General features: G+C 35.6%; 1 protein-coding gene and 1 pseudogene across 1 annotated transcript; one reads left to right on the top strand and one right to left on the bottom strand.

The window, feature by feature from the left end:
* Positions 1 to 11,914: 11,914 nt before the first annotated feature.
* Positions 11,915 to 16,654, bottom strand: LOC143404157 (tripartite motif-containing protein 43-like). The gene is made up of 6 exons (XM_076862466.1): positions 16,244 to 16,654; positions 15,489 to 15,584; positions 14,684 to 14,914; positions 14,055 to 14,077; positions 13,247 to 13,464; positions 11,915 to 12,408 (listed from the first exon to the last, which is right to left on the bottom strand). Exons 1-6 carry the CDS (start codon positions 16,652 to 16,654, stop codon positions 11,915 to 11,917), a joined length of 1,473 nt encoding a protein of 490 aa, XP_076718581.1.
* A 6,518-nt stretch (positions 16,655 to 23,172) lies between these two features.
* On the top strand, positions 23,173 to 54,349 carry LOC143404156 (myomegalin-like; annotated as a pseudogene).
* The last annotated feature ends 17,740 nt before the right edge of the window (positions 54,350 to 72,089 follow it).

Below are 72,089 nucleotides of genomic sequence, written 5' to 3'. Positions count from 1 at the left end.
AATTAAATATTACTTGGTAAATTATTTATATATAAAGATTTTGAGTGTATTAAATGTATCTTTAAAAACGTGTTGAAGCTGCCAGGTGTGGTTGACACATGTCTGTACTCCCAGGGACTTGGGAGAATGATGCAGGAGAATCTCAGGTTTGAGGCCAACCTCAGAAACATAGCAAGAAACTGTCTCAAAAAGAAAAAAAGAAAAGAAAAGTCCTTGTATGAAGCTCAGTGATTAAGTAGGCTCATTTCCCCTGGGTTCAATCTCTGGTGCTTTAAAAAAATTGTATGAACAAATAGTCTTTTTTCACTTGTCATTGTTTGAATTGCAACATTTTTTTGAGCAATTCAAGTTTAAGCAAATTGCTTTCAATGATATATACTTTTTCTTTTAAGTGCTTATTTCATATTCCTAGGTTCCTAAATTCAAAACCAAATCAATCAGGATACCAGACATTTAGTCTCTACTTTTACTTTTGTCAAACTATCTACAATAGTCATTGGTATTTCAATTTTCAGTTCTAAAGGCTGGTAGAAATTGGCCAGGAGTGAAAGAAATTAAATGGCCAGAATGAAAGTGAAGATGATAAAAGATTCGAGGTGATAATAAATAAAGGGCAATATTTTTGATGAAGAAAAATATTTATGTTAAAATATTATTATAATAAAATATTATCAAATAGGGAAACAAGATTGGAAGAATGTGGTACTGTACAAAAATAGGAATAAATTTTCCTGGGAGTATATTTTTAGGAATCAGAGGGAGTGGGAATGTGATTCAGTGGTACACAGCTTGGCCTGGGTCCCATCCCCAGTGTCAAAGAGAGAGACAAATAGAGAAACCAGCATTAAGACAAGTTTGAAATGTATTGAGGAGATTAGTAAAGGAGATAATTGGTTAAAGAAATGGTCTTGACCTTTTGTCCTTTATGCTAATCCACTGTCCTGCTGAAACCTAATCAGGATGGTGGATTTTAAGGATCCCAAATAATATAAGAATTTCCTGAAGAAAAAATGTGTTCTCTTCAGAGGCACTTGAGGTTAACTAGACTTTGGAAACCTAAAGAGGTTACAGCTGTTATTCTGAGAGCTCAGAAGACACAGAACCCCTGAGTCACTTGGACGAATTTTCCTGCAAGCACTGAAAAAAACAATTAAAGAGTTTTCAGGTGAGCACCAAGTTCTGGGTAAAGGAACTTATACTTTTTCCTTTTATTTTGTTTTTAATTCAGTTGTCAGAGGGCTTTCCAAATAGATGCTGAAGTCTATTAAATAAAAACCATATAATTATTTCCAGTTCATGATTGAGCTACAGAATTTTAAACTATCATTGTTTTGAGATGTAGAAATTAATATATTTTATTTTATGATCCATGTGTACCTAAATTGTGAATTTATGGAGAAAAAATTCTTGATGTCTTATATCTTTATTTTGGGAGTGGGATCTAAGCTCAATTGGAAAGCATTGAAGAATGTGCAAAATGCTGTTTTCAGGAACTTCAGGTTATGGCTTTGGTCTATGAAGTGCCCAATGGCAATTCAGGATATGGTGATGGCTGTGGAAGGATGACATTCATTGGTGAAACAATGAGGTGCAGAACGTGAAAGGGTTTTCAGTATTCATTCTAGTTTAGAAGTGGGAATTTTGATGACCTCCAGTCATTCTTTGTCACATTCCAGAAATGAACCCCCTTCATTTTAAAATTATGAGTACAGTTTATGCAATTCTTTCACCTTTCTTATGTTGGTAATATTATATTTTGACACTTCTTATGACGATTAAGCTTGACACCTCTTATTTTTTACATTTTATAATCTAGATTGGTATTGTTCCCCACCCCCAGTAATAAGGTTCAAGGGGTATGAAAAATCTGACACATACTAAATATTTACCTAAATCCCAAAGATGTCTCTCACTCTCTACCCTAGAAAATTAAAAGAAAATGTAAAAGGAGAAAATTCTCTCACCAGCTGTTCCATACTCAGTGTCTGAATACCTCTTTTACTTTGTAGGAAGTGGGATAAAGAACTGAATGACAAATATAAATGGGTCCCCCTTAATGTTCACAACACTTAAAATACCAGAGGAGGGGCAGGTTCTCCTTCTTCCAGTGATGATTGAGCTAAGTCTTAAGGAACTAGTAAAATCAAGAGGATAAAGAGAATACAGAGTTATTTTGTCTCATAAAAGTTCTTCTTTGGCAATGATACCACACACACACACACACACACACACACACACACACACACTCCATATCCTTTCAATTCTACATTCAGTATTATCTCCTCTCCTCTTCTCCATCATCACAGTGAATGTGACCTGCTCTCTCAATACACAATCATAAAATGGATCCCAGGAAGGGAATCATAATGCTGACAAACTGTAGTAAAATTTCTTCTCTTTTTTTCTAAATGTTCTTTAATATCCACTTAAACAGCTGAGGGCACAAGCAGAAACAAAACTTTATTTATTTTTCACATTGAAAAAAATGAGGATTCTGAATGATATCTGCATTACAAACCAATTTTCCCATTATCTCTTCTTTTGCATGAACACTGTGGATCCTACATCATTTTAAAATGGTCATAAAGACAGGTACAAGATAGATCTAAGTCCTGGTGCTATTTGCAACCACATAGACTTAAAATGTAAGGAGATAAACACCCTTAACACATTAAACCCACTAAGTTAAACAAAACATCTCAAGATATGTACACAGGGTAGAGTTAAAGGCTTTAATACAGCATAACAGTCCATTCCATGTGTTTAAAAGATTAAATAAAAATCATTGCTCTCTCAAATACTGTACTGCTGAGTTTTCACGAAAATCAAGTTTTTACTGAGTTTTCTGATTTACAATAAAATGTACTCACTTAAAATATCTATACTTAAGCTATCATCTGTAAGTCTTTTTTTGCCTATGTGCAAACTGAACACTGTGTGTTTTTAATCCATAGAAATGTTATGTAGTATGTATATTTTAACTGTATGTATTAGGAATAAATGAAACCGTATTTTGGTGACTCATAGTGCATGCATTAAATGAAAACAAAATGTCTACCAAAATGCATTTTTCACTGGGAAAAATAAACATTGGTTCTATGGAAAGTAAACATTAACTTTTGTAGATTTCAGTGTAGGACAGTCTATCACAAACATATTTGCCTCTTTTCCCTCAGAACTGCTTACCTTTCAAATTATAAAATTCAAATGTTAAGAATTTAAAAAATCTTTTTAAGTGTGATTTTATTATTTCAACATTTGTTTTTCATTCCACATGATTTTCAAGCAAGCCCAGAGCACTTAAAGCTGTGACTAGTCATTGTGAGTTTAGATAGCAACATCTGCAACACCTGTGGTGGAAGAATTTTCTGTTAACACATTCAGCAAGTGAGGTGGCTGTTCACACACAACAAGTACATTTGTCAGATGGTCCACAGCTTTCTCAAGTTCTCCTTGAGCTAGTGACTCTTAACCAAGCTGTATTTCGTCAAGGAAGACTTTCTGAACAGCTTCAACATCTTTAAGATCCCGTAACTTGGAAAACACACTCTCTTCTGGGCAAACTTCTTTGTCCCCAAGTGTGATTTTGAAGTTGGTGTTGCTCCACCTCTTGCAATTGAAGTAAATGGTGTAGAAGATGATGAGCCCCATGTACCCTTCGGGTCACTGCACTGCTTAGGCTGACCTCTTCCTCAGGTGCAGGGAGTGCCACTGCCCTCCCTGTAGAGTGGATTGTGGCTGCATGAAAAGAGAGTGAAATTTTAATAAATTTTCTTTATGGTAAAGTTTATGTACTGATTGCTTTTCACTCATCAGGCTTTGCTCTGCCTTAAATACAATAACCTGTAGTCTCCTGGCATGCATTTTTAGTCTCCTTTGCTGCTTTCTCTTTCATTCAGTTGTGTGTACTTCCTTAGTCCTTAACTCACTATACTGGGTGCTTTGATGTGTCATTATTATATTAAGTCCAAAATAATATCAAGACGTGTCAAAAACTCAGAATTCTTCTTATTTCTAAATCCTACTTAATTTTTTAGCCCGTTGTGTTTTTCCTTGTAAATTATCCACCCAACAGCCCACAGTTTTTCCCTTCTTATTTAGTGTATTTCTCTTGCTTTTTCTCCATCATCAAATGTGATGCCCAGGAAGAATGCTATCAGGCTGCCAGGCTCTGATAATTTTAGTAAATTTTCTTTATGGTTAAACTTTCTTTAGGCTTTGTTTGTTGCTACAAACAAAAGATTTAGAGATGATAAACTAGTGGAGGAGAAAATAAAAGTTCCCAACTGATGGCCTCCATTTTGTCAAAAGAAATGAGGTTATTTTTCTAGACAAAGGTCTTTCAAAGATTATTCTTGTATATAATTGCATATTTATATTATGCACTTTACATAGTGGAAACTCTTCATATCATTTTTATTAAAACAAAAATTTATCAAATATTGTATTAAATTTTTATGTATAAAGAATGATGGAAATAATGCACAAAGCTTTTGGAATGCAAAAAATACTTGTATTTTCTATAGAGTCTTGTAGGCAGTTTCAGCAGTATGTTGTATATAAATATATGCTTTTGCTTTCTTAACGTGCTTTGGGAATTTAGACTATTCTATATAAATTCTAGATGGGTAAAATGTTGAATTTATTTGAAAAAAACCTGTTGGGTTGGGTATGTGGCTCAAGTGGTCACATGCTCTCCTGGCATGCGCGGGGTGCTGGGTTGAATCCTCAGCACCACATAAAAGTAAAATAAAAATGTTGTGTCCACCAAAAACTAAAAAATAAATATTAAAAATTTCTCTCTCTTTTTTTTAAAAAAAGTGGTTGCAGATTATGTCCATTATTTCCATTGCGGACACTAAATTTGAAAATTCAAAATTAAAGAGCCCTTGTTGGGGATATAACTCAGTAGTTTAGCACCTGCTTAGCATGTGTGAGGTTTTAGATTTGTAACATGCACTGGAAAAAATAAAAATAAAAAAAATCTGATTTTCATTCATATTTATTCCTTTTCTGACTGCTTTAGTCCTCTCTGCTGAAGCTGTACCTCAGGGCCTCATGCTTGCAAGGCAGGCACTCTATCACTGAGCTGCACCCTCAAACAAAGACCTGACTCTTTTTCTTTTTATTTTTTGAGTATATAGAAGATCTTTAATGGTTTTATCATATACATACAAAAGAGAAACAATCATGCTTGGGTGTTCTCCATGTTAAACAGCATTTCTTAAAAAAAACCCCAAATCATATGTAATAAGTGGAAATATTGATATTCTTGTGTTGTGAAGTTGGGGGTGGGGTATGTGCTATTTGTATTTTCAATTAATAGAGAAGTTTACCATGGTTGTGAGTACAGATTATGCAAACTTATATATATATTTTTTTTTGTGTGTGAGTGTCTCTGTGTGTCTGTGTGTCTGTGTGTCTGTGTGTCTGTGTGTGACTGGTGATTGAACCCAGTATTATGCATATGAGGAAAACTTTTAAATTTGGAACATTTAATAAGTCACATTTGCCACCAGATGGGAGTAAGGCTGATAGCACAGGTTAGAAAATGAGATATATGACTTCAACTGGAGCTCTGTGTGGCTAAATTCACATGGACAATGTTGAATAGAAGTGGAAAAAGAGCCCATTTGTGTATAATGGGTTAAACATTGTCTCCTAGAAAATATTTTTAATTTTCTCCATTTAGAATGATGTTAACCTTGGGTTTAGAATATATAGCTTTTATAATCTTGTGTTCTATTTTACTATCACTAGTTTTTCTTGAGTTTTGAACATGAAGGGTTACTGTGTTTTGTCAAATGCTTTTTCTGTGTCTATTGATATGGTCACATGGTTCTTGTATTTAAATCTATTGATATAATGAATTATGTTTATTGATTTCTGTAGGTTGAACCAAACATACATCTCTGAGACGAGCCCCCACTGAGACCCCCCCACAATCTGATGGATATGATCTTCAGATTCCCCAAGCACATCCACACAGCAGTCCCAAGGTCTCAATGCCATTACAGCTTGCAAACAGAGAGACTACCAGGGATGTACTCACACAAAGGAGTAACCATGCAAAAATGCAGCAAGATGGCAGCCACTAGCACACCCAGCACAAAACCTCACATACAAGCAAACCTGCAGGCACACCAACACTGAACCTCCAGATCCTGGCCAGTGTCACCAGAGTAATATCATGTAACCAAACCTCCAGGAACACTGACACTGGACCTTCAGGCCCTAGATGATGAGTGGCAAGCAGCAGTCTCATTGAAAACCTTTTTTTTTTTTTTTTTTTTTTTTTTTACTCCTAGAATCTTGAGTCATGGAACTACAAGGAATGCAGCCTCCCTCTAATCTGCCAAATTTATGGATACAATATACTGAGTCTTTCCTCCTCCTCCTCCTCCTCCTCCTCCTCCTCCTCCTCCTCCTTCTACTGGAACTGCAACACAGGGGCACTTAACCACTGAGGAACATCTCAAGCAAATTTTATTTTTTAGTTTGAGACAGGTTCTCATTTGTACCTCACTATGTTGCTGAGGCTGTCCTTGAACTTGCAATTCTCCTGTTTCAGGCTCTGGAGTCACTGGGATTGCAGGTGTGTACTCTCATGTTTAACATTTGCTGAATCTTGATAGAGAAGGCCTATCTTAACAAAGCTCCTGCTAAGTGCACACATGTCTCAAGCCTTATAAAAGGCCCAGAAACCTTAATAGCATCACCAAATTGCCAAGACTTCTGGTTGGAAGAGGAGATTTTCAGGTTGCTTGAATGCATGTAGAATAACCTCACACCAATGACAGCCATCACTTCACAGTAACAGAATCTAACTGGGCAATTGTAGCTCTTTAAGTTTTTCTGAAGAAATATACAAACTTACATTGTTAGAAGTTCTCAAGAGTTGAAAAAACACTACTCTAAAATAATTGGTCTTAGAATTCAAGAAACACGTAAATGCTAAAAAAAAAAAGTCAGAAACTTGAACTTCTCAAAGCAACTCAGGAATAATTATTTTCCAAAACTCTGAACTAAACAACTTGAACATGACCAAAATCCCAGGGAGGAGGTTTCAGAGCAAATGAAACTAAAGTAAATTCAAGACTTCCAGGAGAAACAGTACTTTGAGAGAAAACTTACCAACGAAGTGAAGACTATCCAATGTAGTTAATACTCCAAGAAACTTGGTTTCCCCCAAGAGGCACTGAACCAATAAGAAGAAGATTTAGGAAATGTGGAACAAGTGAGATATCCAGAAAGTATTATTTTTTTCAAGAAGATGAAATTGCAGGGATAGCCAAAGAGGCTACACATGAAAAGACACCACAAGTTTTTATTTATTTCTTTATTTGTTTGTTTCTTTGATTTGCTGGTGCTAAAAATCAAACCCACTACCCCATTTGTGCCAGGCATGTGCTCTACCAGTCAACCACATCCTTGACCTCAGGACACCAAAACTTCTATCAGGATTTGTATTTGAGTAAGTATCTGCAACAGGTACCCCTGAGGGATTGATTCCATGATAGAGGTGGCATCACATCTCACACCACCTGAAGAAACAGTGTGAGAGACAGGCTGTGGAATTGTGGAAAGCTTACAGAGTAAACCTAAATCTGTGGATTGAGATTGCTGCCTTGGAATTAACTGATAGGCAAGCTGTTGTACACACAAGAAACATGACAGGAGGCCAGAGTGCCAAGTTCAGATGAAAATACCTATAATCCTCTTCAGTAAAAAGCCTAAAAGAGAGGGTTGGAGAGTGCTTGCACAGTGTGCAGGAAGTACAGAGTTATTTTCCAATTCTGAAAAAGAAAAAAAAACCCACCAACTTCTCATCCCCAATTTTAAAAGTTCCAATGGTATGTAGAGAAATGGAAATACATTTGTATTTTTGGTTTTACTGTTATGTGGTGTTTTGATGTCAGGAATTTTTATAAACTATAATGGGTTAAACATTGTCTCCAAGAGAGTTCTGGGACCTGGGACCTCGTAGTTGTAAATGTGAACTTATTTGGAAATATGAGCTTTGCAATGTAATTTATTTAAAGACCTCCAGATAAGATAACCCAGGATTTATGGTGGTACCTAAATTCAATGATTAGTGTCCTTCTAAGAGAAAGAATATTTGAGACATGAACAGAGGAGAGCCATTTGAAGAGAGAGGTAGAGACTGAGAAATGCTGCCATAATCCAATGAGAGCCAAGCTTGCCATCGGCCACCAGGAACCAGGAGAGAGGCATAGTACAGGAATTCTTCACAGCTGCCAGAGAGAACCAATCCAGTCAGCACCATGATTTTCAACTTTAGCTTTCAGAACTAAGGGAGTTGCCTAGTTTCTGAGGCTGGCTGTGGGGTATATGCTCAGAAACTGGTAAAATTGTTGTGGATGCTGGGTTGTGGAAGAAGATGAAAGACTCTGTTGGGGTAACAGATATGCTTTATTTAAAGGTGGCAGTAGTCCCCAGCTTTAAATACCAGTTCCATTTTGCCCCAGCCAGTTCCATTTACCCCAGCCAGTTCCATCCAGACCCTGCGTGAATTCATATGCCATTTTTTGAGGCAATGCAAAGAAAAACATTTTCAATAAATTATATAAATTGGTGCATGTTCAGAAGCAAATGTTTATGTCCTTGAGTGCATATGCAGAATCAGAATATTCCAGACCTTGGCTACATACTGAAAACATAACCCACTAGAAGCCTTGACTAGAGAGCCTAACTACTGCCACTTGGGGCCTGCACAACACTGACCTCAAACTTGTGATTCTCTTGCCTCAGCCTTAAAGGTAGCTGGGATTACAGATATGTGCCACTACACCTGTCTAAAATGCATGGAATTCTAAAGACACAAACCAAAGAAATCAAGAAGCCAGCAGGATGGAAAGGACAGGAAAGGATTTCCCCACACAGCCTTTGGAGGGTGTTTGACCTTTTTAATCACTTGAATTCAGACTTCTGGCCTCCAGAGGTATGAAAATAAGTTGTTTAAAGGCACCTACTCTGTGAATTTTTTATGGCAGCCCTAGATAACATTCCTAATATACACGGAGGGTCACACTGGGAGAGTCATTTTATTTTATGTGCCTCCAATTACTACAGTCAGCACCCAAAGTGGAGATATCAAGGCTAAGAGACTTCTGAGACTCAAAGTAATAAGAAAAATAGTAACTGACACTGATAATTGAAGTGCATGATCATATATCATGTGCATTATACAGGCTAGTAGGAAAAATGAAAAAAAAATAGAAATATAACTAAAAGGATAAAATTTTTGGATCTAGTATAACTGACACTAGATTACTCCTTGAACAAATAAGATAAAACAGCAGTACAAAAATCCAAGATTTTGCCTTGATTGTCACTGTGTTAAATGCTTCCCCTGTGAAACTAACACTCAAAGCATAGTTGATGATTATGGGGTCCTACATTTGCACCTATTTTGACCCCCATAATTTTATTTGGATGCATTGAGAAAAATAGTGTTTGATCTCTGACATACAGAATAATATATAAGCTTTTTCTTAAATGTATTTTTCTAAACTTTCATCAAAGAGATTATAGCCATACTTTTCATAAATGGTTTATTTAGAATCATAGAATCTGGTATTTTATATTCAAATATTCATTGTGTAGGTAAAAATGTAAATATTATTCATCTGTTGAGAAACCACAAAATGACACTACTTAAAAAAATTCACCATGTACAGCAGTTGGGCCTCTTCATATTTTTAATAACACATTTATTTTTAGAGCAAGTTTTCATCCACAGGAAATTGAGTAGAAAGTTGAGTTCCCATATGTTCTCTTCCATCCTACACACACATGCCTGGCCACTATCCAAGTTCTGCCCTGGAGAAGTATGTTTGTTTCCATGAATGAAAAAACTCTTATCATTCAAGTCATTGCCATTTTGTCATTTACATATGGCTACAGTTGAATCCATCCATTTCTGAGCAGTGATAGCACTCATTACTTCATATCAACTATTCAGACCCATAACACTGTATGGCCTATTAGTCCCTGAAGATAATTCAATATGAAATTTTAGATACATTAAGTTGTTTCTCTTTCCTTAAAGAGCATTGACCAAGTTTTATATTTGTCAGGCCACCATGGGCACAATCATTCCCCTGAGGATTTCACTGTGAGGAGCAAGGTCTGAAAGTGTGTTTTCATCAATATCTGTCATCAAATTGACACAAAGTACCATCAAGGTCAAGCATAAAATGCTTCACTTCAACTGGCAACCACAACTGCTATTGCAACTGAGAAATAGGACAAACAGCAGAACTCAGAAGGAAAGTGGTCCAAGCTCTGCATATTCAGAGGATCACTACTGCACAGGGCTTCACACTTCAGCCACTGACCAGATTTCATGGATAAAGCATCAGTGTAAGTGAACATTTTTCAAAAACTTAATTACACTATATGTTCTTCTAAAACTTGCCTTGTTCACAACATAAGCATGTCATGGAGCATGGACATATAGATATTTGTCCTAAAACTTTTCAAATTTAACTTGAAAACATTTTATATTTAAAGAGATGTTAAAAATGTGATGGAATGACTTACTTTGTATTTCCATGCCCAGTTTGTTTCTCCCCTAAAATGATCATACATTTCCATGGCACAATTTGCAAAAATAGGAAGCCTACTTTGGGAGGTTATCACAAACTGAAGTCAGACATTTTTCAGAGTTCACCAGCTTCTGTATGAACATCCTATGTTCTATTCCATGATCCAACCTAGAATGGTGCATTGAATTCACTCTCATATCTCCTTTGGTTTGAGTTGAAAGATCTTATTTTACTTTTCATGACCTTCACAATTTTGGGGAATACTTCATAGGTCTTTTGTAAAATGATCTTGAGTTTTGGTTTGCAGCTATTTTTCTCATAGATAGACTAGAGACATAGTTTTAGAAATAAAGAACACACACAAAAGAACTTCTTTCCTCATTATATAATATTAAAAGTATGTGATATCCACATAGTCTGTGTATTAAAAAAAGTTCATTGGTTTTAACAAATGTGTCATTCTGACTAGGGATGTTGGAAACGAGTGAAGCTACACACTTGTATTTAGAAAGAGGGGGCAGTTAATGCATGTATTTTTTTTTATTTCCTCTCAGTTTTGCTGTTAACATAAAACTCCTTAAAAATAGTTTAGGAAATATAAGGGAAAGAGGAAGATCCCACTTTACTGGCTTCAATGAAAAATGAGTCCTTGTCCTGAGTGTGAGAAAGAACTTCATTTGTTTTTATTTCCCAAGGAAAAATAAATTATATTTTCTTAGATCAATAGAAAGATGAAAACATCAAAATAATGTTTATTGCAGACAATGATATAAAAATTCATCCTACAAAATGTCATTCAGCTTAAATCATAAAATTATGCAATCTTAAATCTGACAAATTCACAATACATGTAAGCAGTCATAGTATGTAGTGCATCTGGAACACATAGTTTGCCAATCATTTTATGTTCCACAAAAGATGACCATCATTAAAAGAAAAAAAAATTGAGTCAACACAATTTGGTAATTTACACTGTCTTTATATTTAAAAAGAAAGTTATATTCAACAAAATGCCATTTTTATTTTTTCATTGGGTATTAAACCCAAGAGTATTCTACCAAAGAACTACATTCCCAGCCCTTTTTTTCTTCTTCTTCTTCTTATTTTTAATTATTTTGAGACAGGGTCTTGCTAAGTTTCCCAGGCTGGCCTCAAACTTGAAGTCCTTCTACATCAGACTCCCAAATTAACCAAATTTTGTGAATTAATAGGCATGCGCCACCATGTCTGGATCAAGTACAAATTACTTAAAAAGCACTAAAGAACAGTATTGTAAACTTCAACTAGGAAGGGCTGCCCGAAATGTAAATTCCCCAGGCATAGAGTTCCTGACTTATCCCTGTTCACTTGTGGCCAGTGTGAACAAAAGGCCTGACTGGGAAATTCAAAGAGCCAGAAGGGTACCGCCATATAAGAGAACTCTTGGCAACATTCACAAAACTCACATTTTCACTCTCAAAATCAAGAAACACACCAACCCGGCCCTGAGGCTTCTCTATGTAGTGAGAAAGCATTGGGGAGGTTGTCAAGAGACTATGGTCATCATCTTCTTTCACAAAAAGGAGAAGAAACACGTCTTCGGATTCAATCACTGTGCCATTCCTTGCTATCCAGGAATCCTTACAGACTCCTACAGCCCAGTCTAAAGGGTCCTTCATATCTAATTCCCAGTACAATTTCCCAGAGTTGAAACTCTCTGTTCCCCATGCAGCAAAACAGTTAATTCCATCAGAATTCAAAGATGAGTCTGGAAGGACGTGCCCAAATCTCAAACTTCTCACATCATCAAATAGCTTGAGGTTATCACTGGACACTGTATTTTCAAAGGATATATCCACTGTAGAATGAAGAGAATATTCAAATCAAAACCAACTTTTAAATTGCTGTTAGATGAGAAGGTCTACCTGAGTCTTAATGTTGGGGGGATAGGGTGGAAGAAGAAGAGGGGTAATTGTGGCTGAAGTGCATTGCACTCACAGGTTTCTAGAATGCTGCAGAAGAAACAATAGTCCAACCAAAATGAAAACACTGCTAAATATATGGACACTGTAATAAAAGGGTGGGCATGTCTACTTCCAGCTTGTTACTTTTCGTTTCATATGAGAAATTGAAGGTCTGCATTTCCATTCAATCCAAAGCAATAATTCCTTGCTATGGTTCCTATTTAGTTCTACCATGGAAATCTAAAAACTGCTTCATCATATATCAACTTGTCTTTTTTTGATGCTTGTGAAATATTGCTCTGTGCATTCAGTTATTTTATGTTTGTTCATGCATGCTATTATATTAAATTTAATGCATTTAGTATATTACGTTTAATAAAATACGTATCACACATTCAATTTCTAAGATATTTTAAGGGTAATGTTTAAATAACCTTCATCACTCAGTGCAATTATTTTAAAATGGGAACATACTGAACTAATTTCTAATTGTCTTATTGATTGAAATGGTTTTGTATGTATACCCCGAATCACATTTATTATTATACCAGTGATCACTTATTTCTTTTTTTATTTAATCATGGTGATCAGATTACTAAATATAATTATAAATACCAATTGGCAGACCATTCCCTTTGGGTAAATTAAAGGTTAATAAACGGAAAGTTTTCCCATAGAAAATCATTATTGAAAGTCATGACACTATGCTCCCATTACTGGGCTGACACTCACCTTGGAAACACTTGAGCCTGTCTATCAGTCCAGTAATGGTCTGGGCAGGAAGTGCTGGCTTTATAGGCTGAGGCAAGTGCAGCTGCACTGATTCACTCTTGAAAGTAGGAAGAGGACATGAATCTTCTGGTGACAAAAATGACATCACAGTTTTTAAGGAACTAAACAACAATTCTGCTGAAAATGTTTCTTGAAACACTTTCTTCATGAATGTACATCTGTGAACATGAGAAGGGACTGTTTCTAGGAATCTTTCTTACTTAATTTGCCAGTTAACAACCCATTTCTCAGAGGTACCCATGTCTCTCATTAGTTAACTAGGAAAAACTGTCCCATGTTTTTGATTTGCAATGTCAAATCATACATGGTTGCATTTATCTTATTTATTTATTTTTTTAAAGAAAGAGTGAGAGAGAGTGAGAGAGAGTGATAGAATTTTTTTTAATTTTTATTTTTTTTTTAGTTTTTGGCATACACAGCATCTTTGTTTTGTATGTGGCGCTGAGGATCGAACCCAAGCCCCACGCATGCCAGGTGAGCACGCTACCGCTTGAACCACATCCCCAGCCCCACATGGTTGCATTTATGAATGTCAACATTCAGCCCAGGATGACATATATTCCTCAACCAACAGTGGAAATAGAGGCTGACTTCTCATAAAGGGGAACAGGAAATCATATTCAAACAAACACATGAATACACAGTTGATTACTCTCTACATAAACTATGCCTTCACTTTGTTAGAAACAACTTAAACACTTTCATAGCTCTCAATGGTATCCCAGTTTACACTAAAGTCAAAATTTACCTGGTCAATAGGTCTCCCAAGTCCTGCAAAGAAAACAAAACAAAAAAAGGCTTATTGTTTTTTAAAGAAATCGAATAGTATTTTGTTTTTGGAAAGATCATGTAGTATCAAATATCATCACATCAATGCTTCTTATGAATTCATTTTCATCTCTCAGAACAGTACCAGCAAAGCATATTTAAAGATTCTGAATTTGTGATTAAATCAGAATCCAGAGGGTCTAAAAAGTGTGAGAATGAAGGATATCAGTAATACACAGTGTTTACTGTCCCCAATTCCATAACTTTTAAACAGAAGAAAGAGAACATAAGGTTTTCCAAGATGTCTGCATATTGTCAAATGGTAAGAAAAAAAATGAAATGTTCATGAATAAATTGTTATTTTTCTGGATCTTAGAGAAGCAAGATACAACAGAAAAATTAAAAAAAACTCTAGGAGAGCTACTCACAATGTTTCATAAATCTTGCTTATTTATATTCAGGATAGAAGGTAAACTTTAAGTAGATTTCTATCCAACCAGGAAAGAACTCAATAATTGATGCAAGAAACATAAGAACTACCAAATAATGTGGTCAAAATTGAGAACCCCAAGTCATATAAAATACTTTCAAGCACAACTCAGTTCTTACCTGGAACAGCTCCACATATGGTTTATGGGACATTTTCACCAGCTCCATATATATTTCTCTTAAGTCTTTCTTCTTTTGAACCATATTGGCTTCACTTTTTTTGAGTTCCTCTAAAAATCTTTTGTTTTCCTTTCTAAGAATGTCTAGATGTCGATTTTCCTCCTCATGAAGAACTGGATGTAGTTTCCTGTACTCAGCCCTGATCAGTTCTTCCCTGAGATACACATAGTACTGTAGAGATAGATTGTCTAGATCACAATTCCAGTATGATTTTATCCTCCTCCACCTAAACCTCTCTCTTTGACCATTGTCTTTTTACCAGTATGTTACATATGCCATAATTTTATATTCATCCACATTTCAGAAATTAGAAACTCACTAATTTTTATCTTTATCCTTTCCCTAGTTTTTATAACAATGGCAAGGAAACAAACCCATCCTTCCCTCCAACCACTTTTATCTGCTTCATGAATGCCTGAAATATCTTAAGAAAAGGTTTTGATTGACAATTTATCCTTCAAATATAAATTTCTGTATGCAAGCAATTAGAATTTATAGCTGTCACTTAAATCACTATATGCAATATTCTGATCTCTGGTTAGAAAATTAATTTTCATCTCCAACCTCTCTATGACACTACCTGGTCATATGTTTGATCTACAAATTCAAATTTTACTTTTAGGATTCAAAGTCACCAGAAATGATGTACCTAATATCCTTATACCATGATGCTATAGTGAATAATGGACGCATTTCTAGTATGTCTGTTTCAAGCTGAGTCTCAAGGAAATAGACTCATACTTACAATCCATGGACTGATTATTTTGTTCTCTTCATTTATATTTCTTTGATTTACTTGGATCTTTTCCCGTAATGATCTTATTTGCTTTAGGAGCTTCTCCTGTAAAAGAAATATAAACTCAAACAATAGAGAAGCAAGCACATTTGGTTTCAATCTCACAATGATAGAGAATTAAAAAAAAGAGATAAGTACTTCAGTGAGAAAAAAATCATATTGCTTTCCTTTTGCTATTGATGATTGCGAATTTTAGGAGATTTCAGACTGCAAAAGTGCATAATGTAGCCATGTGCCTAGGGATAGAGATAAAGATGAATAGTTTTTAGATAATGTGGCAATTGGCTTCAGAATTTTGTTTTCTGATGCTCTACCCTGCAAATTCCCCAAAGCCTTTTATCTTATTTATTCCCTAGTGTTAGTAAATATTCATGCTGTATAGAAATGTATTGCATTTGTCATTTTGGTAGCCAGTAACTCTTTTCAAAATGAGCAGTTTCTAATGCCTTAACCATGAAAATTAAAATTAAAGTGACCAAGTACTTTATCACTACCTCTGTGGAATCAAGCTCCACAAAGGCAGGCATCCTTGCATATTTTATTTATTGCTTACATCTTTGGTTCTTAGCTTCTTCCTTGATGCTTATAAAATTACCTAGCTCAGAAAAGAGTAGGGCAATCATCATCATCCAGATCCTCAGCTCTTTTGTAATCTCTTAGCTCTACTGTTCAGTCTTCACAGTGCTCTCACTGGTGTCACTTACCTGGTATTCCTCCACAGCCCTTTCCACTGAAGGGTGGTTGTGAGCTCTGAGCTCCTGAGGGTTGCAGCAGAGCAAACAGAGCAGGTTCTTGTTCTCCTCACAGAAAATCTTCTTTGTCTGCTGGTGGGTCACACATATATTTTTCTCAGAGTTCAGGAATTGCCTGAGATGAGCCTGCCTTGCAATAGATGTAAGATTCTTCAGAAGAATATTGTTTTTGACATCTCCCTGCTGTGACGGCTCCCTACACACAGGGCAACAGGCAAGAATTTGGGCTTGTCCCCAGGGAATGAAGAAACAGGGCCAACAAAAGCTGTGCCCACAGCCTATGGTGACTGGGTATATAAGGTACTTCAGGCAGACAGAGCAAGTGAGTTCTTTCTGGAACACTTGTGGTATTTCTGAATCCATTATTCTAAGGGAAGAAAACCATAAGGATTTAATCATCTGCCCTTAAAGACATAAAGACCTGAACCAATTTTTACTCATATTCTCATTGATTAGCACACTACTGTCTAGGGAATAATAAACTTGCTTTTGTACATGACAAAATAGAACAAAATGAGTAAATAAAGAATGCAAATAAATCAAATATTTAAGTGAGTAGCTCTCTATACAAGTCTGAACTATTATCAAGCACCTTTCATACTGTGAAAATATGTAATTATTTTAATCTGCTCCAGAAAACAAAGACTTCTTTACAGTTTTTATTTAGCTAAAAATCTGGGTTCTCATTTCTACTACAGTTGAACTTCTAAGAATGGAAGAGATAAAATATTCCTAAAAATATTTTTGGATCTACAGGTAAAAAAAATATACATTATCTGAGAACTAGTTTCAGAGTGCTTATGAAGTATGTAGGAGCACTGGGCATGGTAGCACACACCTGAGACAGAAGCAGTGCAAGTCCTCACCAGCCTCAGCAAAAGCAAGACTCTAAGCAACTCAGTGAGACCCTGTCTCTAAATAGAATCCAAAATAGAAATGGGGATGTGGCTCAGTGGTCCAGTGCCTCTGAATTCAGTCTCAAGTACAATCATTCAATCAATCAATCAATAATCAATAAATAAAAAATAGAAATAAAAAGAAAAGAAAAAAGTTTAAACTACGAAATTACATTTGATTTTGTTTGGGAAAGTAGTAGCTACAGCTCTTGTAGCAATTGTATATGTACCTTAAGAATTACTCTATGGTTTCAGCAGTTATTGCTGCAGGATTGAAAATTGAATTAAGCTTCAGGATCAGGCATTCAAAGTGTGGAGGAGGTCGATTTTGATGTCATTCAGCCAGGTGAGCTTCAAACTCTATGCTGGAGAAGAATGAGCTGGTCTCCTGGAGTGCACTTTTATTGAGTCCCTGAAGACCACACCCACTTCTTCCTTGATTGCATTCAGAGTGTTTCCAATCAGTGTTAGGTAAATAGTGTAGGTAATTAGATTAGCATGGGCGATTAGATTAGTGTGAGTGGTTTGGATGTGTGGGTAATTAGTTTTCAGGTAGAAAATTTTGATGTAATCCCTTCTCTAATCTTCATAAACAAACATTTAGAGTCTTGCCCACAGCTACTGACTTAAAAAAATTGCATCCCCAAATTCAGATTATATCTAAAGATTTTCAGTTGTGTTCTTTTATTTTTCACCTTTTAGAACAGAAAGAGGGGGACATCATATGTGATTATTTTAGTATGTGTTTTTGAACATTTATAAACATTTTTCTTTCTGACTTTTGCTTTAGTCTTATTCTCCCATGTGGAGAGGGATTTAGTTTAGAAATTTTGTTTTCCTGACCAGCTGAGGTGGCCCACACGTATAATCCCAGTTCCTGAGGCTGAGGCAAAAGTATCAAAAGTCCAAACCAAGCCTTAGCAATTTAGTGAGGCCCTAAGAAAAATACAGAAAGACTCTATCTCTAAAATATTTAAAAGGGCTGAAGATGTGGTTCAGTGGTAAAATGTCCCTGCATTCCATTTCTGTTTAAAAAAAAGAGAGAGAAAGAAAGATAAGAAAGAAAGAAAAAAAGAAAGAAAGAAAGAAAGAAAGAAGAAAGAAAGAAAGAAAGAAAGAAAGAAAGAAAGAAAAATAGTTTTGCTTTTATTTTTGTCACATCAATCTTATGCTTTCCCAAAAGAGACCCAGGACTCTTCCTTGGGGCTGCTTCTTAACTAATGCCACATACACAGCATGAACTGCAAGAGCAAAGATGGCCACATTCCCCACACCCCATCCTGTGTGGCAGTGAAAATTAGTCACCATGAAGCCTCTATTGATTCTTTCTAGCTTTGGTAGACTTTCCTGGAACCTCCCTTTTACACAGATTAGTATCAAAGATGATTTTGTCCAATAGATACTAATTATGATTTTAGCATGTAAAAACAAGGAGACTTCAAAAAATATCATATTGGATGGTATGGTATGAAAGCATCAGTTTTGGTTTATAATACAAGAATCCGGGGCTATAAAGAAAAATGTTAGAAGTCACTGCCCTGAGATTTCCTCTGCTACAAAGGCATTAGGCTGTCAAGGAGGCCCTATTTCTTCCTCAGATTATCAGAGTGATAGATGAGGGAAGCACCTCATTTCCAGGGACCTCAAATGTTCACATTTGCTAAATTGAAGAAATCAAGTAGATACAACCTCTCAGACTCTGAATTATAGACAGAGTGGCTATAAAGTACTATGGTTTAAATGTGGATTTTCTCCAACTAATCTCAAGTTGAAATATTATTGCATAGAGCACTAGTATTTTGAGATGAGGTCTTTAAGTCATTAAAAAGAATTAGTGCCTTTCTCCTTGGACTGAGCCTGAATGAAGGAGTAAATTCTGGGCCCTTGGAAAATGAGTCATTTTTGAGAAGGTGGGTTGTTATGAAGGGTGTCACACATGTGTTCCGACTTTCTTCACTGGACAATTTCTCCTACTGCTTCTCTGCTATGTGCAGATTCAGCATGAAACCCTCACCAAAAATTCAGGCATCATAACCTAGAACTTACCTGTCTTCAGAACTGTGAGATCAATGAATCTTTTCTTTATAATTTACCCAGATTCAGGTATTATATGAAAAGAACAGAAAATGGACCAACAAAGAAAAGAAAGAGACACATTCTCTTACATTGTATTTTACCTTTATTAAATCAAAAATTATCTATTCCTTCATTTTGTTACATTTCACAAATAAAACCAGAAAAAATGTCCTACTTCATGTATCATAGGTGATTATATTCTCAAAATAAATTAATTAAAAAATGCATAAATTTTAAAACTTTATGTAATTTTAATATTATCACCACATTTAATAACAGATTAAGCAGGTTTTTACAAAATTTGAAGTAACCTAAACTTAAAAAGATATATTCTGTTTGACTTTTTTCATAAGACCCAAGGGAGAGGGCTTCCTTAGATATTGGATTTTCCAGAGTATTAGTGGCACAGTCCTTATGTATATCTGGTCAAAAAGCTTTGATATGGGGAGAGAAAAAATAGGAAGAAATACTGTATATCAAAAACTTTGAGAAACATTAGTAGAGATCACAGTTCTACCTTCACAATCTAGGAATACTCTTATTCAGCCAATGGCCTTAGTACTTATTGAAATACAAGTGGGGAGTTGGTAAAGAGAGTGTAATGGGAACCCTCCTTAACACATCCAAAGAGAAAGAGCCGTTCACCTCATCCATATTGTCATCTTTGTTCCCTTTCCAATAATCATTACAGACTCCAAAAGCCCAGTTCCAAGAGTCTCCCACTTCCATCTCCCAGTAATATCTGCCCGTGGTAAAAGTCTGAATACCCTAGGCAAGAAAGCATTTTGATGTTGGAGTGATCCAGGAGGCACCTTGAACATCACATCCAACATTCACACTTCTCAACTCTCAATACAGGAAGATGTGGCAGTTGAATCTTTCAGACGCAGAGTAAGAAAAGAACTGTAGACCTCTATGTAAACAGAATAAGAAGTTAAAGTTCTAAGAAAAGTCATTCTGTGAAGAACTGACATTACTGGAAACTGTGAAGTTATAGCAGCAATGATGATTTTGGCTGTAACAAATAATACAATTGTGGGCATAAAGAGTTAAACTGCAGAACAAATAAATTTTTATTTATTTGTTATTTATTTATTTATTTTCACTTATTTGTTATTTATTTATTTTATTATTTATTTGCCACAGATATGGAAAATTGTTGAACATGTGAAAATTTAAATACTGAGTCAAATATGAGATCAATATCTTTGAATTTAATTTTTATTTCAAAATAGCTACAGAAATTATGTCCTTAACTCTCTTCAGGCATCAAAAATATTTGTATCAAAATAAAATTCCCATTTCTAAAAAATGGTGTCATTAATTTGAATGATGTGAAAATTTCCTCTCTTTTCAGTTTCTCTATACAACTGGATAAAACAATTTATACATTTTAGAAAGAGTAATTTAAAACTTATTTATGCAAAACTCCTCATTATCCCTGATTCTTGTGCATTGTCTGCACTGGACTGCATTTTTTAGATTTAACATGTAGCTTTTTAGACTGAGATTTAACGTGTAGCTTTTTTATCAATTTATAAAATTCATTTTGTTTTTATTATTTCTTCTTGGCGATTAGGCTGATTTCTTCTCTTAGTTTTTATACATCAGTTCAAAAATTTATGTTATATAAATTATATATACCCTTGGTAAAAACAACATAAAGTCCTAGTAAACTATTTACCTCTGAAAGCTCCTCTCAATGATTAAAATTTATGCAGGAGTAAGGTGGCCCATGCCTGTTATCTCAGGTATTTGAAAGACTAAGACAAGTAGTACAAGGCCAGCTTGCACAAATTATTGAGAACTTGTTTTTTAAAAAAAACTGGGCTTTGCACATTTGGCTCAGTGGTGGGGTGCTTGCCCAATATGTTGGTGGTCCCTGATTAAAATGATAGTATTTTTTTTTCAAAATTGAACATATTTAGCAACTGCATCATTTTGTTTAAAAATTGAATAATGAAGCTTAAATATGAATTTAGTTTCATTTATTAAAAATTTCAATTTTTACATCACTTGTTTTATATATACCTAAATAAATATGAGCCTGGGTTATTTTTAACTCTTAAATTTTAATTTTTTATTTTTAACTTTTATTTTTTTTCACTTTTTTATGCTATAAGTCTGAGGCATATCAAAGATTTGCAGTCATTATTTATTTGTTTCTGGAAATTGTTTATTGAAAATATTTTTAAAAGAGGAAAACAATATCCACATTGTCCTAAAAACAAATAACAGATTATAAAAATATTGCCAATGGACTTACCCTTACCTCAAAAGCAGTTGAGCCAGTCAATTAGTCCAGTGATTGGCCCTGAACTGAGTTCTGGATTTACATATTGGGCTACACACAGCTGCATGAATTCAATTTTGCAAGAAGGAAGATGCAGTTAACATATATACAGTCCCAAAATTGTGACTTTTCTTAATAAGACAAAATATAAGGATTCTTGCAACATACAGAAAAATAAATAATAGTGTTCTAAGTGTTTAAGAGCAAAATTATATTCCACATGTGTGGTGGAATGAAAAGAATTAGCACTCATGATAAGATACTGCATTATGTAAAGGTTTTTAAAAATATTCTTATACTCTTTTGGAGAACAACATATTTAATAATAAAATATTTACTATTCAGAAAAATAAGTTTTTATATCTTGTACTAAGACTGAATATAGGGTCTCAAAAATGCTAGGCATGCTTTCTCACACTGAGCAAATACCTAGCCTTTTAAAAAATTTTATTTATTTATTTTTAAATTTTGAGACCAGTTCTCACTAAGTTTTGAAGGCTGAACTTGAACTTATAATACTTCTCTATCAGACTTCCTAGTTACTGGAATTACAGGTGTATACCACCATGCCTGGTGTAAAGAAGATTAAAAAATCTGGATGCTGTTTCAAATGCCTGTAATAACCAGCAACTCACGAGGTGAGGGAGAAGGTTCACAAGTTCAAGACAAGCCTTAGGATTTAGTAAGGTCTTAAGTAACTTAGTGAGCTTCTGTCTCTAAATAAAAAAAATTTTAAAAGGATGCAATCTGGCTCATTGGATATGTGGTCCAGTAACAATCCCCCCAAATTAAGTTTAAAAAGAATTCTTAATAATGAAAGATAAAAATTGATGAATGAAAAATTAAAATTATTAAAATATGAAGATTTTTCTGAGAGAAAAAACTTCAAAGTCACTGAATTTTTAATTTTAAATTTTTTAAAAGCATTTTTTCTGCCCTCAGAAAAGGAAAATGAAGCTTAATAATGCAATACAGATTGTTGACTCTTTTTCTAAGCTTCTTCTCCTAGAACAGAAGCCCCAGGTTTCTGTGCCTCACAGGTGCTGAAAAAAATCAGGGGCAAAGATACAGAACCACAAAAGCAAATAAATGGAATTGTTATCAATCAGGGATGTAGCCATTGATTTGACCAAAGAGGAGTTGAAATGCCTTCAGCTTGATCAGAAAAAAAATATATAGAAATGTGATGTTAGAGAACTATAGAAACTTGGCCTTCCTGGTCATGACTCCTAATCATACCCAAGAATATTTAACAGAAAAAGGCATAGAACATATATTTCACAAAGTGATAAGTGAAAAATATAGAAATTGTTATCTTGACTATTTACAACAAAAGAAAATATGGAAAAATACAAGTGAGAGTAAACACCAGAAATCATATAAAAAAATCATGCCTTGTTTACCACCAAAGAAATTATACTGGAGAGAAGCCCTACAAATATAAACAATGTTGCAAAGCTTCTAGTAAAAAAAATGGTCTTATTTACCACAGAATAGCCCACACTGGAGAGATACCCTACCAATGGACAGAATGTGATATAGTTTCTAAAGAAAAATCAATTTTTATTAAACAAAGCAGAATTCACACTGAAAAAAGCCCTATAAATGTGAAGAATATGGCAAAGTTTTTAGTCAAAAATTTAACCTTATTTACCAAAGAAGAATTCACACTGGAGAGTAGCCCTACAAAGGTAAAGAATGTGGCAAAGCTTTCCATTGAAAAACAGGCCTTATTTGTTGCAGCAAAATTTACATTGGAGAGAAGTCCTACAAATGTAATGCATGTGACAAAGGTTTTACTCAAATATCAACCTTTCTTTGCCACAGAAGAACTCACACTGGAGAGAAGCCCTACAAATGTAAAAATTGTGGCAAAGCTTTCCATAGAAAAACAGGCTTTATTTGTCACAATAGAACTCACATTGGAGAGAATCCCTACAAATGTAAAAATTGTGGCAAAGCATTTAGTCAAAAAACAGATCTTCCCAACATAGGTGTTTAGTGCAAACAGGGACCCGAGTAGGACTTGAGAGGTGAATTCTGTGGTCTTCTGATGCTCTAGTGAAGTTTCTCTTATAAGTTTAGTCCTTTCCTTTATTTCTCATCAAGATTTTAGCGAGGTCTGCCCAGATTCCAATATCTGGTATCGTTTAGGAATGTAATTAAAACTTGCACACAACCTTTAACAATGTAAGGTATCACTTTTTGATTTTTGTGCTTTTGATCTTAGCTTAACTTCACTTCTTTATAGCTCATGGATTTTCATGTCTGTTAGAAAAACAATGCCACAATCTAGGATGCTGAGCTTCTTGCCTGCTGAGTCCTTGTAGTATCCCGTCCTATATAAGATAGCAGAAGCTCCTTGGTCTTAGGTGAGGAATCCACAGTGACTCATGTGGACAAGTGCCTACTATAGCTACCATTATCGAGAAAGCATGGTGCATGAGAATTGAGGCAACTGAGTATTGAAGGAAATATTTCACATTTATTTCTATTTCCTTGTGTTGATTGGCTTTAAACTTTAGTGGTTACGGTATGTGAGAAAAATAAGAAAGTACTATTCAGTAAAAAATTCTTCAGAACCTGGTTTTGAGGAAGTACTTTGGTTGCGTTAAAGTTTAAAGATATCCTAGACCTAACAAACTAGCAAACTATTTTTTTTAAATTCAGACTCTTCAAGAGAAACTAAATGAAATGAGCTCTGAACTAAAGTCTGCTCAGGAGTTATCTCAGAAGCAAGATGGTACAATTCAAAGCCTCAAGGAAACTCTGAAAAGCAGGGAAAATGAGATAAAATATTTAGCAATCAAGAACCTGTGAGAAACCAATTTGTTCCATCAAAGTCGACAGTATTCTATATTTTGTAGAAATATGTATTATCAGACTAACAAATCTTAATCTGGAAAAATTGTATCTTAACCTAAATTGGTGTTTTGTAAGAATCCTGTTACTAAACAGGCAAGATAACTGAATTTATATTTAGTTTGTTAACATGTTTGGCGCATCCTCTCTCATTTTCAGACTGAGGAGTTATACCAGGTGATTGAAGGTCAAAATGACACAATGACAAAACTTCGAGAAATGCTGCACCAAAGCCAGCTTGGACAGCTTTAGGTATGTGAACATCATAGGGAGAGACTTCAGTTGGGCATGTGCCATTTGGTTTTATGTTTTGTCTTTACAGTCTTCTCAGGTGTTCAATGCTTGCCCTCCTCGTGAGGATAGTTTTTTCTCTTTCTTCAGAGCTCTGAGGGTACTTCCCCAGCTCAGCAACAGGTGGCTCTGATTGATCTTCAGAGTGCTTTATTCTGCAGCCAGCTTGAAATACAGAAGCTTCAGAGGATGGTAGGACAGAAGGAACGCCAACTTGCTGATGCCAAGCGATGTGTGCTATTTGCAGAAGCTGCAGCAAACAAGAGCAAACAGCAGAAAGAAGCTTCTTGGAAACATAACCAGGTAAATCATTAACCACTTTGTAGCCCCAAATGCTGACTTTGCCCTGATAGTAACTTTTTAGCAGGACTGTGTATGTTGAACCTCAAACTTTGAGTCATTTTTTTTTAATCTGAGTAATTCAGTTTAACATTTGTTGCCCATGTGTCATGTGCCAGATATTGGACTACATTGTGGAAGTAAATTGGTGAAGACCACAGGCTCCTTCCTCTTAACTTACTTATAATTTAGTGTGAGAAAAACACATGAACAGAATATCAGTATGGTTAATACTGCAGAGGAGCCATGTATGGATTTTTATAAGAATATGTAGGGGGGGCTGAAGAGGGAGTCAGGGAAAGCTTGATGAAATATGAGGTGTTCTGGAAGCAGGGGGAGGTGTGAAAGTCAGCCAAACAGAAAAATGGGAAAGAATGTCCAAGGTCTTAGAAATGGAAAGTACAATTAGTCATGTAATTTGAAAAATGCCTAATACATAACTCTTAAATGAATTTCTTTTTCTTCTTGGTTTAGAGTATATTCTTTCTCACTCTCTCAGTCGGTTTGTTTGAAGATCTTAAGATCTTTTTTGTGCTAGCTTCTCTTAGACTCCCTGACACTCAGATTTAAAAGTACAGTTTTTGAGGCATCTTCCTGGTTTAGTACTTTGGAGGATAAATATGAGACCTGAATTTCCTTTAGAAGTATTAAAATTCAGTTGTCTTGATAGTTTGGGGGTAGTGGTAGAAGGATAGGGATGGAAATAATTCTCAACTTTTTATTATGTACACAAAGGAAACATATCCTAAGTTTTGTTTAATTGTTATATAGAGCTCCCTTTCTTTTTTTACAGTACGTTGCAGATATACCTATCATTTATAAATATCTGCACACATATTTATATAAATGTGTAGACCATAAACATGCAAAGTATTCACTTATAACTCATGGGTGTGTGAAAAAAAGAACATTCACTTATTACTTATAATTATTTACATCCCTTCTGATGGGAATTTATACATGAAATATTTAAAGTTAGTATTGAACTCTAATATCAAGTTTATTTCCTACTACCCCCATGGTTTTTTTCACAATTTTCATATCCTATTTGATCCAAATTTCTATAGCAATATTAATAATAGCACTTTCTGCTATTGTATATTTCATTATATATCTTGAAAATTTTAATGTATTCTAATGACCATGTAAAAACTTTAGATTGATTTAAGAAGGGAATATATTTAATTCAGGAATTGTGGAAAGCTTTGCAGCAGCTACAAAGAGAATTGCAGAATAAGAGCCAACAGCTTCATACCCTGGAGGCTGAAAAATACAATGAGATTTGAACCCAGGAACAAAACATTCAACACCTAAACCATAGTCTAAGTCACAAGGAGCAGCTGCTTCAGGTGAGTGTTTATGACTTCAATGAAACTGTACTCATAGAGCTCTTAAATTCTTGTTCCTATAATATGAAGGTATTAATCATCTGTGTTGAGATCCTGCTGTAAGTTATGGGAATCAGGAAGATTTAAAATAAGTAGATACAATCTAAATCAAGATGCTAATCATCAAGTAAGAAACATCTGCATAGACTTGAAAGACTTAACCAGTATTCAGCAAATGGTAAGCACCACTGTGAGTTAGACACTTATGCCAGGGGTTGGGAAAACACAGAGATTTGGCTACTCTCTCAATCTAATAGGAGAAGACATCTGTACATAAATTTCCTGAAAGTTAAATGACAGAATGAAAGTTTTAGAGAAAAATGGGATATTAAGAAGAGTGACCAGACCGGGCGCAATAGCACACACCTGTAATCCTAGTGGCTCAGGAGGCTGAGACAGGAGGATTGCGAATTCAAAGTGGCACTAAGCAACTCAGTGAGACCTTATCTCTAAACAAAATACAAAATAGGGTTGGGGTGTGGCTCAGTGGTTTAGTGCCCCTGAATTCAATCCCCATTACCACAAAGAGAGAGAGAGAGAGAGAGAGAGAGAGAGAGAGAGAGAGAAAGGAGAGTGATCAGTTCTGCCATCTACTCTAAGCTTCACTCACATTGAATTGCTTATATTTCACTGAGTATCTGATTTTTTTCATTGTATGCATATATTGTGTATAAAAGTGTTTTTTTTTCTTATGAATGTACCCCTAGGACCTCTTCATTTAAGAAATCCTTGTCTTTTGTGGTGCTGGGGATTGAACCCAGGGCCTTGTGCATGCAGGGCAAGCACTCTATCAACTGAGCTGTATTCCCAGCCCAGAAATCCTAGTCTTTTATTAGTGCAAATTGTTCCTCCTTTGTTAGATCTTTATTGCACCATTAGGCAGAGAGTCAAGCAATATACCCTGTGTTCCCCTACTAGTTAGCTGTCAAGCATGCTAGTATGTTATATGTTGAAGATTAGTTATCAGTTCTATGTATTATATATATTGTATGTTGCAGAATAGTTAACAATTTACATGAAAGCTATCTCTGCTAAATTTTTCCTCTTGCGAAAAATGATCATGTTTTTTATCTTAAGTGACAGATTACTTAGCAAAATGTAGGAATACAGTTAATAATAGATAAGTGAATAAAGGCATATCTTTTGTCTCATTAGGAATTTCAGGAGCTCCTACAGTATGGAGATAATTCAGAAAAAACCCTGAAGCAAATGAAATGTTGCTTGAGAAACATCGGCAATGAATACATGATAGAGCTATTGCTCTAGAGGTATGTGTTGTGGTTTTGCTTATTGGGCTATGGGTTATTCTATGTACATGAGTATCATAGAAATTATGTCTACTTAATTTGCTCCTTTGGGGTTTTGATTTTCCATTCTCTCATATTTTGAAGCTCATTGAGTAAATGGTAATCAAGATAATGAACCTTGTAGAATTAGGAGATTTACTTTTTGTTACAGCGAGCTATAGATGAAAAGTTCTCTGCTCTAGAAGAAAAAGACAAAGAACTGTGCCAGCTTCATCTTGCTGTGAGAGAGCAAGATCATGACATAGAGAGATTGTGCAGTGTCCTCTCTTCTAATGAAGCTACCATACATGTAAGAGCAAAATCTGTCTTGACTTGATATTCCTCTCCCACTTGCATTCTAAGCCTGAAGCATCAGCCTCCTCCATCATTTTCTGAAAACCAGAGTATTTGCTTTATAAGTTATATGTATATGTGTGTGTGTGTATACACACACGTATATTATTTTTATTTATACACACACATATGTATAAACAAAAATAGCACTTACGAGTTCCATCGTTATAGACTAGAAAGGGAGAAATTAGGGCTGGGGTTGTAGCTCAGTGATAAAGTACTTGCCTAACACACATGAGGAACGGAATTCTATGCTCAGCATCACAAAAAATAGACATTATTATTGCTGTATGTATATAGGTGACTGTATGACCATTGTGATTCTGCAACCTGTACAATCAGAAAAATGAGAAATTATACCCCATTTGATTCAAATGTATGAATTGTCAAGATTATTGTACTGCCATGTGTAGCTAATAAAAAAAAACAAGAAAAAAATAAAGGTATTGTGTCTAACTTAAAAATTAGAAAAAAAACCGAGAAATTACAGCACTTCTGTTTTTGTAGAGGAAGTCAGTGAATACTGATTTCTGTTTACATGGTTCTAATTCATTTTTCATCTTTGGAAATGGGATTTGGATATAGATACATACACACCCTTCCCCACACACATACACTTTTACATAAGCATTTCCAGGGTATAACTGTTGTTCATCTCGTTAATATTACATACACGTCCCAGTATTCCCACAATTAGAACACTTGTTTATTTTACTAACATTTACCATGAGCTTTTTATTTACATACTTATTTTAAATCTTATATAACTAACCATCTGTCACTTTTTAAAGGAGTCATTTACTTTCTCTTCAGAGAAATTACTTCCACTATAATGTTTCCATTTTATCATGGGCCTAGTATTTCTCTCTCCACAAACTAGTTAAGAATTTCTAAAAACAAAAAATAAATTCATATGGCGTTGTTAGATTAGTTACTTAGTTTTCTCCTCTTGCAAAAAAGTCAATATGTGCTAATTTAAAGATGGATCTAATTTCTCATTTATCATGAGAAGTATAGAATAGCTCTTTTAACTTATGATTGCTCTCTTTGTGACTATAGAGCATTGAGAGTCTCCTGAGGGCCAAAGGCCTAGAAGTTGAACAGTTAACTGCTACCTGTCATAACCTCCAGTGGCTACAAGAAGAAATGGAAACCAAATTTAGCCATTGGCAGAAGGAACAAGAAAGTATCGTTCAGCAGTTACAGACATCTCTTCATGACAGGAACAAAAAAGTGGAGGCAAGACCTTAGTTAGCTTAAAAGCAGTTGGCTTAGTGGTTACTTGATTTCAGTCTTGACTTAGGACTCTAGAAGTCTGGGAAGCAAGTTATCCAAGTTTTTAATTTCATTTTCTGGGCAAGTAATTGACTTTCCCTAAGACTTGTTCCCCATACCTGTAAAATTAAGATGATGTTTATCTTTCTCAAAGAAGTTATGTGAGAATTAATGTGATCGAAAATATGCATCTATAATATGATAACTAACCTTTATTAGTTATGGTGCTCTTGCCAGGTCAGGTACTATTTTAAGAGCTTAATGGGAAGTAACTTATTGAGTCCTCACAAATATATGAGGGACATAATATTATCCCTTTTTTACAGACAAAAGACTTCTGAAGTTAACTTATCCAGGTAACAGCTAGTTAAGTGTCAGAGCCAGTATTCAACCCAGGCAGTATGGCTTCACAGTTTTAACCACCAATATAGAAATAGGAATTACATCAGCCTGCTTATTAAAACAGTTTTTGTTATTCCTTTTTAACTTTCTGTTTGATGCTCCCCTAAAAGTTTTTGCTGGGGAGAAAAAAAATGAAACACTTGGGCTGAGTGTCCATTTGTTCTCATTTAACATTAATTATTATGTTCCCTGAGCAAATAAGAGAAGAATTTATTTCAGAGAACAATATGGAAGTTGGCACTGTATATATTTTATATTGTTAGTGTTTGTTCACTGAGCATGTCTAGCCTTCTGAGTCATAGGCCTTTGCTAGATGCGGGGAAACAAAAGTGGATAAAATATGATACTTATTCTCAAGAACCTCAAAGCTCTTTCTTCCATGACAGTTCTTATAAGCATTTCAATATGTGTTAGAAAGGATGTTTTTCCAAAATCTTACACCATTCCTTCTGCATTAGGATCTTAGTGCAACTTTGCTCTGCAAACTGGGACCCAGACAGAGTGAAATAGCTGAGGAGTTCTGCCAGCGTTTACAGCGAAAAGAAAGGATGCTGCAGGACCTCCTGAGTGATCGGAGCAAACAAGCTTTAGAACATGAAATGGAGGTTCAGGCTCTGCTTCAGTCTGTGAGCACCAGGGAGCAGGAGAGCCAGGTAAGGACTAGTGCGGAGACCAGAAAAATATCATTTGTAACATGTGTATATCATTTTACATGATATACGGAGAAACTCCATAGTTTTTCTCCTGCTGTTTATTAAATAGATTTCAGTTTTATATCAATCATCCAAGTGTTAAATATGTTTTAAACACCACATTTGGAAATGTGCCCAAAACACGTGTTTATTAACTCCATTGTCTACACTGATTTTTTCTTAATGCTTTGATCATTTTAAGAGAACAAGGTATGGAGTTTTGGAGTGTTTTGATTTTAATTCTAAACTATCAATACTTGAGTGACATTTTATATTTCCATTCGAGGTATGGAAAAACTTTCAATCAAATATATTTTCTTTCACTGGGCACAGTAGTGCACGCCTGCAATCCTAGTGGCTTGAGAGGTTGAAGCAGGAGGATCTCGAGTTCAAAGCCAGCCTCAGCAAAAGTGAGGTGCTAAGCAATGCAGTGAGACCTTGTCTCTAAATAAAATACAAAATAGGGCTGGGGATGTGGCTTAGTGATTGAGTGCCTCTGAGTGCAATCCCTGGTACTCACCCCCCCCCAAAAGTATTTCTCTCCTATCTCAGGAGGAAAAAAAATGATTGATTTGGAAAGGACATGAAGAGAATACATTCCTAAACTCAATATTGAGTGTTAATCTCAGAATAATGGTATACAAATATTTCAGAAATAATTTTTTTTTTTATTTTTCCCTTCATTTTTATCTTTTTCCTTAAGGGCAAAGACTACTAGTTGACTTATGCTGCATATTAAGGACCAATAGCTCAGAATCAGTTTTTGCATTCTTACTTGCCTATGTTATGTTACCACAATATTTTCTGATGCTTTCTTGTATCATGGGATAGTGATATTCCACTCTTCTAGTTCTCTGGCCTACTGAAGTAAATACACATTTTATTAGAAACATCTTGCCACATACTTCAATGATCACTTCTAGAAGAGACCTAACAAAATTATTGTTAATCATTTAAGTCTTTGACAAGAGGCTACTAAGTCTTTGAAGTTTCTTTTTAACTTCTGTTATTTGAAAGAATTAGTCTTATACATCTTTTTACTACACAACAGATAATAAAATAATGGAACCTTGGAGCTAATGGAAATGACTGAAGATTTTAAATTCAGCAACAGTATTAGTTATACTCTTCTGCATTCTCAAGTTCTACATGCAGAAGAATCACCTAAATGGCTTTTTTTTTTAAAAAAATACTTTTTTAGTTGTAGATGGATACAATGTCTTAGGAAACAGTTATTTCCTATGTGTGGATACGAATGAGGACATTAAAAATCTACTGTCTTAGCAAATACAGGTAAACAATATAACATTATTACCAGTAGTCACTGTGTTGTACATTAGATCCCTAGAACGTACTCATAACTGAATATTTGTGCCTTGTGACTCACAAGATTGTTGTTTTAGACAGGATACTCAGGGAAGGCCAATCTGATAAGGTGACATTTGGCAAAGACCTGAAGGGAACAAACCATCCATATATATAGGTGAAGAGTAATCCAGGGCAAAGAAACAAGTACGAGTAAAGACAGTCATCTGTTACACCAATTCAAACCAGAACCTTAACACCTTAAGAGTTCTAGCAGAAGCTACTTCAGTTTCTCTTATCTGTAATAAATGTGTTATTTTTTTTTCAACATTTTGTCTATGAGAAACTTTTTTTTTCTACTCATTTGACTGTTTTTCTTTATAAACTGATAGCAAGAAAACTATTTCTTAGGGTCCCAGTAGCTTTTTAAAAAATTTTTTTTAGTTGTTGATGGACTTTTACTTTATTTATTTATCCGTGGTGCTGAGAATTGAACCCAGTGCCTCACACATGCTAGGCAAGTGCTCTACCACTGAGCCACAAACCCAGCACCCCAATAGCTTTTTCTAAACCTTTAAGCAATTACACTTAAAAACAAATTGTGTTTATTTTACTGCAATATCTTTCTAATGTTATTTGTGACTTCTTCTCACTAGGCTGCTGCAGAGAAGATGGTGCAAGCCCTAATGGAAAGAAATTTAGAATTACAGGCTGTACACCAGCATTTAGGAGGGAAAGACTTAATGATGACTCAAACACTCATCTCTAACCAACAAGCTAAAGCTACTTCCATGAGCCCCAATCTGGGAGAGCAAACTGATCAAGTAAGAACTGTAGACTTATGTAGACTTCATGTCTGCAGCATTTCTTGCTTACATTTCAGGCATATAAGTTTAATAACTTTTAATGTGAAACTGTGAGAATATTGCAAGTCCTGCCATTGTGATCATAGTTCCTGTGTCTTCCTAAATCCCCCAACTATTCCAATTTTTAGACATCAATGCAAATACCCTCCAGAAATGATAGCACTTCCTTGCCTGCTAAAGAGGATGCCAGCATTCCCAGGTCCACATTAGGTAAGTATCAAATTTTGTTTCATAAAAAGATCTTTTGTTTTCCTTCCTGTATCTTAATATTAATAGGTTTGGCCACAACTCTTTCTTTTAACAGAAAAAAAAATGTTTGGATTCCTCTGAAAGGCTGGAGACATGTAAGTTCTGAGAAGAAATGCCCATAATTTATGTTGATAAGAGTTCACAGTTGGGGCTGGGGTTGTGGCTCAGTGGTAGAGTGCTCACCGAGCACAGGCGAGGCCCTGGGTTTGATCCTCAGGACCACTTAAAAATACATTAATTAATTAAAGATATTGTATCCAACTACGATAAATATTTTTTAAAAAAAAGAGTTCACAGTTTACTCCAGGGAAAATGAATCCTAATTCTCCTTTTGAGAGAGTTTTGCAGGGATTCAGAAATGCCGGAGTAGTATTTCCAAACCTGCACAGTAGGACCAATGGAACTGATACATTCTACTGGATATCTTTCAATAGTGGGGTGCTCAGAGTAACTTGACAACACTTACATTAAAGCGTTAGGAGGGACAATATAACTGAATTATTTTCCAAACTCAACCTTATCCGAGGAATGGCTGTAGGGTTTGAACTCCCCAAAGACAATCACATTCTAAGCATGGTGGGAGCAAAACTCAAGTAGAAACGTTGGATTGGAGTTTCTGCTTTTACAGAGCAAAAGGTTGGTATTTAGGGTAGCTTTAAGGAAGCTATTTCCCAGAGAATTACAGAAGTAGCCACTGGTGATAATTAATGAGGTAGGGATTATAATGCTGGAAACAGAAAGGGTGTAAACTTAAACAATTAACTTGTGATTTCTTTTGTTATCAAGAATATAGAAAGTTTGCAACTGTATTATAGTGTATGGTATTAGATGATTCTGTGGGAAAAAATTGCAAAAGTTTCATTATCTAACAAGAAACCTTTGCATTGCCCCAAAAATAATGAATGCTAGATTTGTGTAATTTACTTTATATTTGCCTTTTTCTTTTTAAAATTTATTTATTTATTTTAATTAGGTATATATGATAGCAGAAAAAAACATACTTTCCCCCAACTTTTTATTCTGGAAATTTCAAACCTACAGAAAAGTGGCAAAAATAGTGTAGTGAATACCCATATACATTTTTATTAGGATTCATCAATTGTTAACATTTGCCACATTTGCATTATTTCTTTCCATGTGCCCAACATATATAGATATAATGCTTTTTTTCTGAATTTCTTATAAACATCATGACATTTGATCTGTAAATATTTCAGCAAGTATTTTCTAAGGACAAAGGCATTCTCCTACATGTTTACAATGTAATTATCATGTTTAGGAAATTTGACCTTAATGTATTTTTACTATCTAAATATATAATCCATATTTAGAATTCTCATTGTCTCAATAACATTTTCTGTAGTTGCTTCTTCTTGCCACCAGGGGTCATGCATTATGCTTAGATGTCCTGTCTTCAGTCTACTTTAATCCAGAACAGTTTTCCAACTTTTTTCCTCCTGTCTTTTACAACATTAGGATTTTTGAAGAATTCAGAACAGTGTCTATCATTATTTCCTCATGGTTAGGTTCAGGTTAAATATTTTTGTCAAGAATCCTATGAGTGATGTCTTTCTGAGTGTATCCCATTAATGCATATTGGTCAGTTTGCATCAAGTTGAATAATTGGATATACAGGAATAAGTATCAGATCATCAAATGTGGAAAATTTTTTATGTAGTGGTAACAAATTTCATCCTTTGGTTAAGGTTGTAATGTGTGCCAGATCTCTTCATTGTAAAGGTTCATTTTCCCCTTTGTAATTAGTAAGTGCTCTACAGGCTGATAGCTTGAGATTCTGACAGTTGTGTTTCCCAATAGTCAGTGGCTTTAGCATTCTTTAAACCTTGCTTGAACTTTTAAAACTTAATTTCCTAGTTCTTAATTTTTTTCTCTTATCTGTTATGAAATTCTTTTACAAAAAAGAGTTATCTTGCCCTTATCTTCCCACTCCGTTTGTTGTGTAAGTGGATTGTGTCTTTTAACAAATTATTATAATATGTACTTCTGTATTCCATAATTTTAGATGTTTGTGTCCTACTATTGTCAAACACATTCAAAATTTATCATTAACACAGTTAAAAAAGTCAAATATATGAAAAAGATATTCTCAGAAGTCCCATTTGCTTTCCAATCTTTTCTCTCATGTTTCTTTTCATTCTCTGAAGGTAAATTGTTAAATTCTGTGATCTCCTTAATAAAATATCTTTTTGCAAATAAACAGATGAATCATGTTCATACATAATTTGTATGTGTGTGTCACATATTTCCCCCTTTTCCAGATAGAAGTATTCTTTTGAACATAGCTTCTTTCAGTTAACATATCCTTGAAATTGCTTCATATAAGTTCATGAACTTCCTCATTCTTTTTTATAGCTGTATATATATAGTCCTTAGTGTGAATATACTGTAGCTGATTCCATCTTTTCTCTCTCGAATGTAGGGTGATTGCAATATTTTGCTATTATAAATAATACTATAAAAAAACCTGTGTGTGTGTGTGTGTGTGTGTGTGTGTGTATTTTCTTAATTGCTGGAATGCATATTCCAAGTAAATTTCTCAAAAATGAGGCAGCAGAGATTACATGTTTTGAGTGATTAAAACTGGCACTATGTGTTCATTTTAGGAGACTTGGACACAGTTGCAGGACTGGAGAAAGAACTGATTAATGCCAAAGAGGAACTTGTACTTATGACTAAAAAAGAAAGAGAAAGTCAGGTGAGTTTTATAGTCAAGGCTAATTTCCAAATTCCTGTTCCCCTTCCCGAGAATAGTTGATATTTAAAAGTACAATTCTCTAAGTATAATATCTAAGTTCAAATATAAGGTATACCTTTTTTCTTTTTGGAAAAAAAATATAAATCATTTTGTGTGTGTGTGTGTGTGTTTATATATAAAAAATGTATATGTAAGATATAGATAATATATTGCATATAATATAATAATATATGTAATTAAGATATATATAATATATATGCATACATACTATATATTTTATCCAATAAGATCCTCTTATTTTTATAATGGGGACCTTTTTAATGACTGAAACAATGAAGATTTTTTATACCCATTGATAACTGTAAGAAAATAATTGAAAAACACTTGTGAAAAGAGGAAATGCTATGTTATTGCTGCTTAGAATTATGACATTAGACTCATGGAATTATAGTTTAGAAGCATTAAACAAGAGAAATTTGAGTATGAGCAATAATATTTATTGAGTACTCATTATATGCATTAGACTGTGCTGAATTCTTGAATTAATGCTAGTGTTCACAACTCTACACAAAATTGATGGCATTGGACTTATTTATAGATGGAAAAGCTGAAACACTAATTTATTTATTTTTTTAATGGGACAGGGATTAGTCCTAACTAATAAATGCCAAAGCTAAGATTTAGACTCAAAGACTTTTGTGTCTTCAAATACTTTCTTTCTGAGAAGTCATTTCTTGGAATAGATACTCTTCCCCATCTTATGCATGAGCTATTTCTATCAGTAATTTTCATCCATTTTCTTAGAAGAAACCTGTCAGTCTTATAGAAATCCTTCCTCTGTCTTCCCCATACAGCGAGTTGTATGTCCAGCTATGATGTAGAAGAAATGTTAGGGCTACAACATAGCATTACAGACAAAAACTAAACACATGTTGCTATGGCATCTATTTTAAAAGGTCAGTCAGGGGCTGGAGTTGTATGTAGTTCAGTGGTAGAGTGCTTGCCTCATATGTGTGAGATACTGGGTTTCATTCCTAGCACCACCTATAGATAAGCAAATAAAATAGATGTCCATCAATAACCAAAAAATATTAAAAAAAGTCAATGTCATGGGTTCCTAAGTTAAGTTAGCTAGCTAAGTTCCTAGCTTTTTCTACCTTTTTGCTGTGATTTGATCTATAATATAAAATCTCTGTTTATATTTATGATGAAATTGTCTTATTATACCTTTTGATTTCATTACCATATTTTTGCTTATAAACAAATTCATACATGGCATTTAAAAAATTAGTTTTTAAATCCCCTAGTCCTTTCCCTTTTTTCCTCTACTTTAGCCATTGATTGATTATTCATGTCAGATATTTTAATTTTCACATACTATTTCTGTTTTTCTCATATGTACCAAATCCAGAGTAATGTTACTTTTTGATTCTGTTCTGTTTTCATGATCGTAAAATTATAATGCTTATGAATAAATATTTTGAATGAATGATGTTTAGTCATTGCTTAACATCATGAATCCTTAATCCATTACCCTCTTCTAAGTCCAATAACATATAAATGTATTTCCACATTCCATCTAACATGAGGTATTTACCAAAAGCTATGCGATTTTTCCCATATTCCCTGTCTTGATATTATAGTAGTATATAGATGCGGCAGTAGTTACTTCATTAACTCCCTGCAATGTGCCAAGTACTTGTAAAATATTTTCTGTATTTCTTATGTAGCCCTGGAAAGTAGCTATATTATTCCCATTTTACACTTGAGGAAATCATTAGTTTAAATGCCTTGTAAAGGAGTTTATGCCAGGATTTAAAACCTGTGTCAGTCTTACCTGCAGACCTTTTATCATGCTGTAAAAATGTTTTCTTCTTCTTGTTTTCATTTTTCTTCAATGGAACCAAGTACCTGGATGTCTGTATCTATCTGTCTATCTATCTTTCTATCTGTCTGTCTATCTATCTATCTATCTATCTCTTTGAAGAAGGTCTGATAAATAGCACCCCTTTTTCCATACCCAACTCTAAATAAATTGAGAAATAAAACAAATTGGTGGCAGATAGCCTGAAGCTTTATCAGATTTAATACTGACAGAGTCTTATAAACCTTAATGTAATAACCGATGTTGGACCTGGATTGGGTAATTGACCTGCTCAGTCACAGGCAGCATTGGGCCTGGCAGACTACTCCGTGGTGGGCAACAAACTGCCTTTAGAGAAGCAGTGATAAAAAAATAGTCTTCCTTTAGGCCAGTGTCTTCTAAGGAGAGGAAGTGGGGAGAGCCAAGCAGGCCTGGTTTATTCTTCCACTGTGTACAGATAAGTCAAGTCCCTCCCCCTGATTGGGGGCAAAGAAAGGTCAAGAGTTACACTAACTGAGCTTCTTCAGCATGGAAGGAAAATAAAGGTAGTTAAAACTATCAAATAACTGTTACTAAATCATTATGGGCCCATATGGTTATACTGCAAGCATTGATGGAATTAGAAGATACACGAATAAAATTTTTCTTACTTTTGATTTAAATTTTATGTGCTTAAGGAAGAAGTGTTGCTTCCTTTAGGAAGCTTAGTTATACTTTAAATTGGCTTCTCTACCATCTCTCTTCACTTGTTCCACTGAATTTTTAAAGATTATCTTAAAATAGTTCTTTAAAATATTTATTTTAAATAACTTGCCATTGCCGTAAAGATTATATGGATATACGGTACCTACAAGAAAGACATTATACCTAGTGAATCAAGTTTGCTTCCACAAGTTCATACTCTGGATCTGCCACTTACTAGCTCTGTGATTTTTGAATTGGTTCCTTAATTTCTCTCTGTCTGAATCACCTCATCTGTAACTTGAGGTGTAGAAGTCACCTTATCTGTAAATTGAAAAGTAGTTGCCCCATAGGGTTTCTGTGAGGATTCATCTGTTCACTTGTTCATTCATTCATATATGGGATACTTTCTGTAAGCTAGTGCAGGGCTGAGGTAGTGAGCAATATCAACAGTGTCCCATTCTGGCTCTGTGTAATTTCTACCAGAGAGATAAAAGACAAGAAACATGTTATATTATAAATTACAATATGTTATAATAATTATGCCATTAGATACTATAAATTATAAACATAAGATTTCCTTGACATATTTGCTCATATAAACATTTTAAAATATTATAATATTATAATTGAAGATTAAAATGAGTGATACAAAAAAAAGGTGATAGAAAGTAACATGGATGGGGACCACCTTAACTGGAGTGGTCAAAGAAGACTTCTTTGAGCAGATGACACTGGGGTCCTGAGGATGGGAAGGAAGCATCCTTGGGAAAGATATTTCAGGCAGACCGAGTAATAGGTATAAAGCCCATGAATCAAGAGTCTGTGTTACAAGAACAGAAAAAGTCTTGTATTCCTAGAAAGTGAAGAATAAAGAGAAAAGTGGATGATGTTGAAGGACAAGAAGTAGATTAGCCAGATCGATGAGTTTGTGAGAACAACTCAGCTATCATTATTATCATAATTTTTAATAAATTTGTTATAACAATGATTATAATTTTCTAGTGAGGAGGGAAGGAAAATACAACACTGAAAATTTAGGGCCTACAGTGCTGTGTGTAAGATTCCATTGTAGGTGGTAGCATGTTTAGTAGGAAGCATGTAATATTTAGTGATCTCTGATGTTAGCAGCTATTTTTGTTTGATGCCTTATTTATTAATTCATTAAGTTTTGCATGATGGAGGTGTTCTATAATGTTTTAATCTATTAGCTAAGGAACTTATATGAAGAAAAATTTCATCTTTTACTTCTGCTAAAGATAACCAGTTTTTAGGTGTCATAATAAATATGGTTAAATTAAATAAATTTGATGGTTTTATGCTGTTAACTCAAGTAGAGGAACACCATTAAAAACAACCATTACAACTTCCCATGAAACAACATTTGGTACCATGCTGTGTGGTTTATTGATTTGTTCCAGTAGAGCTTTATTCATGTTCTTGTTTTCTTTTGCATTATTGGCTGATAGTGATGTGATATGAAAAGCAGTTGCCTCATTGTTGAAATGTAAATGTCACAGCTGTTGTTTCCTCTACCTGCTGACTCCAGTGTTTCTTCTGTCCCCAGATGGAACTTTCTGCTCTACAGTCTATGATGGCTGTACAAGATGAAGAGCTACAGGTGCAGGCTGCTGATCTGGAGTCATTGACCAGGAACATACAGATAAAAGAAGACCTCATAAAAGTCTTTCAAAGGTTTTTAAAGACTATTGGATGTGTTGGAACTCAGATTACCTGTAGGGCATCTTCAAACAATATGTGGATAGAGTTGGTCCATTGGCCAGTGCTTATCAATATCCCACTTGAAAGTGTAGTAGATTATTTCAAGAATATCTGTTCCCTTGCTCCTCTGCTAGAACAGCTTTTATTACTATTTTAAAATCTATACTTATTATTATTTTTTTTAATTTCTAGGTCCTGCAAATGCAACTGGTTGATCCTGAAGACATACCAGCTATGGAATGCCTGACACAAGAAGTCTTACTTCTTCAAGAAAAAGTTGCTTCAGTAGAATCCCAGGTTCAAGAAATTTCAGGAAACCAAAGACAACAGGTAAATTATTGAAATGCAGACTTTATTATTTTATTTGAAATAAGCAATATAAAGACTGTCAATCTCAACTACTTTTGAAAAAAGTCTAGGTCAACTGATGGTATTTCATAGAGAATCCATACTCCACAGTACCTTGCTCAGTTGCAGTCATATATGCCTATTTCTAACCTTTATAGTTCTGAAAGGAGTAGCAGTTGCTTTTGGACACATACTGTCAGTTATCCTTCACTCTCAAACATAAGTCACTTCTCTCTCAATTAACTCTTTATCATCTGCCTGCATTTAGCCATGTTCAGACAACTCCCAATTTAAAAAAGGAAGAGAGGAAACAACCCTTTCTTTGCCTTGAGTTCCTCTGTAGCTCTACTTTATGCTTGACCTTTTCAATGCCAAATTTTTTCAAAAAGATTTATCTACCTATGCTTTACATCCATTACTATTACTCTCACTAACTGTTCTTCTCATCCCCCCTCCAGCTTTAATTTTAGCTTAAACATCTCTGCATTTACACATTATCATAGCCCATTATTTTTATGTCATGTAGTATATCTCACAAGAACATATGTATGTTGATGGATGTCTTTTCCTCCCACTAGATAGTAAGCTTTTCCCTAGAATTAGAACAGAGTCTGTCATATTAAAAGGTGCTCAATAAATGTTTATTTCCAACATTGAAAACTAGAAAGTTCTATTGTATGTTTCCCTCTTACCTATCCTTTCTCACTGTTTTTTGGGCTTCTTTTCTATGCTTCTGACTTTTGTCTCCTTTTTTTTTTTTCTTCCTTGTGCTCATATTTGAATTCAGCTAACATATAAAATGATATTGTGTCATTGATTAAAAATGTAAGATAATACAGAGATCTTAAGTAATAAAATACTGGGACTTTTTGGTCAGAGTATGTGCAAATACATTTTTTTCTTTTTCAGGATAAACTTGGCTTCATGTCTCACTTTTCCATTTGTATGTTGCTTCTTTTCTTTCTTCAGTTGCTGCTGATGCTAGAAGGATTAGTAGATGAAAAGAGTCGACTCAATGAGGCCTTACAAGCTGAGAGACAGTTCTATAGCAGCCTGGTGAAGTTCCATGCCCATCCAGAGAGGTAAGAGAGTAACTTTTCCCTTTACTAAATAATAATAATAATTATTATTGTTATTATTTTTATTTTTGAGTCATAATCTCACTAAGTTGCTGAATCTGGCCTTGAATTTGTGATGATCCTGCCTCAGTCTCCTGAGTCACTGAGATTATAGGCATATGCTGTCATGCCCAACTTTGTTTTTCCCTTTTTTTTAAAAAATTCTTTTATTCTTTTCATTTCTTCTATTCTTTATTAAGTGCAGATGCTAATAATACCAAAGAAGAGAGAAAAAGAAAGCTATCCACTTCGTTATTTGTTGCGTAGATGGCAATAAGCCTCAGTGTCTAAATCTTGTCAGGAATAGTGTGTGTTTCACATAATTACTGTGAGAATTAAATGAGAAGACAGCTTAGGCATCTAAACAGTGCCTTGCATATAGTAAGCATTTGGTGTATGTTCCTTTCTTTTCTCTGCTCTGTGTCCTGTTAAAGGCTGTTCTATTATAAAAGTACAGCTATAAAGGACTCAGATATTAGTTTAGTATCATTGAATATCATTGAAGGTAATACATTCATTGCAATACCTAATATTACCTCAGAATCATCGATAACCATCATGATGATTATATTTTCTTGTACCTCTTGATTTTTGGTCATGTATATTTTGTCTTTTGTGTTTATTTTCTATTACCTTCCCCCCGCCCCATTTCACTTTCTCTCCCAATCCTTTTTTCTCTTTCACAGTTTTGATTTTTTATTATTCCCATTTCTTCTAAATTCTTGTTGGGCTTAAAAATATTTTCTTTTTAAAGAACCCCTGGATCTTTCGTCTTCATGAACTGGATTTGTTTTCAAAACACTGTCCATTTTGGTGAAAAATAGCTATTCTCAGCAATTCTACTTGGCTCAGTCTTGCTTCACAGGGTCTTCTGAATTACTCTACCTTTGTCAGACATTTTTCAGCATTACAATAACTTTAGGTAATCATGGAAGCAAGTTTACTTTTTTTTGTGGTGCTAGGGATTGAACCTAGGGGCCTGTGCATATGAGGTAAGCACTCTACCAACTGAGCTATATCCTCATCCCTTCAGTTTACATTTAATTTTTTCCTAGGTTTTAGTTTTTCAGAAATAAAAGCTTTTAATAATGAAATTTCTCTTATGGGGCCTGTAGGAGGGTGAGAGCAATCATAAAACTATATTTTATTTGAGATTTGCCCAGAATCTGGCCTAAAGGGGCAGGCTTTGAAGAAAGAAGAGGCCTTGCAAATCTACCAGTAGTGACTGCATGTGCTGCACCAAAGAGCTCATTCATTTATGATGTCCTGGAGAACAGTACTTTAGAAAATCTCACGGTCTACAGTAGCATTGATGGCTCTTTGGAAACATAAGTGGACTTGTTACAGTTGATGGCTAATCTATTTTCCTTCTATGTGGCATGTTCAATCAGCTCTGAGAGAGATTGAACTCTGCAGGTGGAACTTGAAGGGGCCCAGGTATTACACAGTCTGCTAGAAGAAATTCTTGGAAGAAGCCTGGAGCGCTTAAGCAGACTGGAGACCCTGGCCACCATTGGAGTTGGGGAACTGGAAGGTGTGCAAGTTCATCACAAGCATGCCTTCTGAGCGCTGGTGGGTCACACTGCATCCCAGGATGGAAAACCTGTTTACACTAACCAGAGGGAACCTTGTCTGATGTGGCAGAATTAAATGGTGACTTACTAATAATAGAGCTGGTACAAGTAGCATCAACTACAAAGTGAAACTCACTTTAGCCTCCTGTATCTTATGTACATATCTACTTCTCCATTGATTGTTGGAAATAAAGTGTATTTGCACATTTAAATCATTCAGTTTTAGTTTCCCCACACATACTCATTTTTTTCCCAGCCCGTCCTTCTTGTTCCCTCATCCCTTCTATGGGCCAATAAAGTTTATTCCTTCCCCACTTTCACAATCCATTTCATATGTTCCATATCATGTCATAAATGCATGTGTGTGTATTATTTTTGCCATTCAATCAACTCCTGCTCTTTGAGAACATTTTTAAAATCCAATAAAATGAAAGTTTCAAGATGAGAAAGAAAAAGATTGAGTTTATAAGAATGACTTTGCAAAAGTGATAATCCATATCAGAAAGTAATCAAAATCAGGAGAGTAGTTTTAGGCCAACTTAAGAAACAGAGGCAAAACCTGTTAAAGTGTTTATAATAAATTTTTGGCTCTAGTATTGTTTCAGAGTTGACTGTTGATCAACAGAGGTGAAATTAGATAGTTAAATATTAAATTCTATTTAAAACTTTGTTGATCCCTTTAGGTTTTCTTTTAAGCCGGGGACATGCCATTTAGTTCAGAAAAGTCTTCCATTGTCAGAATTCTCAGTATACAAAGATAATTGTTAATGCAATATATCTGTTTAAAATCAGTATTTTGCCAAATAACTTGTAGAAAAGAGTATCACTTCTGTATTTCCATTTGGTAGTGGCACTAGTTGGAGTCCTTTATTTTTCACTATCTAGTATGCATACACTTCTCTATATTAAGTAATGGGCTCTAGGCTTTTAAGTGCTCAAATAGTTTAGAATGAAATGTCACTGATCTGTATTCATGGGTTTTAGTCAGTGTCTTGGTGATTTCATGTGGCAACATGACAGGTGGAAGGAAAAGGCACTCGGGATTGTATTTCTGGTATTTTAAATGTCAAGAGTATAAAAAGTAACCAAGATTACTGTGGAGTTTTGTGGATTCAGCAAGAGGAGGTTTCTTATTTCTGTGGATATTTGTTTCCTAGATTAGAAGTAGAGATTTCAGTTGCTTTAAACATGGTAATAAGTGAGCAGGGATTTAGGGTTTTAGTACCCTAAACATGTCTGAGTTTCTTTTCTAAGCTAGATGGAACATAATTTTTATTTCTGTTTTTCACGTGACACTGTTTCTTTCATATTTTTTTAATTTTTTTCTTTAGTTGTAGATAACATGATACCTTTATGTGGTGCTGAGTATCAAACCTAGTGCCTCACACATGCTAGGCAGGCACTCTGCCGCTGAGCTACAGCCCCAGCCCTTTTCTTTCACATTTGTATGCTGACATGGCTTACATTACAGTCTAATATTCATCAAGGATTCTGTAGCCTTAGCTGTGCCTGTAACAGTGTCAATTGATGTAACATGGACAGGGAGGATGTATTCTACCAGAGAAACATCTGGAATATTTTGATTATGTGGTTTTGCAGAGATTGGTAGTCATAAACCTTTCTCTTATTGGTGATGCCATTTCACTTTTAACGGCCTTGAGAGGAAAAGGGAGTCAATGGGAAAGAGAGAGGAAGTATAAGCATAACCACTCACTATTCTTAGTTTCCCGGTTGTAAGAGATGCTTTTCTGTACAAAACTTTATGTAGCTTTCTCCAAGTAAGAAAGCAGATAGTGGAGTTGAGCATAGAAATGTCAACCTGGGCTGGGGTTGTGGCTCAGTGGTCGAGCTCTCGCCTAGCATGCATGAGGCAGTGGGTTCAATTCTCAGCACCACATAAATGTAAAATAAAGATATTGTGTCCACCTAAAACTTAAAAAAATAAATTTAAAAAAAGAAATGTCAACCTATTGAAGAGTAGTTTCTCATGTTATTACAACAAGGCATTTAGGAAAATTTTTCTCTTAATTTTACTAATAGACCAAGGAAGCTTTCTAAGTCTACTGTTAAGTTTTAACTGTGAGTGATTCTTCAGTTCTAATGGCTCATAGTTATTATAGTAATTTATGTTAATAATCACTGCTTCTATCAACCTCCAGTGAGAGTGGATTGATAGAATACATTGAATTTTATTTTGATACCATAAATGTAACTAAAATCTAATACTAACTTTCTAGTTTTGATTGGGTTGAGGCTTGCAAATAGTGCTACTTGGAAAGAGCTTGCTGTCTGTGGATATTTGTTTCCTAGATTAGAAGCAGAGATTTTAGTTGCTTTAAACATGGTAAGAAGTGAGCAGGGATTTAGGGTTTTAGTACCCTAAAAATGTCTGAGTTTCTTTTCTAAGCTAGATGGAGCATAATTTTTCTTCTATACTTCTGTTTTTCACATGACACTGTTTCTTTCACATTTTTAAAAAATATTTTTTAGTTGTTGATGACATGATAATATGACATATTATGATTAGAGAACAATTCTGATAAACATTTTTGTGTAACTCACATATAGCTGTGATTGGACACATCATTCATATTGTCATTTAGTATTATATAATGTGCTTCTTTTCTCTCTTTAGGAACACAGGGTCTTCTGAATTACTCTACTTTTGTCAGGCATTTTTCAGCATTACAATAATTTTAGGTAAACATGGAGTGCCGTGTGTGTGTGTGTGTGTGTGCGTGTATGTTTGTGTGTTTTACTCTGGGGATCAAGCCCAGGGCCTTGAGAATGCTAGGCAAGCACGGTACCACTGAGCTATATCTCCAGCCCACTTAGGCCATTTTTAATCAAAAACAGAACTTAAATTTAGAAAAATCCATATTGATAGATTTCATTGGTCTTACATTTTCTTTTGAATGATGCAAGTCCACAAAGTAATGGTTAAAAGGGATCAGGGTAGATAAAGTTTATAGTTTTTAGAACTGTAGAGTTAAAAAGGACTTCTAAGGGTATTTTTTTAATGAGTGAAATGGAAGTCCTTATGACATGTTTAAACTCTTATGAAAGTTTTGTTAGTTTGTTTTTTGAGCGGTTCTTTTGTTTGTTTAGGTTTTTTTTTTTTTTTTTTTTTTTGGTGCAGGGATTCACTATAGAGCTTCATGCATGCTAGGCAAGTGCTGTGTGACTGAGCTACCTACCTAGCCGCTCTACTGCAGGTTTAAATCATATTATTGAAATCTAATGATTATTAGAGACTAATATACGTCAACATTTGTCTGTTGGTCTTTTTTAAAGCTATTTAGTTATTTACTTTGAGAGGGTATACTCTTATTCCCTGTTTCCTTTACCCTCAACCCATCCATTGCCACAGCAACTTTTCTTCACTCAGTTGTAGACAGCAGCAATATTTTTAGTACCTCTGTATCTTAGTACATTTTTCTTGTTCACAATTCTAAAAGATTTTTTAATTATATCATAATTGGTTAAAAAATATCTATTAAGGATGAAGAAAATCTAAACCCGTATAGGATCTCAGCCACAAAAGTAGCTTCCTTATAAGATTCTTTAATATATTTTACTTGGTTTATTCATGAGTGACTTATGCCTAAAAGACCTATCACTTCTATGCTAATTTATGCTCCTAGTTTAGTGTGTGGGTTGTAAGAAGTTGAGTCATAGTTTCAAAACAGTTCAGTTTTCATTTTGTTAATTTCAGTTCTACTTTGAGTTTTGAGTTGCTTCTGGAATCTTCTGATTAGGGAAAGAAGAAGCAGGTCACATTATACTAAAATTATTCCTTTTTTTTAAAGAAGTAAAGGTTGATTGGCTTACTTAAAGTTATAGTCTTAGAACACTTTTAGTACTTTTGCTTTCCTTGAGCTCGTAATAGAAGTCTCTAGATCCAATTGTTTGGGTAAAGGCATTGTTTTCTGGTGTTTTTACAAAAGAGTCACATAATCTTCACACTTGAGATAGTTGTCTTTTTAATACTAGCTGGCCTTGTATTCAGCAAGTCTGTAGCCAGTATCCTCCAGATAAGGGACAAAATGTCTATGAAGTTAGGAAAAAAAATCAGTAACTCACACATTTGAAATCCATTTTTTTATCTTATATTGAAATATTGTACAAAAGGTAGAATAAATGAAATGAATTTTCTTTTTCAAATACAAACATCTTGTGAGATAGAAGCACATATTTCTCCCTTGCTCTTAAGTTAAAGCTTGGGATGCTTTTCTCCTTTGGGTAGTATAGAATCATTTGTACTCATTAAAAAAAACAGCTGAAAAAATGGAGCTCATTTATGGTAACTCTAATAAAAAAAAGAGAAGGGACAAATTAATAGGTAGTGTGCTGGACAGATTTCTATAGTGTAGTTTTTGAGTCTTGTTGCATTTTTAAATATTTAAGCCACTCCTTCACCATTTATAGGTTTATTAAAACATTTTATTATGATTAGAAAATAAAGTAATACTTTTACATAGTCTTTGAGTATTGATAGAAGGTAAGTTCTCAGCTTTTTTCTATGTAATCACATGAGCCAGGATGAGTGCCCCAAATAAAAAATTAGCATTATCATTTGCCTACAACAGGGAAATGGAAGGGAAACCCAAAACTGTTGAACTAATAATGCTATTTTTTGTCAGATTTCAAGTAAGAACATTTAAACTTGTAAAGTGATAAACTCATTATTTTTGTGTTACTTCCCTTTTGTTGTTTAAAATCAAATTCCAGAAATAAAAATCTTTATTATACTGTTTTCCTTTGCTAGAGTTGAAAGAATAAAACAGAAAGCTCAGCAGCATCAGAAAATGTTTGGTCTAAAATATTAAGAGTAGGACTAAGTACTTGAACCAAATAAACTTTTTTTCCTGGAGAACGTCTAATTGTATGACAAATTCTTGTAGATTTGCTTTTTAGTACTTGAGTATGAGGTGCTGCTTTTTGTAGTTATAAAGTTATTATTCTAAGATATTTGTCGCTCAATTTATACACTTTGGAGGTGTGTATATATACATGCAAGTATATTTTATAACTCATGAATTCCCATCACTGTCCATGGAGCATTATTAGCTTAATTTTTTTAAAAGCAAAGTTTTATTTGCTTTTATCACTTTAAATTTTGTAGGCTTAAAGTGATTCATAACTTCAGATGAAAAAGAAAATTACGTGTTAAATGATCAGAAACTTGGCATTAAATTATTTTTAGAACTTTCCCCACCAAGTTAAGCTGTATATTTTTCTTTGAAAGTTAATTTCTTCATAGATCTGTGGTGTTAATCTGTATTAATATTTGTGCTAAAATGGAGAGTGTACTTTTTATATATAACTGTTAGAATTCCAGCTTACTTTAGTTGAGACACAACAAATTGTTACTGATCTAATAAAAATATCAAAGGCCAACAGAAACTATTTGGTTTTGTTCTTAAAAGATTTATGAGAAAAGAAGTAGAGTATACTTATCTTTTGTTCTTTTCCTTTATAGGAAAATCAGTCTATTGATCATTGTACTAAAATTCCAAGTCAAAGTAAGGCTCTTTGGAATGACTACTTTACTAAAGGAAGAAAGAAGAAACCTGAATTTTTCTCCTCCCAATGAAGTGACACTAAAGAGACAATGTTACACTTTTCTCCAGAAAACTGAAATTGGCTGCTTTACCTTAAAAATCCTCTCTTAATTCTCCCTGCTGAAGTAGATTAGGAGAAAGCAGGACGGATTTGAGGATCCACTGTTATGATGGCTGGTGCTGTCTCTTTAAATCTTCCTAGAAAAGCCTTGTGTTCTTTAAAGAAGAGACCATAAGCGGGAGGAAATCCTCAACATTACAGAATTACATTTACAGAGTAAGTCCAGTGAGCATATTTTCTCTCCAGGATGTCCTAATTTACACATGTACTGGTCATCCTAAGGATAAGTGACTAGTTCATTGAATAATCACCCTTTTGAAAAAGTAAAAATGTTTTCTAAAACTCTGTTGATATTTTATATCCTGAAAAGTGATTTGGATTTTAATTTAGTTTTGTAAAGCCACTTAAAAACAGTGCTTTCTGAATACTGTATGGGTCAGGGGCCTCCAGGTTGCATGAGATGTGTTGCAACTTAAAGACAAAGGTATTCCATAAAGGGGCTTGATTTGCAGACAGCAGCTTTCTGCTGTTCCAAAACAAGCATCTGTTTAGACAAAGAATTTTATTTCTCAGTAGAGGCTATGGAGAGCTACATAGAATATTGACTTTTTCTTATGGCCCTGAAGGGAATGGATGCAGATAAAATTGATAGAAGAATGTTCTCCTTTGGTTCTTTCATCTAGCATCATAATATTAAGTCAGTGATGGTTGGTTCATGACATAAAGTATGAGAGTTCTGCTAATGAGCACACAGCAGAGTGTCCAAGAATGAAAGAGATGGATGAACAGGAACTGGCACTGAGGGAAAGAACACCGGACACTGCAAAGTTATGCTGTCAAGTACTAGCTTTTAAAATCCTCTTTCAGGATTAGTAAAATATGAACCCTGCTATGTTCTTGGTTTAGTTCTTAAAGATTTATGAGCAAAGTAGAGAACACTCATATCTTTTTTATTTTCCACAGGGGAATCAATCTATTGATTGTTGTACTAAAATGTCTTATCTCTTTTCTGTTGATCCCATATAAATGGCTTATAGGGGAAATAATGATTATAGAGTAGGGGGAGTGATCTAGACCCCACCTAGTTTGGACTCCTTACTAAGAATTAAAATTAAACTTTGTGAATTTTCCTGTAAGGCTTATTTTGCATGGTGGAGTTTCAAGACAGTTATAATTTACTGCTGGTGAATCCTGTTTGTATGGCACCTTTCCAAAAGAGTTCATCCTATTTCGCTGATGACTCGATTCTTTTTCAACTGTCCTGGAAAGCAGAAAGAGCACAAAGTATTATTTCAAGCATCTTGCTGAGGAAAATCGATTTTCATAAGTGAAGAAGTACAGGTAGAATCAATCAAGATCATCCAGTTAATAACATCAGGTCTAGAACTTTCTTCTTCTGCTTACATTTAGATTATGTGGCCTTCAGTTTAGTTAGCCCTAGTCCAAGGACCACTTCAATTGATAGAAAATTATTTTCTAGATCTAAATAATGGACATTTTGGTATCACCTCTATTTTGGTGGTTCAGAGCCTAGAATCTTGTAAGAACCACAACTCCATGAAAATCATAAATAAAAGTTTATCAGCAGCAACAACAATAATAAACAGCAATACTGTCTGAGGGTAAGCTTTATTGAGGACATACTGTACTAAGCACTGTTCTAAGCACTTTAAAATTAGCAAACCCTTTGAAGTTCACAACAGCTGCATGGAATGGATGATAATATTAACCCTAATTAACAAATGAGGATACTGAGTTACAGACAGGTTATGACTTGCTTAAAGTCAAAACTAGTGGCCAAAGAATAATTCAAACCTCGACTGGCTCCAAAATCCACATTCTCAATATGCAATTTATCTTCAATTTAAAAAGTTTTATAAAAGTAAGGATTTTTTCCTTGCCAAAGAAGACCTTATGGTTGCAGAATGCTTAAACTGTTGCCAAAGGATTTTATCATGTTACATTTTAGAGGGTTATTAAAAAATATTTTTTAGTTCTAGTTGGACACAATACCTTTATTGTATTGATTTATATGTGGTGCTGAGGATCAAACCCAGGGCCTCGTATGTGCTGGCAAGGCAAGAACTGTACCACTGAGCCACAACCCCAGCCCTGATTTTTTTAATATATATTTCTCTTAGTTTTAATTGGACACAATACCTTTATTTTTATTTATTTTTTATTTTTATATGGTGCTGGGGATTGAACTCAGTGCCTTGCACATGCTAGGTGAGCGCTGTACCACTGAACCACAACCCCAGCCCTTTTAGAGGGTTATTTTGTTTATTTTGTAGAACTGAATAGATGGTAGAAGATAATTTTCAAGATCTAGATAATGGACCTTTTGTTATCACCTCTATTTTGTGTAGTTCAGAGCCTAGAATATTATAAGAACCACAATTCTATCAAAACCTCAAATAAAAGTATTTAAGATTGCAGGCATGTTTTCATGTTAACATGAAACATGTAAAACAATCTTGGAGAATTGAGTCAACTTATGAATGAATAGATTCTTAGATTTTGGAGCCTCTCAAAGTGACAGACCAGTTTATTTTATATTTTTATCCATAAAAGCAGAAGACTCATCAGTATAAAAAGCTTTAGAACCTTTCATTTAAATTAGAAAATTAAAGAAGTCCAAGATAGTTCTAAAGATAGACTCCTTTTGCCATGTAAAAAGCTTAGAAAAGGGAATTCCCCACAAAAGAGGTTCTTTATTTTCATTCATTTTAAAAAATGTAAATTATAACAGAAAGATGGATGACTAATGTACACTTAGATATAATATATAAGATATCTTCATTTTATTCCAACATTTTCTATAAAATATTTTCAGCTTTATTCTAGTCCTCAAACAAACAAACAAAAATTGTTTTCAGCTTTCTAATTCAAGGTGGTAAAAGGTAAGCAACTTTAAAACTGCCGTAAAGTAACTACAGCAGATTGAATGAATTCTGGGGGGTAAGGAGGAAAGAAAAATAAAACCCCTGGTGGTAGAGTGTTGAGGTAAGATGGGCATTCTTCCTTTTTCTCTAATTTCTGGTGAAGTCAGAACCAACACATCCTGTCCTCCCCCCAGTGAATTAAAAATGAACATTATCTAGAAATGTAAATGTGGCATCAGAAAGGACCTCAAAGGTAAGTGGAGGGCAAAAAGTGTCAGATAAACAACTTCAAGACCCGTGACAGTCACCTTTCCTAATTCCACTTGAGGAACCTAATAAAGGAATCATCCTGGGATGTGGACTTAGCATAGGCTGTGCAAGCCACCAAGAATGGTACGGGACAATGATCTGGATCTAACAGAAGTGAGCTTCCTTGAATTACAGGATCATTCTCTAGCTCAGTGTTCTAAAGGAAAACAATGGAAAAATATGCTTTCTTAATCTTTCACTGAGTAGGACAATTAATTTGTGTGCGTGTGCACACACACAGGAAAAATAAGATGATGATCTCTGTCATTGTACAGGGAAAGATTCTCCAAAGTAAGCATAATATATATATGTCCTTCAGTGAATTATCATTTAGTGTTTTGAAGCAGTCAGAGCATTCACCTCTCAGTAGAGGTGAACATATTCATCTCTATTCAGCCAGTGCCTTGGGTGAGAGAGTTCTGGGGCCAGTTTGAAATAATAAGTATTGGAAATCCCTGCTGTACACTGTCTGCCACCGATTAAGATGCTCATTGTTAGAGGTTTCTCTTTGTGGAGGGATTTACTGAATAGGATCCTGCCTTGATCCACGATTAAATAACATTCACCAAAAGATCAGGGAAATTAAACTGTTAGAACAGCATGCCTAATTACCTTTATACCTTGATGAGTTCAGCATGAGCCATTGTAAATTCTCTGGCATGAACTTGCAGATGCCAAGAAATGGAATCTAAATACAAATTGCCCCTGTTCAACTCATCTGCAGGATGGGGAGTAAGAATTCAGGCTTAAGAAAGAATAGGTGAGAGGGCTAACCACTTGGACAGTGAATACTTATTATTCATGTAGAACCTTTCATTTATGGAAATCTGAGCTCAGGAGGAAGCTCCTTGGATTGGCAAGAAGAAGCAAAAATAAAGTTCTGATTTATCACCTGAAGAAACAATGAATGGATCCTAAGAGTACAGACACTTCTTGACATAGGTCTTGTCAGGATTAGTTGGGTAACCTTGGACAAGCCATTTAAGCTCTTTAAGGCCAGGGTTATTGAGTGGTATGAAGAGGACTTTAACAGATTGGTTGCTGAGTCCAGGGTCAGAACTAGATCTTGAGATTCTCTAACCTGGGTAGGTTCTGTAAGATACAAGGTGGCACAGGAGATATTCTTTGGTATTTTGATAAAATAAAACTATAACGTGGGCACAGTTATTGATCTAAAGTAGTATGGACAGTCTTTCATTCTAACAAAAGTAAAAAAGAAGAAATTCTCTAAATTTGTTTATTATTGTAGTCACTAGCTATATGTGGCTATACCAATAAAAATTAATTTAAGTAAAATAATTAATCCAGTTTCTAAGTCACACTAGTCACATTTCAAGTGCTTAATAGCCACATGTGACAAGTGTCTACTTATTGGGTACTGTAGACAAAGAACAGTTCCATCATCAAAGAAGGTTCTGTGGTCAGCACTGCCCTAGACCACTAGCTGCCTAGACCAGTAATGGCAGTGATTTGTCCTTTAGAGCAGGGTGTGGATGTTTGTGCTGTGGGGTGACTGTGTACATGATGACTGTGTACATTGGGGAATGAACGAATGGATTAATCCTTATTGGAACAAAGTATAAAAAACCCTCCATTCACAGGATGTTGTCATTGAACAGAGTTTGAGAGACATGGGGAAGAGGGAAAGAGGAGGGAATTAGGAAACAGTATCATTCTGTGTCTGAAATCTGGACTAGACCTGAGTCTTTCCCAGGACACAGGACCCCCAGATGGGAGAACCTCAGAGATGTCATCAGTCTATGCATAGTTGATCACAACAATGGAAAAGTGGGAAAGGAACTGGGTTGCCTTAATCCCTAGGAAATGAGGGAAACTCTTAGCATTTGTTGGGAGGAAAAATTAGTTAGGTTTGGCCCATGTTACAGAAGAAAAAGTTGCTACATAGCCAGGACAGGGAATCATTTAGAATTTTAAAAAATAGATAAGAGGGTAATCATTCTTGACAGTCAAGCTTTTTGGTTATAGATCTGTACAAGCTTGAGAGTTAGTAAAAAATTACTGCAAATACACTGAGAAGGATTGGTTCTGCTTTCCCTTATGGCTAGGATTCCAGGCACTTGGGGAAAGAAAGAAATCAGAGGTGGATGGCAAAGAGTGTAATTTTACCTGTTGTCTGGAAGCCATCTGTGAAGGGACTCACCTTTCTCTTCTGAACTTACTTCCAGGTGCAGCTGCAGGGGATGACACTGAAGATGCCAGCACTGAATTCACTGACAGTATTGAGGAGGAGGCTGCACACAACAGCCACCAGCAAGTAAGTCAGTGTCAGGCCCTGGGGTTCCCTGGGTGAAAGGTACACAGCCCGTCTGGGGTCTGATGGTCTCCCACAGCCTTTGTCCTCCTAAAGTGAGAAGACATCATTCTATATAAACCACTTCCCAGTCTGCTGCTTGTCCTCCCTGAGCATCCCAGCTGCCTCTCCAACCCACATTGTCAGTTTCTCTAATAGACCCCTTTGTTTTTACTACTTCTGTGTTTTTCTTCTACTTCTTTCCTCTTCCTACCCACTTTTGCCTTTATTTACTGTCTGTAGCTATAGCTTCAGAAGAATTTTTACTTACAAGACAATGGATACTTCCCCTCTTGGGCTTTTGTAACTGAAACACACCACAGAAGACAGGGAGACATCGAAGGGCTTCTTGGGGAGGTGGCAGGGCTTAGGATCTGCATGGGGAGAATGCTGAGAAACTCCAAGAGGATCAGAATGTCTCCATAGCAGGGATCTTTCTCAATGGAGTCTCATATAGAAGAGAACTTGGCAGTGCAACCTGACAGACTACCCAGGTTGTGACTAAGTCAATGACCAGCAGATGGCCCTTCAACAGCAAGCCCCTGTCAAGCCTCAACTTGGTATCCAAGGCTGAAACACAGTGCCCACCCACTATCAGAGAAAGCACGTTCTCAAGTCCAAGAGTGAACATCCTGGACCTCAGAGATTATCACTGATAGTGAGCCCACAACACTTGTTGGAACTCCTAAGAGTCTCCGCCTTGCCCAGTGACATTTAACTGTTGCATCTTCTAGAAGGACGATGCCTGAAACTAAGTTTTTGCAGAGAAAGTAGATCCCTGATAGAAATCCTTCTGCAAAAGCAGCCAGGCTTCCCCAGTGATGGCTTCCTGAGGACTATGAGGAAACCTGTAGGGAAAATGAGGATGCCTGGGTCTGTCTATACACCATCTGCATAAGAAAAAGAGGAAAAATTTAATAAACCAGTGAAAGGAGCCCAAGTGAACAGTCCCCAAATCTTACAGGATATGGCACAATATGTCCTCAAGAATTTCCCTTCTACCAAGAGTCCCTTTTTGTTGCTTTAACCATAGCTAACCTTCACTTCTCCCTTGAGTTTTTGCATCAGCTCCACTACTTTTGCTTGAATATCTTTTTCTGAGTCCTTCTCACCAAAGGTTGTGAATTTAACTGTGCAACACACTGCCCCTCAGTACAGATGCTTCTGCCCTTCACTCCCTGATTTCACTGAGGATCTTCAGTAAGAGAAAGGAACTTACAGAATGAACAGATATTCACTTTAAGACAACTAGTTTGGGATGGCAGCTGGTCACTGATGGTTAGTGACTGTGGGATGGGATTAATTTAGAATAAATAAGCAGGAAGCACAGCTGTAAGGAGATTCAGATTCTGATTTGCATGGTATAAATTATTTTTGGTAGTACAAGTTCTATAGGAAAACTGACTTATAAAGTCATTTCTTCCATACCTTTTTATTTTGTAGCCTAACATGGAGAATACAACCAAACCCTATTTTGATAAGGTCAGTCCAGCTGGGAAATGGACTTTTACATTGGGGCATATTGCAGTGCTTGCAATATTACTTGGCATAGGAGATGCCTAATATAATTTTAAATTGACACACTTCTGGATTAGGGCTTGACTCATGATAGATAAAGTGTATACCTGTTGGATGAAGAGTCTCTTGGGTAAGCACCATTTTTCTTTTTATCACCTTTTCTTAAAAAACCAGTCTTCAGCTTTGGGGAGGAGAAACCTTCGTATGTGAAGTCATTGTAAGTTTACTTCATTTTTCAGGAGTTTACAGTTGTGATTCTCTTTCTTTCAATTAAATAAAGCTTGCTTTGCCATAACTGTGTTTTGTGTACAGATTCTCAAAAAAATTATTTGCTTTTTTTCTAGGAAAATGGTTCCAAGAAAAAAAAAAAGGAAAATGGTTGCTTATTTATTATGTTGTGTTCTCCTTGTTGGAAACTAAGACTTATTCTTTTTTTCTTTCTTTCTTTCTTTATTTTTTTTCATCTTCCATACATTTGATTCAAATGAGTTATGCATTTCCATTTTTACCCCAAATACAGATTGAAGAATCACATCAGTTACACATTCACAATGTTTACATAATACCATATTAGTGACTGTTGTATTCTGCTGACTTTCCTATCCCCTACTATCCCCCCTCCCCTCCCCTCTCATCTTCCCTCTCTACCTCATCTGTTGTTGTTCCGTTCTCTCCCTTCCCCCCCCTTTCCCCTCACAACTTGTATATGTGATTTTGTATAAAAATGAGGGTTTCCTTCCGTTTCCATTCAATTTCCCTTCTCTGTCCCTTTCCCTCCTATCACTCGTCTCAGTTTAATGTTAATATTTTCCTCATGCTCTTTCCCTCTGTTCAGTTCTTAGTTGCTCTCCTTAAATCAAAGAAGACATTTGGCATTTGTTTTTTAAGGACTGGCTAGCTTCACTTAGCATAATCTGCTCTAATGCCATCCATTTCCCTGCAAATTCAATGATTTTGTCATTTTTTAGTGCTGCATAATACTCCATTGTGTATAGATGCCACATTTTTTTTATCCATTCATCTATTGAAGGGCATCTAGGTTGGTTCCACAGTCTGGCTATTGTGAATTGTGCTGCTATGAACATGGATGTGGCAGTATCCCTATAGCATGCTCTTTTAAGGTCCTCAGGGAATAGTCCGAGGAGGGCGATAGCTGGGTCAAATGGTGGTTCCATTCCCAGCTTTCCCAGGAATCTCCATACTGCTTTCCATATTGGCTGCACCATTTTACAGTCCCACCAGCAATGTACAAGTGTACCCTTTTCCCCACATCCTCGCCAACACTTATTGTTGTTTGACTTCCTAATGGCTGCCAATCTTACTGGAGTAAGATGGTATCTTAGGGTGGTTTTGATATGCATTTCTCTGACTGCTAGAGAAGGTGAGCATTTTTTCATGTACTTATTAATTGACTGTATGTCTTCTTCTGAGAAGAGTCTGTTCAGGTCCTTGGCCCATTTGTTGATTGGGTTATTTGTTATCTTATTGTTTAATTTTTTGAGTTCTTTGTATATTCTGGAAATTAGGGCTCTATCTGAAGTGTGGGGAGTAAAGATTTGTTCCCAGGATGTAGGCTCCCTATTTACTTCTCTTATTGTTTCTCTTGCTGAGAAAAAACTTTTTAGTTTAAGTAAGTCCCATTTGTTTATTCTTGTTATTAACTCTTGGGCTATGGGCATCCTATTAAGGAATTTGGAGCCTGACCCCACAATATGTAGATCAGAGCCAACTTTTTCTTCTATCAGGTGCAGGGTCTCTGCTTTGATATCAAGCTCCTTGATCCATTTTGAGTTAACTTTTGTGCATGGCGAGAGAAAGGGATTCAGTTTCATTTTGTTGCATATGGATTTCCAATTTTCCCAGCACCATTTGTTGAAGATGCTATCCTTCCTCCATTGCATGTTTTTAGCCCCTTTATCAAATATAAGAAAGTTGTAATTTTGTGGATTGGTCTCTGTGTCCTCTATTCTGTACCATTGATCCACCTGCCTGTTTTGGTACCAGTACCACGCTGTTTTTGTTACTATTGCTTTGTAGTACAGTTTGAACTCTGGTATCGCTATACCTCCAGATTCACACTTCCTGCTTAGTATTGTTTTTGCTATTCTGGGTCTTTTGTTATTCCATATGAATTTCATGATTGCTTTATCTATTTCTACAAGAAATGCCATTGGGATTTTGATTGGCATCGCATTAAACCTGTAGAGAAGTTTGGGTAATATCGCCATTTTGATAAAGTTAGTTCTGCCTATCCATGAACAGGGTACATTTTTCCATCTTCTAAGATCTTCTTATATCTCTCTCTTTAGGGTTCTGTAGTTTTCATTGTATAAATCTTTCACCTCTTTTGTTAGGTTGATTCCCAAGTATCTTATTTTCTTTGAGGATATTGTGAATGGGGTGGTTTTCCTCATTTCCATTTCAGAAGATTTGTTGCTGATATACAGGAATGCCTTTGATTTATGCGCGTTGATTTTATATCCTGCCACTTTGCTGAATTCATTTATTAACTCTAGCAGTTTCTTTGTAGACCCTTTTGGGTCTGTTAAGTATATTATCATGTCATCCACAAATAGCGATAATTTAAGTTCTTCTTTTCCTATTTTTATGCCTTTAATTTCTTTTGTCTGTCTAATTGCTCTGGCTAGTATTTCAAGAACTAAGTTGAATAGAAGTGGTGAAAGAGGGCATCCCTGTCTAGTTCCAGATTTTAGAGGGAATGCCTTCAGTTTTTCTCCATTTAGAATGATGTTAGCCTGAGGCTTAGCATATATAGCTTTTACAATGTTGAGGTAAGTTCCTGTTATCCCTAGTTTTTCTAGTGTTTTGAACATAAAGGGATGCTGTACTTTGTCAAATGCTTTTTCTGCATCTATCGAGATGATCATATGGTTCTTATCTTTAAGTCTATTGATGTGGTGAATAACATTTATTGATTTCCGTATATTGAACCAGCCTTGCATCCCAGGGATGAATCCTACTTGATCATGGTGCACAATTTTTTTGATATGCTTTTGCATTCGATTTGCCAGGATTTTATTGAGAATTTTTGCATCTAAGTTCATTAGAGATATTGATCTATAGTTTTCTTTTTTTGAAGTGTCTTTGTCTGGTTTTGGGATCAGGGTTATGTTGGCCTCATAGAATGAATTTGAAAGAGCTCCTTCGTTTTCTATTTCTTGAAATAGCTTGAAAAATATTGGTATTAATTCTTCTTTGAAGATTTTGTAAAATTCTGCTGTATACCCATCCAGTCCTGGGCTTCTCTTAGTTGGTAGTCTTTTGATGGCCTCTTCAATTTCTTCTTTTGTTATTGGTCTGTTTAAATCGTGTGTGTCTTCCTGACTCAATCTGGACAGATCATATGACTTAAGAAATTTATCGATATCTTCACTATCTTCTATTTTATTGGAATATAGAGTTTCAAAATACTTTTTAATTATCTTCTGTATTTCTGTAGTGTCTGTTGTGATATTGCCTTTTTCATCCCATATGTTAGTAGTTTGCGTTCTCTCTCTTCTTCTCTTCGTTAGCGTGGCTAAGGGTCTGTCGATCTTATTTATTTTTTCAAAGAACCAACTTTTAGTTTTATCAATTTTTTCAATGGTTTTTTTTGTTTCAATTTCATTGATTTCCGCTCTGATTTTAATTATTTCTTGTCTTCTGTATATTTGCTGTTGTTTTGCTCTTCCTTTTCTAAGGTTTTAAGATGTAGTGTGAGTCCGTTTATTTGTTGGTTTTTTCTTTTTTTGAGGAATGAACTCCAGGAAATGAATTTCCCTCTTAAAACTGCTTTCATTGTGTCCCATAGATTCCGGTATGTTGTGTCTGTATTGTCGTTTATCTCTAGGAATTTTTTGATTTCCTCTTTTATATCTTCTGTAACCCATTGATCTTTCAGTAACATATTGTTCATTTTCCAGGTGATGCAGGATTTTTCCTTCCTTCTTTTATCATTAATTTCCAGCTTCATTCCATTATGGTCAGATATGGTGCATGGTATTATCTCCACAACTTTATATTTACTGAGAGTCACCCTATGGCATAATATATGGTCTATCTTTGAGTAGGATCCATGTGCTGCTGAGAAGAATGTGTATCCACTTGATGATGGTTGATATATTCTATATATGTCAGTTAAGTCTAGGTTATTGATTACGTTATTAAGTTTTATAGTTTCTTTGTTCAGCTTTTGTCTAGAGAATCTGTCCAATGGCGAGAGTGGTGTGTTGAAGTCCCCCATAATTATTGTGTTGTGGTCTATTTGACTCTTGAACTTGAGGAGAGTTTGTTTTATGAACGTTGCAGCACCATTGTTTGGTGCATAAAAATTGATAATTGTTATGTCTTGATGGTGGATGGTTCCTTTTAACAGTATATAGTGTCCTTCTTTATCCCTTTTGATTACCTTAGGTTTGAAGTTGACTTTATTCAATATGAGAATGGCCACTCCTGCTTGCTTCCGATGGCCATGTGAGTGGTAAGATTTTTTCCACCCTTTCACCTTCAGTCTGTGAATGTCTTTTTCTATCATATGAGTCTCCTGAAGGCAGCATATTGTTGGATTTGTTTTTTTAATCCAGGTTACTAGCCTATGTCTCTTGATTGGTGAATTTAAGCCATTAACATTTAAGGTTACAATTGAAATATGGTTTGTACTTCCAGTCATGTTTATTTATTTATTTATTTTAGATTGGCTAGTTTTCCCTCTTTGGTTATTTTTCTTCCCCTTTACTGAGATACCTCCCACTGTTAGTTTTGGGCGCTATTTTTCAGTTCCTCTTCTTGTAATATTTTGCTCAAAATGCTTTGCAGTGCTGGTTTTCTGGCTGCGAATTCTTTTAGCTTTTGTTTATGGTGAAATATTTTAATTTCATTGTCAAATCTGAAGCTTAGTTTTGCTGGATACAGTATTCTTGGTTGGAATCCATTATTTTTCAGTGTTTGAAATACGTTGTTCCAGGATCTTCTCGCTTTCAAAGTCTGTGATGAAAAATCAGTCATTAACCTACTTAGTTTACCCCTAAATGTAATCTGCCTCCTTTCTCTCGTAGCTTTTAGTATTCTCTCCTTGTCCTGTATGTTAGCTATCTTCATGATTATGTGTCTTGGAGTTGGTCTATTATGGTTTTGGATGTTTGGGGTCCTGTAAGCTTCCAGGATTTGGCAATCCATTCCATCTTTCATCTCTGGGAAGTTTTCTAGTATTATCTCCTTTAGTAAGCCATCCATTCCTTTGGACTGATTCTCTGTGCCTTCTTCTATCCCAATGACTCTCAAATTTGGTCTTTTGATAAGATCCCATATCTCTTGGATAGATTGCTCGTGAGATTTCAGCATCTTTTCTGTGTTAACTATATTCGTTTCAAGTTGATAAACTTTGTCTTCATTATCTGATGTTCTGACTTCTACTTGATCTAGTCTGTTTGTAATATTCTCATTAGCGCTTTTAATCTGATTTACAGTTTCTTGCATTTCTATGATTACAACTTGATTTTTTTTAACACCTCTATCTCCTGATAAAGCTCATTCTTTACTGATTGAATTTGTGTGGTTAGTTCCTCTTCAAAATATACTTTCAATGCTTGGATTTGCTGTCTCATGTCTTCTCTAATATTCCGTTCCATCTGAATTAGGTATGCCTTGATTTCTTTCCCTGTCCATGTTTCTGTTTCTGCTATGTCCTCCTGTATATTTAGATTGTCCTGCATTGTTTGTAACCCTTTTTTCCCTTGTTTTTTCATATTGTTCACGTTGCTTTCCAGCTCTGATTGACTGCTTTGTAACTGCTTTCTCCTATACATTTGTTTTGGCTTTGTATATCTCTGTTGTCTCTCTTTTGTGTTGGGAGATTATGCCTAGAAATGTTGGGCTTTGTTGTGCTTTAAAGCAGATTCATTCAATTCATATAAGGCTTCTAGGTTCTGTATGCATATAATGATTTGCTGTTTGTTCTTAGGTCTATATGTTTAGGTTAGGTGCTCTGGTGGTACGATGGTTAATATGTCTTGGCTACTTTAGAATATTGCTCCACTGAAGGTGGATACTACCGGGCAATTGGATCAGGGTGTTGTTAGTAGCTAGGTATTTGGGAGTCTTATAGATAGCCTCGAGATATTCACCTATTTCCATTTAGACAATTACACACAATGGAAGATGTAATGCTTGGGATGAGAGTTGGGGGGTAAGGGAATGAAGGTTCTGCTAAAAAGAAAAAATGATGGAGGGAGAGATAGATTAGAGGGGAATGAAAAGAACAATAAAACTTGAAATGGGATAGAAAGAGAGAAGGAGTAGGGGGGAAAGGATCAGGGAGAGAATAAGGAGAGAGAAAAAAAATCGGCAGCAGCAACCACAACAACAACAACAACAACAAAAAATTAAAGTCTTGGAGATCCACCTTCTTCTCTTCCAGTAGGCGGAGCTGTGCCCTCCAAGCGGAGCGTCTGCTCTCTACCTGCCGAGAGCTATCTCTATAGGGCGTCTCCTGGGAGTCTCTCAGACTTGTCAGTCCAGAGCCATTTCACTTCTCCAGCTCTTAACCCCCTTCCTCCTGTCAGCCTGCCAGCCAGGTCCTGTTCCCCAGAAGTGATTCTCCAGAGGTCTAGTTACACTTGCAGCCCCACCGCATGTCCCTTTTAAGCCCCAGTGCTGTGGTAAACTGGCGGCTAAGACCCTGACCTTCACCGCTGGTGATATGTGGGCCTTGGGGTCTGGGATCCCCTCTGCTTCCCTACGGACACGACCCCTGAGAAGTCAATGAGGTTTCCTGGCTGCCTGTATCAGTATTGGAAGTCACGCACCTGCTAAAGTGGATTCTGCTGGGAAGGAATTCCGCCAGTCGAACTCCGATGACATCACCTCTCTGCTATGGCGGGCCCCAGGCTCCTTGGTGTCGTGTCCGAGGGGAGGGGTGGAACTGGTCCGGCCCAGTTCGCCTCAGCTCCTACCTCATGGGGGCTTGGCTAAAGACTTCTTCCTGCCAAGCTGTTTCTCAGCATCTAGCAGGACCCAGTCACTTTGGCTGCAGGCGGGTGGACAGATCTGCAGCTGTGCCCGTGGTGCGTGGACTGTGGAAGGTGAATCTGGTACTCCACATCTAGTGGCAGGGTCCCGCTCGTCCGGGTCACATAGACGTTTTAAAAAAATCCTAGTAGCTCCCGGGCGGTCTTTCTTCAATGGAATTTTGCTAGGACAATCTCCGTTGGAAGGATCCATGAGTTATCCTTGCGACTTTATGACCCCATCACTGGGAGTGCAGTGAAAGTGCAGCCTCTCTGCCCGCCGCCATGTTGGATCCCAAAAAGTAGTTCTAAGTTCTATCTCTATGGTTTCTTTCCTCTTGATGTAGCTCTTCGCAGCAACGGGCGAAAAACAGTTTCATTGACAGAAGTTGTGAAGCTTCCGAAAAACTAGGAATTTTTTTGAGATCTCTGCATACATTTTTTCATCCAATCTTCATGATACATTAAGGTAATGATCAGTACACCAGTCCCACTTGGCTGCCCAAATTTCGTTCTTCTAGGTTAAAGCATTCGTTTGCAGTAACAGTTTCAATTTTTAGGTTTCACTCTGTTTTCGAATATATGGATAGACATAGTTGAAACTCTAAATCACACACGGTTTCACCAAGCTTCTTGAGACTTGACACAATAAAGTAGTTCTAGATTCTATCTCTATGGTTTCTTTCTTCTTGATGTAGCCCTAATCAGAGACTGGCGAAAAACACTTTCATTGAAAGGGTTTGCCAGGCTTCCGAAAAACTAGGAGTTTCCTGAAATCCCAGCATATATTTTTTCATCCAATCTTCATGATACTTTCAGGTATTGATCAGTACACCAGTCATACTTGGCTGCCCTAATTTCGTTCTTCTAGGTTGAAGCATTCGTTTGCAGTAACAGTTTTAATTATTAGGTTTCACTCTATTTTTGCCAACAGGGATAGACGTAGTTGGAACTCTAACTCAAACACGGTTTTGCTAGCTTCTTTAACTTGACAAAATAAAATACTTCTAGATTCTATCTCTATGGTTTCATTCCTCATGATGTAGCCCTAACCAGAGACTAGCAAAAAACTCTTACATTTAAAGGGGTAGCCAAGCTTCTGAAAAACTAGGAGTTTCCTGAAATCTCTGCATATATTTTTTCATCCAATCTTCATGATAATTTCAGGTAATGATCACTACAACAATCCCACTTGGCTTTCCAAATTTTTTTCTTCTAGGTTGAAGCATTTGTTTGCCGTAACAGTTTCAATTTTTAGGTTTCACTCCTTTTTCGCCTTTATGGATATACGTAGTTGGAATTCTAAATCAAACACGGTTTTTGCTAGCTTCTTGAAACTTGACATAATAAAGTAGTTCTATGTTTTATGTCTATGGTTTCTTTCGTTTTGCTATAGCCCTAAGCAGAGACTGGCAAGAAACACTTTCATTAAAAGGGGTTGCCAGGCTTCTGAAAAACTAGGAGTTTCCTGAAATCTCTGCATATATTTTTACATCCAATCATCATGATACTTTCAAATGATATTCAGTACACCAATTCCATTTGGCTGAACAAATTTTGTTCATCTAGGTTGAAGCATTCGTTTGCAGTAACAGTTTCAATTTTTAGGTTTCACTCTTTTCTCCTATATGGATAGACGTAGTTGGAACTCTAAATCAAACACATTATTTGCTCGCTTCTTGAAAATTGACAGAATAAAGTAGTTGTAGGTTCTATCTCTATGGTCTCTTTCCTCTTGATGTAGCCCTAAGCAGATACTGGTGAAAAACACTTTCTTTGAAAGAAGTTGCCAGGCTTCCAAAAAAATAGGAGTTTCCTGCAATCCCAGCATATGTTTTTTCATCCAATCTTCATGATACTTTCAGGTAATGATCAGTACACCGATCCCACTTGGCTGCCGAAATTTTGTTCTTCTAGGTTGAAGCATACGTTTGCAGTAACAGTTTCAATTTTTCGGTTTCTTCTGTTTTCTCCTATATGGATAGACGTAGTTGGCACTGTAAATGAAACGCGGTTTGTGCTAGCTTCCTGAAACTTGACACAACAATGTAGTTCTAGGTTCTAACATTATGGTTTCTTTCCTCCTGATGTAGCACTAAGCAGAGACTGGCAAAAAAACTTTCATTGAATGGGGTTGCCAGTCTTCCGCAGAACTAGGAGTTTCCTGAAATCTCAGTGTATATTTTTCATCCAATCTTCATGATACTTTCAGGTAATAATTAGTACTCCAGTCCCACTTGGCTGGCCAAATTTCGTTCTTCTAGGTTGAAGCAGTCGTTTGCAGTAAAAGTTTCAATTTTTATGTTTCACTCTATTTTCTCCTATATGGATAGAAGTAGTTTTAACTCTAAGTCAAACATGGTTTCTGCTAGCTTCTTGAAACTTGACACAATAAAGTACTTCTAGGTTCTATCTCTATGGTTTCTTTCCTATTGATGTAGCCCTAAACATAGAGTGGCGAATATACTTTCATTGAAAGGGGTTGCCAGGCTTCTGAAAAACTAGGGGTTTCCAGAAATCTCTGCATTATTTTTTTCATCCAATCTTCATGATACTTTCAGGTAATGATCAATACACTACTCCCACTTGGCTGCCTAAATTTCGTTCTTCTATGTTGAAGCAGTCGTTTGCAGTAACAGTTTCAATTTTAAGGATTTACTCTGTTTTCTCCTACATGGATAGAAATAGTTGGAACTCTATATCAAACATGGTTTGTGCTAGCTTCTTGAAACTTGACACAATAAAGTCCTTCTAGGTTCTATCTCTAAGGTTTCTTTCCTCCTGACGTAGTCCTAAGCAGAGACTGGCGAAAAAAAATTCATTGTAATTGGTTGCCAGGCTTCCGAAAAACTTGGATTCTCAGAAATCCCAGCATATATTTTTTCATCCAATCTTCATGATACCTTCAGGTAATCATCAGTACACCAATCCTACTAGGCTGCCAAAATTTTCATCTTCTAGGTTAAGGCAGTCATTTGCAGTAACAGTTTCAATTTTTAGGTTTCACTCTGTTTTCTCATGTATGGATAGACATAGTTGGAACTCTAAATCAAACACGGTTTGTGCTAGCCTCTTGAAACTTGACATAATAATCTACTTCGAGGTTCAATCTCTATGGTTTCTTTACTCTTGTTGTAGTCCTAAGCAGAGACTGGCAAAAAACACTTTCATTGAAACGGTTTTCCAGGCTTCCGAAAAACTAGGAGTTTCCTGAAATCTCTGCATATATTTTTTCATCCAATCTTCATGATACTTTCAGGTAATGAGCAGCACACCAATCACATTTGGCTGCCCAATTTTTGATCTTCTAGGTTGAAGCATTCTTTTTCACTAACAGTTTCAATTTTCAGGTTTTACTCCTTTTTTGCCTATATGGATAGACGTAATGGGAACTCTAAAATCAAACCCGGCTTGTGGTAGCTTCTTGAAACTTGACACAGTAAAGTAGTTCTAGGTTCTTTCTCTAGGGTTTCTTTCTTTTTGTTGTAGCCCTAAGCAGAGACTGGTGAAAAACACTTTCATTGAAAGGGTTTTCCAAGCTTCCAAATAACTAGGAGTTTCCTGAAATCTCTGCATATATTTTTTCATCCAATCTTCATGATACTTTCAGGTAATGATCCGTTCACCAATCCCACATGGCTGCCCAAATTTCGTTCTTCTAGATTGAAGCATTCATTTGCAGTAATAGTTTCATATTTTAGGTTTCACTCTGTTTTCTCCTATATGGATAGACGTAGTTGGAACTCTAAATCAAACACCGTTTCTGCTAGCTTCTTTAAACTTGACACAATAAAGTGGTTCTAGGTTCTATCTCTATGGTTTCTTTCCTTTTGTTGTAGCCCTAAGCATAGAGTGGCGAAAAATACTTTCATTGAAAGTGGTTGCCAGGCTTCTGAAAAACTAGGAGTTTTCTGAAATCTCTGCATATATCTTTTCATCCAATCTTCATGATACTTTCAGGTAATGATCAATACACTAATCTCACTTGGCTACCCAAATATCGTTCTTCTAGGTTGAAGATTTCGTTTGCAGTAACAGTTTCAATTTTTAGGATTCACTCTGTTTCCTCCTATATGGATTGATGTAGTTGGAACTCTAAATCAAACACGGTTTGTGCTAGCTTCTTGAAACTTGACACAATAAAGTACTTCTAGGTTCTGTCTCTAAGGTTTCTTTTGTCTTCATGTAGCCCTACGCAGATACTGGCAAATAACACTTTCAGTGAAAGGTGTTGCCAGGCTTCCGAAACAATCGGATTTTCTGAAATACCAGCATATATATTTTTATCCAATCTTCATGATACTTTCAGGTAATGATCAGTACACCAATCCCACTAGGCTGCCCAAATTTTGCTCTTCTAGGTTAAACAGTCATTTTCAGTAACAGTTTAAAGTTTTAGGTTTCACTCTGTTTTCTCCTATATGGATAGACGTAGTTGGAACTCAAAATCAAACACGGTTTGTGCTAGCCTCTTGAAAGTTGACAGAATAAGCTACTTCTCGGTTCTATCTCTATGGTTTCTTTTCTATTGATGTAGCCCTAAGCAGAGACTGGCAAAAAACTCTTTCATTGAAAGGGGTTTCCAGGCATTTGAAACACTAGGAGTTTCCTGAAATATCTGCATATATATTTTCATCCAATCTTCATGATACTTTAAGATAATGATCTGTACGCTAATCCCACTTGGCTGCCCAAATTTCACTCTTCTAGTTTGAAGCATTCATTTGCAGTAACACTTTCAATTTTTAGGTTCACTCTGTTTTCTCATATATGGATAGACATAGGTGGAAGTCTAAATCAAACACGGTTTGTGCTAGCTTCTTGAAACTTGACACAATAAAGTAGTTCTAGGTTCTATTTCAATGGATTCTTTCCTGTTGATGTAGCCCTAAGCAGAGACTAGCGAAATACTCTTTCATTGAAATAGGTTGCCTGTATTCCGAAAAACTAGGAGTTTCCTGAAATCAAAGCATATATTTTTTCATCCAATCTTCAGAATACTTTCAGGTAATGATCAGTACACCAATTCCACTTGGCTGCCGAAATTTCTTTCTTCTATGTTAAAGCATTGATTTGCAGTAACAGTTTCAATTTTTAGGATTCACTCTGTTTTCTCCTATATGGATAGACATCCTTGGAACTCTAAATCAAACACAGTTGGTAACAGCTTCTTGAAGCTTGACACAATAAAGAACTTCTAGGTTCTATCTCTAAGGTTTCTTTTCTCTTGATGTAGCCCTAAGCAGAGACTGGCGAAAAACACTTTCATTGAAAGGGGTTGCCAGGCGTCCGAAAAACTTGGATTCTCTGAAATCTCAGCATATATATTTTCATCCAATCATCATGATACTTTCAGGTAATCATCAGTACACCAATCCCACTAGGCTGCCCAAATAATGTTCTTCTAGGTTAAAGCAGTCATTTGCAGTAACAGTTTCAATTTTTAGGTTTCACTCTGTTTTCTCCTATATGGATAGACGTAGTTGGAACTCTTAATCAAACATGGTTTGTGCTAGCTTCTTGAAACTTGACACAATAAAGCAGTTCTTGGTTCTATTTCTATGGCTCCTTTCCTCTTGATGTAGCCCTAAGTAGATACTGGTGAAAAACACTTTCATTGAAAGGGGAAGCCAGGCTTCTGAAAAACTAGGAGTTTCCTGAAATCCCACCATAAATTTTTTTCATCCAATCTTCATGATACTTTCACATTATGATCCGTACTAAAATCCCACTTTGGTGCCCAATTTTCGTTCTTTGAGGTTGAAGCATTCGTTTGCAGTAATAGTTTCAATTTTTAGGTTCACTCTGTTTTCTCCTCCCTGGATAGACGTAGTTGGAACTCCAAATCAAACAGGGTTTTTGATAGCTTCTTGAAACTTGACACAGTAAAGTAGTTCTAGGTTCTATTTTTATGGTTTCTTTCCTCTTGATGTAGGCCTAAGCAGGGACAGGCGGAAAATGCTTTCATTGAAAAAGATGGCCAGGCTTCCGAAAACTAAGAGTTTCCTGAAATCCCAGCATGTATTTTTTTCATCCAATCTTCATGATACTTTCACATTATGATCCGTACTCCAATCCCACTTGTGTGCCCAATTTTCGTTCTTTGAGGTTGAAGCATTCGTTTGCAGTAACAGTTTCAATTTTAGGTTCACTCTGTTTTCTTCTATATGGATAGATGTAGTTGAAACTCTAAATCAAACACAGTTTGTGCTAGCATCTTGAAACTTGATACAGTAATGTAGTTCTTGTTTTTATTTCTATGGTTTTTTTCTCTTGATGTAGCCCTAAGGAGATACGGGCGAACAACACTTTCATTGAAAAAGGTTGCCAGCCTTCTGAAAAACTAGGAGTTTCCTTAAATCCCAGCATATATTTTTTCATCCAAACTTCATGATACTATAAGGTAATGATCAGTACACCAATACCAGTAGGCTTCCCAAATTTCGTTCTTCTAGGTTAAAGCAGTCGTTTGCAGTAACAGTTTCAATTATTATTTTTCACTCTATTTTCTCTTATATGGATAGATGTAGTTGGAACTCTAAATAAAACACGCTTTGTGCTTGCTTTGAAACTTGACACAGTAAAGTACTTTTACGTTCTATCTCTATGGATTCTTTTTCTTGACGTAGCCCAAAGCAGAGACAGGCAATAAACACTATCATTGAATGGGATTGCCAGGCCTCCAAAAAACTACGAGTTTCCTTAAATCCCAGTATATATATTTTTTATCCAATCTTTATGATACGTTCAGGTAATGATCAGTACACCAATCCCACTTGACTGCCGAAATTTCGTTCATCTTGTTTGAAGCATTCATTTGCAGTAACAGTTTCAATTTTTAGGTGTCACTCTGGTTTCTCCTATATGGATAGATGTAGTTGGAACTCTAAATCAAACACGGTTTGTGCTATCTTTATGAAAATTGACACAATAAAGTACTTCTAGGTTCTATCTCTATGGATTCTTTACTCTTGACGTAGCCCAAAGCAGAGACAGGCAAAAAACACTTTCATTGAATGGAGTTGCCAGGCTTCCAAAAAACTACGAGTTTCCTTTAATCCCAGTATATATTTTTTCATCCAATCTTTATGATATGTTCGGGTAATGATTAGTACTCCAGTCCCACATGGATGCCCCAATTTCGTTCTTCTAGTTTGAAACAGTCGTTTGCAGTAACTGTTTCAATTTTTTGGTTTCACTCCTTTTTTTGCCTATATGGATAGACGTTGTTGTAACTGTAAATCAAACATGGCTTGTGCTAGCTTCTTGAAACATGACACAATAAAGTAGTTCTTGGTTGTATTTCTATGGTTTCTTTCCTCTTGATGTAGCCCTAAGCAGAGAGTGTCAAAAAACACTTTCATTGAAAGGTGTTGCCAGGCTTCTGAAAAACTAGGAGTTTTATGAAATCTCTGCATATATTTTTTCATCCAATCTTCATGATACTTTCAAGTAATGATCAATACACCAATCCCACTAGGCTGCCTAAATTTCATTCTTCTAGGTTAAAGCAGACGTTTGCAGTAAAAGTTTCAATTTTTAGGTTCACTCTGTTTTCTCCTATATGAATAGATGTAGTTGTAACTCTAAATCAAACACAGTTTGTGCTAGCTTCTTAAAACTTTACACAATAAAGTAGTTCTAGGTTCTATTTTTATGGTTTCTTTCCTATTGATGTAGTCCTAAGCTGGGACTGGTGCAAAATGCTTTCATTGAAAAAAAAGGCCAGGCGTCCAAAAAACTAGGAGTTTCCTGAAATGTCTGCTTATATTTTTCCATCCAATCTTCATGATACTTTCAGGTAATAATCAGTACACCAATCCCACTTGGCTGGCCAATTTTTGATCTTCCAGGTTGAAACATTAATTTGCAGTAACAGTTTCAATTTTTAGGTTTCACTCCTTTTTCTCCTATATGGATAGACGTAGTTGGAACTCTACATCAAACACGACTTGTGGTAGCTTCTTGAAACTTGACGCAGTAAAGTAGTTCTAGGTTCTATCTCTAGGGTTTCTTTCCTTTTAATGTAGCCCTAAGCAGAAACTGGCGAAAAACTCTTTCATTGAAAGGGGTTGCCTACTTCCGAAAAACTAGGAGTTTCCTGAAATCCCAGCATATATTCTTTCATCCAATCATCATGATATTTTCAAGTAAAGATCTGTACACCAATCCCACTTGGCTGCCCAAATCTCGTTTTTCTAGGTTGAAGCATTCGTTTGCAGTAACAGTTTCAATTTTTATGTTCACTCTGTTTTCTCAAATATGTGTAGACGTAGTTGGAACTCTAAGTCAAACACGGTTAGTGCTAACTTCTTGAAACTTGACACAATAAAGGATTTCTAGGTTCTACTTCTATGGATTCTTTCCTTTTAACATAGCCCTAAGCAGAGACTGGCAAAAAATGCTTACATTGAACGGGGTTGCCAAGCTTCTGAAAAACTAGGAGTTTCCTGAAATCCCAGCATATATTTTTTCATCCAATCACCATGATACTTTCAGGTAATGATCAGTACACCAATACCACTAGGCTTCCCACATTTCGTTCTTCTAGGTTGAAGCATTCATTTACAGTAAGAGTTTCAATTTTTAGGTTTCAATCCTTTTTCACCTATATGGATATACGTAGTTGGAACTCTAAATCAAACAAGGTGTGTGTTAGCTTTTTGAAACTTGACACAATAAAGTAGTTCTACGTTCTATTTCTAAGGTTTCTTTCCTCTTGATGTAGCCCTAAGCAGAGACTGGCGAAAAAAGCTTTCATTGAAAGGGGTTGCAACGCTTCTGAAAAACTAGGAGTTTCCTGAAATCCCAGCATATATTTTTTCATCCAATCTTCATGATACTTTCAGGTAATGATGAATACCGTAGTCTCACTTGGCTGCCCAAATATCGTTCCTCTAGGTTGAAGCATTCGTTTGCAGTAACAGTTTCAATTTTTAGGATTCACTCTGTTTTCTCCTATATGGATAGACGTAGTTGGAACTCTAAATCAAACACGGTTTGTGCTAGCTTCTTGAAACTTGACACAATTAAGTACTTCTAGGTTCTATCTCTAAGTTTCCTTTCGTCTTGATGTAGCCCTAAGCAGAGACTGGCGAAAAACACTTTCATTGAAAGGCGTTGCCAAGCTTCGAAAAACTACGAGTTTCCTGAAATCTCTGCATATATTTTTTCATCCAATTTTCATGATACTTTCAGGTAATTATCAGTACACCAATCCCACTTGTCTCCCCAAATTTCGTTCTTCTATGTTGAAGCATTCATTTGCAGTAACATTTTCAAATTTTAGGTTTCACTCGGCTTTTGCCTATATGGATAGACGTAGTTGGAACTCCATTTCCAACTCGGTTTGTTGTAGGATACTTTCAGGTAATCATCAGTACTCCAGTCTCACTTGGCTGCCCAAATTTTGTTCTTCTAGGTTGATGCAGTCGTTTGCAGTAACAGTTTCAATTTTTAGGTTTCACTCTGTTTTCTCTTATATGGATAGACGTAGTTTTAAATCTTAATCAAACACGGTTTGTGCTAGCCTCTTGAAACATGAAACAA

This window comes from Callospermophilus lateralis, chromosome 7 (assembly GCF_048772815.1).
Source record: "Callospermophilus lateralis isolate mCalLat2 chromosome 7, mCalLat2.hap1, whole genome shotgun sequence".
Lineage (NCBI taxonomy): Eukaryota > Metazoa > Chordata > Mammalia > Rodentia > Sciuridae > Callospermophilus > Callospermophilus lateralis.
This window is presented reverse-complemented; position numbering and strand designations above follow the sequence as displayed.

Excerpts from the sequence above, each read along its gene's own strand:
- LOC143404157 (XM_076862466.1), bottom strand. The coding sequence starts at position 16,654 with ATGGATTCAGAAATACCACAAGTGTTCCAGAAAGAACTCACTTGCTCT. Across the intron at positions 14,078-14,683 it reads CATATGTGGAGCTGTTCCAG|GACTTGGGAGACCTATTGAC; the intron begins GTAAGAACTGAG and ends TTTTCTTTGCAG. Across the intron at positions 13,465-14,054 it reads TTGGGAGACCTATTGACCAG|ATGTACATTCATGAAGAAAG; the intron begins GTAAATTTTGAC and ends TCATGTTCACAG.